Source organism: Primulina eburnea, chromosome 4 (genome assembly GCF_022965805.1).
Source record: "Primulina eburnea isolate SZY01 chromosome 4, ASM2296580v1, whole genome shotgun sequence".
Taxonomy (NCBI): domain Eukaryota; kingdom Viridiplantae; phylum Streptophyta; class Magnoliopsida; order Lamiales; family Gesneriaceae; genus Primulina; species Primulina eburnea.
Window position 1 is genome coordinate 3,053,001 of NC_133104.1, and position 72,089 is coordinate 3,125,089.

The 72,089-nt window shown below is 31.1% G+C and overlaps 6 protein-coding genes across 9 annotated transcripts; 4 read left to right on the top strand and 2 right to left on the bottom strand.

Moving 5' to 3' along the window:
• Positions 1–27,927: 27,927 nt before the first annotated feature.
• On the bottom strand, positions 27,928–30,820 carry LOC140830630 (F-box/kelch-repeat protein SKIP11-like). 2 transcript variants are annotated; one of them, XM_073194041.1, is made up of 2 exons: positions 30,381–30,820; positions 27,928–29,749 (listed from the first exon to the last, which is right to left on the bottom strand). In XM_073194041.1, exon 2 carries the CDS (start codon positions 29,680–29,682, stop codon positions 28,342–28,344), a length of 1,341 nt encoding a protein of 446 aa, XP_073050142.1. In that variant the 5' UTR covers positions 29,683–29,749; positions 30,381–30,820; the 3' UTR covers positions 27,928–28,341. The 2 variants fall into 2 exon arrangements, with proteins under 2 accessions (XP_073050142.1, XP_073050140.1); XM_073194039.1 differs by having other exon boundaries at positions 27,928–29,763; positions 30,394–30,795.
• A 10,310-nt stretch (positions 30,821–41,130) lies between these two features.
• Positions 41,131–46,589, top strand: LOC140829700 (uncharacterized). Its single transcript, XM_073193006.1, has 7 exons — positions 41,131–41,877; positions 41,984–42,173; positions 44,545–44,648; positions 44,768–44,870; positions 44,956–45,242; positions 45,423–45,728; positions 46,125–46,589. The coding sequence occupies exons 1-7, from the start codon at positions 41,161–41,163 to the stop codon at positions 46,449–46,451; spliced, it is 2,034 nt and encodes a 677-aa protein (XP_073049107.1). The 5' UTR covers positions 41,131–41,160; the 3' UTR covers positions 46,452–46,589.
• Positions 46,590–50,598: 4,009 nt separating this feature from the next.
• On the bottom strand, positions 50,599–51,799 carry LOC140829608 (uncharacterized). The gene is made up of 2 exons (XM_073192921.1): positions 51,260–51,799; positions 50,599–51,042 (listed from the first exon to the last, which is right to left on the bottom strand). Exons 1-2 carry the CDS (start codon positions 51,797–51,799, stop codon positions 50,599–50,601), a joined length of 984 nt encoding a protein of 327 aa, XP_073049022.1.
• Positions 51,800–56,564: 4,765 nt separating this feature from the next.
• LOC140829701 (transcription factor PRE6-like) lies at positions 56,565–58,181 on the top strand. The gene is made up of 2 exons (XM_073193007.1): positions 56,565–56,984; positions 57,849–58,181. Exons 1-2 carry the CDS (start codon positions 56,859–56,861, stop codon positions 57,993–57,995), a joined length of 273 nt encoding a protein of 90 aa, XP_073049108.1. The 5' UTR covers positions 56,565–56,858; the 3' UTR covers positions 57,996–58,181.
• A 1,519-nt stretch (positions 58,182–59,700) lies between these two features.
• LOC140830631 (binding partner of ACD11 1-like) lies at positions 59,701–63,809 on the top strand. 3 transcript variants are annotated; one of them, XM_073194042.1, is made up of 6 exons: positions 59,737–59,854; positions 60,697–60,725; positions 60,792–60,923; positions 62,156–62,231; positions 63,094–63,207; positions 63,288–63,809. In XM_073194042.1, the coding sequence occupies exons 3-6, from the start codon at positions 60,808–60,810 to the stop codon at positions 63,714–63,716; spliced, it is 735 nt and encodes a 244-aa protein (XP_073050143.1). In that variant the 5' UTR covers positions 59,737–59,854; positions 60,697–60,725; positions 60,792–60,807; the 3' UTR covers positions 63,717–63,809. The 3 variants fall into 3 exon arrangements, with proteins under 3 accessions (XP_073050144.1, XP_073050143.1, XP_073050145.1); XM_073194044.1 differs by having other exon boundaries at positions 59,747–59,854; positions 60,697–60,713; XM_073194043.1 differs by lacking the exon at positions 60,697–60,725 and having other exon boundaries at positions 59,701–59,854.
• An 856-nt stretch (positions 63,810–64,665) lies between these two features.
• Positions 64,666–69,926, top strand: LOC140830632 (sucrose transport protein SUC3-like). The gene is made up of 14 exons (XM_073194045.1): positions 64,666–65,191; positions 65,839–65,904; positions 66,176–66,274; positions 66,367–66,431; positions 66,517–66,601; positions 66,695–66,728; positions 67,267–67,366; positions 67,553–67,628; positions 67,880–68,236; positions 68,367–68,510; positions 68,600–68,833; positions 68,986–69,049; positions 69,133–69,176; positions 69,349–69,926. Exons 1-14 carry the CDS (start codon positions 64,913–64,915, stop codon positions 69,517–69,519), a joined length of 1,818 nt encoding a protein of 605 aa, XP_073050146.1. The 5' UTR covers positions 64,666–64,912; the 3' UTR covers positions 69,520–69,926.
• Positions 69,927–72,089: the final 2,163 nt, after the last annotated feature.

A 72,089-nucleotide genomic window follows, 5' to 3' on the forward strand; every position in this document is an offset into this window, starting at 1 on the left:
TTTATTTTCACCTTTCTTTTTGTTTGTTTTTTTTTAATCTACACTTTTTTTTTTGTTAAACATTCAATATTCATTAAATTTTAAATATTGTATTCAAATAACTAACTTTATCTAGTTTGATTAATCTATCAGTTATACTGTTATTTTTAAAATACCAGAATTTAAATAAATAAATTTTGGTTCAAACCGGTTATAATCATAACCTAACCTTAATCAAAGCTGTAAACAAAATCATCTCTATCACGCCTGGGGCCCAATGTCATGTTTGCGTGATTGCCCAATATGTCTCTATATAAATTATTTTGTATTCATCGTCACTTTATAAAAATAGTTAATCCAAGTTGTTATAGAAATCTATTGTAAGTTTTTTTAAAGTATTCTAAACTTTTATTGTAAACCGGTATGGGACAAAGATATCACAGTATTCAAACGATTCATTTACAGTTTCAACTTTCCTAGGAACTAAAACTGTTGGTTCTGAAACCAGAATCATCGGTTTTGAAATCTTAGTCAGATCTATCTTTAATTAGATATTATTTGTAAAGTATTATGTTTTAATGCAATAACTGGTCATGCTATGAGAGCAATCAAACCGTGAAAATTGTGTTGTTGTATAATTTAAAATATTTTAATTATATCATCACTACTGACTATAATTTTTGATAAAATCACAAGTACTTGTTTAAGAGATTTGACTGCGTCCACCACGAAATTAGTTGGGCCAAGCCCACTATGTTAAACAAAAAATAAAAACATGTGTTCTCTATATAATTTAAATTAATTTTATTTAAAACACCTATTATGAACTAAACATATAATTTAATTAGAATATTGTTTAAATTATGATGTTTGAATGTTTTATATAAATAATAATTTGATATAATTATATAATCCTATAGTTGTAGCTCTCGCTTGCAATTAATAAATAAATTAAAAATTAAACAGCAACTTTAACTTGTACCACGCACTTCATCTTTAATGGGGGAGACTTCAAACCCTTCTCGACATTATATTTAAATTAGTTTTCACTAATTTGTATAATTACATATTAATTAATAGTTATATAATTAAATTGATGATTGAATATTGAGTAGAATTTATTCAAATATTTTACAAATTTTAGAGAGATGAAAAGGTAAATTATATAGTTTTTAATATTGAATAATATATTTAAACGGGGGATGATTATTGAATTGAAATTATTTAAAAACAGAATAATATTCGATTTTAACATTATCATTTTTATAGCATTAAATAATCGAATAATAGGTATCTTGTAAAACGATTTTACATGACTATATATATATAATTAGATAACTCACTCTATATATGATATTAAAAATAATATATTATCTTGATTTCGTGCCGATGTATATCATGACTCTTATATTATTTTATTTCCAAAAAAAATACAACGTTTAAAGAATTCGAGATATTGTTAAATTATATAGCTTAGAAAAATATTGTATTTTTGCCACCACTCCAAGAATCATCTACGTTAAACAACCCGGCCATTGTTTGCTTATTGTTGAATTTTCTTTTCAAAAAAAAAAATTGCAATTATATGTTTTAAAATTTTAAATAATTAGTCAAGTGATATTGTAGTTGGACATTTGGACTTGGACTACCCACAAACAATATAAATCCACGTAAAGATTTAATATCTAAAAATTAAATCCGCACAAAAACTTTGATGAGACATTCTCACGAGTCAATTTTTTGAGACGAATATTCTATTTGAGTTACTCATGAAAAACTAAAATTTTTATGTCAGAATATTATTTTTTTTATTATAAATTAAGAAAATATTGATCGATCTCACGAAACCTAATGATGCTGAGGAACCATCAGCTTTCTCAATTAATCGAAAAGAGAAAAATATATGTTAATATTTATTTCTATAAAAAAGAAATTAAATTTGGCTTTATCATTCCGCCCATTAAATGTGTAGATGCTGTGATAGCCGACCTATATTTTATGAGGACATTACTTTTGACTTTTGAAGAAGATTAAACAAAACGTAGGGTCAAGATGAAACCAAATGTTTGGATTTAGGATGATCATTAAATCCTCAATTTATCGTAATTATTTTGGTTTTACGAGAATTTATTATAATTGAATCTCGAACGTGTCAACCAATACTAATAGTTTGAGACAAAGGATTAAGGAAGAAAGGCTCCCTATCGCTCGGACCTTATACCTATGGGTTCCTACGCTTGCTCTTTTAGCTCTTTTTTAAAGACGGCTTTTACCTGGCCTCCGTAGGACGGAAGAGACCCTCCGGGGCCGGACATTCGCTCCTGCTTGCCAACTAGGCAAGCAGTCGCTGCATTGCCTTCATTAAATCCTCAAGAGTGAGTCTCATGTAAGATCATCTCACGAATCTTAATCTGTGAGACGGCTCAACCCTACCAATATTCACAATAAAAATTAATAGTCCAAACATAAAAAGTGATACTTTTTCATTGATGACCCAAATAATAGATCTGTCTCACAAATACGACCCGTGAGACCGTCTCACACGAGTTTTTACCAATTCTCAAAGTCGAATTCACACTATAAATCTTGATTTTGCTATCTGATAATCTAAGACATCCGCATCTCTTTACCGTAATTGAATGCATTAAACGTGTTGAATGAACTCTTAATCTAATAAAATATATAATAACCGATAAGATTCGCAAATAGGAGGAAATGTGAACAAGTAATACTTTTTTATAAAATAGATATTTAGGAAGACAGTTACATAGATTTTTATTTGTGAAACAGTCAATCATGTTCGTATTACAATAATAAGTAATATTTTTTTGTATAAAAAGTGATAATTTTTCATGAGTGACTCAAATGATAGACTCGTCTCACAAAATTGACTCATAAGACAGTCTCACAAAAGTTTTTGTATTTTTTTGTGGCAAAATTTTGTGTGTTTTTCTTGTGCCTTTTTCTTTATTATTTGAAATGATTATATATCATTGATGCTGGCTGGTTATGGAAAATGAAGTATGAAGTTGGTAACTAGGCAATGTGTGTGTGGTAGGCATGCCGGAAAATTTGACAAAGTCATCAATGTTCATTAATCAACATATTTTAGTCGAGTAAACGCTTCGATTTTACCAATTTCTATGTACAATTTGGAAAATCATTATTTTTTCAAAAATATGGGACTATTAAATCTACATATCCAAGGGAATGATACGTTTATTTTCAGTTTCTTGAATTAAAATTTTTGACACCCCAAAATTATTAAATGTTTTGAATTTAAAAAAAAAATAAACGAATTTTTTTTATACCTTTCTATTTTTACGTATGGTTTAGTCAATTTTTTAATAAACTAAAGTCTATAATATATAAAACAGGGCATGATTATATTTAAAAGAAAAATAAAATAATTTACTTTTGTAAAATATAAAACTAAAAGATTAAGTGAATTTTATTTAATAAAACATGTGGTGTAAATATCAATCCTTATATCAAATATGTAATCAGTTCTTGTATACCATGAGTTCATACCTGTCAGAAATAATCTTAAATATTGTATAGTGAGGCCTGGAATTTTTAATTTGACTTTAGAGTTTGTAAAATATATACATATATATCTCTGTGTATACCGTCGAGTCGAGTTCGATTTGAGTTTGTTAGATTTTATCGGTTTGAACTCGAGTACAACCAAAAGCTCGAGTTATAGTTCGAAGTGGTAAATATATACTCATAGAACCTAGAGTAAAGTAGCTCGAATATATTCACGATCCAAAACACGAGGATTACATATTAAAGCTATATATATTAAATAAATTGGTTCCAAGCTGACAAAACTATACTTGGACTCTAAACATGGGTTATTTAGTTCGATGTTAATTTTAGTTTCGATATTATTTCGAATGTTGATTTTATAGCTAAAAATAATCATAATATTTATTTTTTCATGTGATACAATATATCGAATGAACAACGTGAAAACTCGCATATGATTATTTTAAAATTAGTTAAAAAACCTTAAGTAAATAATACTTCCAAGGTCGAATCGAACCCATAAGCATTAAGAAATCTGTGTGCATCGAGTGACCACGTAAGTACTTTAAACTTAATAGCAGATTAAATCCAGGAAAAACTAATTTAATGGCAAGAAACACTGCTACGTAAACATCAAAAAATAAAACACAAATTAGTCAATAAATCACACGTACAGCTAGTGGCATGGGTATCAAAAAATTGATAAAGATAAATAAAATTAAAAATGCTGATTTTTTAAAATTATTGAGATGGAATGATTTCTTACGTAATAATTAAGAAAATAATTATATATATATATATATATATATATATGTATGTATGTATGTATAATGATCTCCAGATTTTTCACACAATATAGAAACAATTATTTCAAAATTTAATTGGAAGTTATTAAAACAAGAAAACAAATATAAGAGTAATTATTTAAATCAAAAACTTCTTATACGTAAACTCGTCTTACAACTTAATTTTATAGATGGGTCTTCGAACCGACCCAACTTATGAGAAGTATTATTTTTATGTCAAAATTTTATTTTCCCTAACATATATGAATTGAGTCGAACGTTTAATGGATATAGATATGTGATAGCGTCTCACAAGAGACATATTCAGTTTTTAATTACGTAGCAATATATAGTCGTGGTATTCAGTACCATACCGAAAAATGCATATCATACCGAAAATTAGAGTATTAAAAATATTTATAATGTTTAATTAACATATCGATTATACTGAAATATTGCGGTATATCGAGATTATGGTATTGTTATTATTGGTTTATACCGGGAAAATATCTTATATGTTTTAAATTTTTAACTTTAGTATTTAAAATATTATATATTTTTAAATATATATATATTATTTTATTATTTCGATACATATCGAAAAATTTCAAATTTCAAATTTCATACCGTTATCGTACCGAAAATTTCGTTATTATACTGTAGCGTACCGAAAATTTCGATCAATTCAATATTTTTTATACAACAACTTCGGTATATTTCATATTTTTTCCGACCCCCTGGACTAATAGTATACATGACATTTTGATTGATATTTGAAATTTGCATGCAATTTCGCTTAAATTTTAATTTTATTTATCTACTCTTTGAATTTTGATAGGAAGGGGACGTCATAAATACATGTACGATATTTTTAGAAGTAGATTATTAGTTATCCACGTAGTTCTTTTCATCTCCTAGAAGTTTTATTTTATATAATTCATAATATTTTACATATTTAATTTAGGTTTCTAAATAAAAACACAATTTAAAGACAAAAGCTTGTGTGAGACGGTCTTACGGGTCGTATTTGTGAGACGGATATCCTATTTGGGTCATTTATGAAAAGGTATTACTTTTCATGCTAAGGATATTAATTTTTATTGTGAATATGGGTAGGGTTGACCTGTCTTACAGATTAAGATCTGTGAGACGGTCTCACATGAGACTCACTCCTATTTAAATCAATAAATATCCAATAAAGTCTTGTTTCATAAATAATCGTAAATAATGAAATAGGATAGATTTTTGTATTCGTGTACGTTGAATATTTTCTTTTTTAAATAAATTGACTGATGTATATTTAATAAATTATTTTAAGAAACAAATTTTATCTACTTCAATATATAAATATATGATATAATATTTCTGAAGAGTATATGATTTAGAAAAAAAGAAAAAAAAAACTATTTTAAATATGTACCGTACTCTTTGTGCCACGCTTTTGACGTAAATGATAGCTTGGAAGAGACAATAATGCAATATAAATGCATACCAACAAGTGGTGGGGACATCAATTTAATTATTTGGATCTGAAATTTGTATTAAAATAATTTCGACTCACAAAACTCTTTTTAACGAATCAATTTCGAGAGATAATTTTTTATTTGAATAACATGTGAAAAAATATTTTTCATATCTAAAATATTATTTTTTTATTATAAACATAGATAATATTAACTTTTTTCATAAAAAAATGGATCTCGATGAGATAGTTCACAATATATATATTCTTTGGAGTCCACAAAATTTTATGAGTAGGTATCCTATGAGACGGTCTCACGAATCTTTATCTGTGAGACGGGTCAACATTATAGATATTCACAATAAAAAGTAATACTCTTAACATAAAAAATAATATTTTTTTCATGGATGATCCAAATAAGATATTCGTCTCTCAAAATACGACCCGTGAATCTGTCAAACATAAGTTTTTGTCAAATTTTATTTATGTATGGGTTGCAATTATTTTCTTCTCCCCATGTCATGATATGCAATTTGCAAGAAAAGTAGATGCCCATACCATGTCAAGAAAATGTAGTCACAATTTGCAAGATAAAAGTTGATAAATGTCTTAATCAAACAACTATAAACCTGTGGACTTCATCTGCAAATTGTATTTTTTTTCGGTTCTCGTACTTGAAAAAACATATCATGTGATCAAGCACATGTTTTTATAAAAAAATTATTAGTGGAGGTACGATATAATTCAATTTTTTTAAATTGTATAACAACAAAAAAAAAAATGCTATCGATTAAACAGTTTTGCACCCCGAAGCAACTTAAAATTACAAAAAAAAATACCTCTTTTAGTAAATAGGCATGTTCTGGTGATCACAAAAGTTCGGATTTTAATTCAAGCTTGCTCTTTTGTTATATTATTTCTGTAGGATCGAACGATTATCGCTTACCAAAATCTATAGCCGACGGTATGGTGCAAATCAACCGTACAGCAGTTCAAACACCACGGTTCGATCGGTCTATTATTGTACCCAACAATCTCCTTCTCAATAATTGCACTCTTTGCGATCAATGAGAATCGAACTCACGACCTTGGCTCTGAGACTAATTGATAGGACCGAGCGCCTATCACTTTATCAAAAGATATAGTTGGTGGTAATAGTGCAACTCAAATCTTTTAAACCGCACAGCAGCTCAAAGACAACGAGTCGACCACTCTAGCAAGCAAAGACAATTATTGTACCCAACAATTTCTTTTTCTTTTAAAAAAAATTTCCAGAGATGACAATTGAATATTTCAAGTATGAGACTTTCCAACTTTTAAGTGAAGATTATCGACTTAGATGCCTGCCACAAATTTTTTAACTACGAAAGAATCTTGAATCAAGCTACAAGGGCTTTCTTTGATTATATAAACATATTGTATTTTGACTATTATTAAAAAAAATTGTGATCGTCACTTATTTTATATATAAGTTTGGTTCATCGAGAAAAATTCCATTTTGATTATTAAAATAATCAATAATTAAAGAAACCCGAATCCCAAATAAAGGCTAGCTAATAGGGTAGATGAGGACATGAAATAAGAATTACTTGGTGGAGATATCCAACCATTTTTAAATAAATAAAAAGTAGTATATGGACTTTCCATCGTTATCCATCTATATTTTATATAATATTTGAGTGATATCATACACTAAATATTTTATTCATCTCTTTGTTTTGGAAAAAACTAAGATAAATAATTAAACAATTTATCGTATTTTTTTTAATAAAAAGCAATGGATCGAATGTTTTTGGAATATTAAGTTGAGGTTCAATAATTATCTTTATTACGTAGAACGATCGAATTATAACGTTTGGGCAGTTATGCTGTTAGTTGTCCACATCGGTTGGATAAAATACTTATGAGCTGTATATATGGTCTTAGACAATCTTCCCCCCTTGATCTAGTTTTTGGGGTTGAGTTAGATCCAAATTCCAACCTTAACATGGTATCAGAGCTCTGATTTCACCATTATGTGTTGGATTACCCTTTCGGCCAATAATTGGGTCATTTGTAAACTACACGCTCCAGATGTTTATTCATAGGGCGTGAGAAGAGTGTGTTTGCCCATAGTTGAGACATCCGTTCTGTCCATAAACTTCACGCTCCAGATGTTCATTCCTGGACGTGAGGGGTGTGTTAGCTGTCTCACATAAATTTTTTCTTATTAATACTTTATATATATATATAAAAACTTATTTAAGCACAATATAATAAATTTATATTTTAATATAACAAGAAGATTATCGAGTACTCTGGAGAAAAGCATTTTTTGTAGAGTATATATATATGGCGGGACCCAATGAAAGGTTAGAAGGTACAATATGGAAAAATGGTGCGTGGGTCCCACAGAAAATGCCGTGGTCCATTACGAAATTTGTTACCTGGCGTACAAGTGGGATGTGTCTGCCATGTCTATGTCCTTACCAGTTATGGATAACATAAAAGCTAAGTAAATAATATATATAATATATATTATTTAATATATATTATTTAATTAACATATTATATGTATAAATGTTTGTTGTTGCGTAGCATCGAGTACATCACTTTCTTTTGTCGCTATGTGTGTGGTGTATATGTGTGTGTACATATTTAAAGAAAATAATTTTTTTAAAAAATTTGTTGTAAATTGGAATTATATAGTTTCTTTTTTTAGTAAAGGGTGATAATTGAAATATAATAGATGGATTGCAAATATATTATATATAAATAGTTAGGCTAAGAAAGCAAAGACGTGAAGGTATTATTTTGGACTATGGATATTTCGAAAAATAATTGTTTGGGATAACATATCGTATACAATATGGGCATGCAATGCATGTATTATTTAAATTTAACTTTTAATATTAAATATAATTTTACATATAGGAATTTTTTTATATTGAAATATGATGATTATGATTTTTTAAAAAGAAATTCAAAGTTAGTAAAAGGAAAGAGGAGGGCAAATAATTTACACTGGAATGATAAAAATATATTTGAAATGCTCCACTAGATAAATATAATTGCTTGCAAAAAAAATAATAATAAATAAAACGGTTATCATTATATCAAAACTTATAATTGTTAGTGAAGACGTAACTGTATTTCTTATACATGTGGCATCACTTAAGAGTGTAACTATTTGGATGTCAATTGATCGAACTATTAAGCACATAAGTTCGAGTGCATGTCTTATTGTTGATATTGTTTCATATCAGTTTAAATATCATCATTTACTTGTTGTTGGCGATGTCCTAGGAGTCCAGCCTTATGTATTAAAACATGTGGTGTCCGTCTTTTACGACTCATCAAATCAACTAGACCATAAATAATAGTGTTAACAGCTTAACACACGAAAGTTGCTAAAACGTCACTTATATTAGAATTTTTCTCTCATGCACAATTAATCTAACAATAAAATTTATAAAATTCCGTAGGCTGAAAATCTTTCTAGTTAATTCTGAATCCTCATTGGGTTGAAATTTCGAATATGTGAAGATATATTATGTGAATAAATTAAGTTTACTTTAAATTTTTCTTTGTTCTTCTATGGAAAACACCCAATCCTCTCTTGGTTCGGCAGCAATTCTCAACTCCGTAATCCTTTAGGGTATCCGCATCCGTTCGAATTAATTCATGTTAATAACTCTCCATCTCATCAAAAATTATGAGGTCCACGAGCCACATATTCATTACATTAACACTTTCTCATTATTAACACACACCCACATTCATTTAATATCAACTTTCATTATTTATGGGTCTCACTGTCCACTTACTCATTTTTTTTAATTATTTCAATATCTTTCTAATATTTTTAAAATTTTACAACAAATATTACTAAAAATAAATAGTATTATTATTTTAAAAATAACTTAATTCCAATATTCATTAAAATATTATTAAGAAATGAAAAAAAGTTGGACTTTTTTTTAATAAAGGTCGCTATTAAAAAGGTCGCTATTATGTTAGCGAAGGTTTTTCAAAAAAAGTCGTTATTTGCGACGGTTTTTAAAAAACTGTCGCAAATAGCGACTTTTTTTTAAAAAAATCGAAAGTAGCGACGCTTTTGATGTTGCGACGTTTTTCAACAACCGTCGCAAATTGCGAAATAATGCCGTTCATTCTGATGAATTTTTTGGCTGCCATGTCAACCAAGATTAATAATTCATGCACCCACATTGGTGCATTAACATTAATGGGCGTTAATAACACCCATTACTGCACCAATGTGGGTGTCCTTATTTTGATATATATTTTTTTCAAATTGGTATTTTGACCTACAATTTGTAACGATATATTATTATTTAAATTTATAATAAAATTCAAGTGGACATCGATTTTTAAAGATTTACATTTCCCAATACATAAAAAAAAAAAATGAGACGGTCTCACGGCTCTAGTTGACCCGATTCATATTTATAGAGATATATTTTACATAAAAAATAAAAAAAATCATGAACCGAGTCGAGTTGAATATATATCTCACAAAATTGATCCGTAAAATAGTTACATAAATGTTTTTGTGCTAATAAAATTTTATTATTATTAACTTTTTTTAAGGGGCCGGATAATATCATACCTAATGAAGCCATTAGAAACAAAAAAATAAACATAAATAATTTTTATATTAAAAAAGCCTCAAATCCGATTCTATCGTGGAAGAGTCGATAATTTTTTATTCAATTATTAAGAAATAGTTAAAGAATAAGTTAAAAGCACTTACCATAAAATCCAACAAGCCAATCTCATCTCAATTTTTATCTTTACAACACCAAAATTTTCTAAAAGGTATTGACCTAACCGCATAATTCGAAAATAAAAAAACTATAAATTTTCTTAAATAATCTAAATAAAAATCACAATTATTATTATTATTATTTTAAATGGAGTACCCTATCTTTCTAACACCGTATACTATATCGATTAAATATTTTTTAAAATTCATGAATCAATTGAAAACAAATTTTATATTAAAATATTTGTTCAATAAAATTTTAAATTCTCCCTTTTTATATATTAAAATATTTGTCAAATTCAATTTTAATTTCCCCCTTTTTTGACCCTTTTGTTATGTGTCTAATTATCAATTTTTTTTAGGAAAATGAATTTATTCTTAAAATTTCTTAAACATTTATTTGGTATGTTTAACGAAGGGAGACGACTCGAGAATCCACTCTAATTAGGTAAGCAATATCCTTAAAAAAAATTGAAAATCTCACGTGTAGTGCGGGCATGATTCACGAGCAGCCCTAAAATGATTTGATTCCAATTGCCCTTTCAAATAAATAATAAATAAATAAACAACTGGATATATGAATAAATGCAAAAACTTATATGAGCTCACGGGTCGTCTTTGTGAGACGGATCTTTTATTTGGGTCATCCATGAAAAAATATTACTTTTTACGCTAAGAGTATTACTTTTTATTGTGAATATGGTTAGAGTTGACCCGTCTCACAGATTATGATCCGTGAGACGGTCTCACATGAGACCCACTCATGAATAAATAAATTAAATAAAGCCAATAAGATAAGAATATTTTTTTATTTTTAATTTTAAGAAAAGGTGATGCCAACTTCTTGCATCCAAGGAAGGCACCTTTGTTCCAAAAAGGCAAATCATTCCCTCACAAGCACTGTCCAAATAAAGAGATTCATATTATCAAGTAATATCTTATCCCTTTTGTACTTTAAATTGTCGTGTTAATATGTCCATTTATCGGTTTTAGAAACAAGCGTGAGACGTGTTGACTAATTACGGTCTCATTATCACGAATAAAGATCTATGAAATCGTATCACCATAGACTTGCTGAATTTCCGTGTCTCAAATTAAGATTTACTACTATATCATCTATGGAATCATCATTTTTTACTATTCTTATTTCTAAAATGGTGGTTGGAATTATGAATATAACATAATTCAGTCAACTTGTACAAATTTGTAATTTTAGGCAAAGTGACAGATCTTCATATTTTAAGAAATTAAGTATTTTAAACGAAATATGTACACTTTTAAATAATTTATATAAACTAAAATATGTATGATGAAATGGTCTCACGAATCTTTATTTGTAAGTCGGGTCAATACTACCGATATTCACAATAAAAAGTAACACTCTTAGCATAAAAAGAGATACTTTTTCATCGATGACTCAAATAAGATATCCGTCTTACAAAATAGGACCCGTGAGAATGTTTTACACAAGTTTTTACCAAAAATTATTATATTCTTTGAGCAAAGTGATAAATATTAAAATTTAGAAGTCCAAATAACGTAGCACAAAATTATAATCCAATGTGAAATTTTTTAATTTGAATATCCTTGTATTTTTTATTAAAATATATTATACTGATTCAATTTTACTCTATTAACCATTTCCAATATCCTTCAAATTATTAATCGTTTCACCTACATATTTTGTTCATTTCAATTATATGACGCATTCAATTATTTTTTTTCAAAAAAAGGAAAATAAATAATTAATTATTATATTTTATGTAGTTTGCAACTTTTAATCCAAGTTAACTTGCTACGCCTAAAAATTTGTCCTAAATATGTATTTTACGTTATGTTATTTTAACGTGTATTTCGTAAGAATATTATATACTGAGAATTATTCATTTCTAATATTTATTATTTTATTTAATAAATTTTTTAAAGTAATTAAATTTCGTAAATCAAAATTTGAAAATATATATATATATATATAGAATTTATATATAGATACATATACATACATCACTGTCTAATATCAACTACAACATTGGGGAATCAATAATTTTCTATTTTCTTTTCTTCACTTCACGTCTACTTTTTTTATAGCATATATCCATCCTAACAAGGGGTAATCCAGCTATTCCACCAAATAATAGGGACCAAACTGAAAACACAAATCCGCCTTCCATTTTCTTTTTCAAGTTACCCCTCGATTCCTTTTTTTACATTTACATCCCTAAAGATTATCTAATTTTCATATGGTAACCCCAGAAAAAAGGGGACAAAAACTACATGAACAGTTCAGACTGTAACACGGTATAGTAGTTAGCAGTCTCATCTTCAAGCTCCCACAGGCCATGATCACTCAAAGCAAAGGGGAAATTTTCTCCAGATTTCATTTCAACAACGTCATTATCCTCTCTGTTAGGAATCCCGAGCTCATCGTCGGAGGCTTCTAGAAGATGCCTCATGACCGATTTAACCCCCTCATCTTCTCCCTCTCCGTCACCGGATCTCGGGCTGCAGACGGCGGAGGTGGAGGATTCGGTGCTTATCTGGTGGTGGGCAGATAGCTCCTCCACCTCCACTTCCACCGACGTGTAAGGGACAAAATCGAAGTCGTCGAAGGCCGTGGAGTCACAGCTGGTGGAGGAGGAGAGTTCTTGCTGGAGGGTGGTGAACATGGCCGACAGATCTTCATTTGGCGGTTCCGAGGTCGGCTCCGTCTCGTCTTCTTCTTCTTCTTCTTCTTCCAGAAAAGAGAGTATGTTGTTGTAAGGCTTCTGACGCTTTGTACATGGGTTGGATTCCTCGAAATCAAGGGACTGGGCCTCTTCTCTGTGGCGTTTTGGTTGAGTCTCCGCCATTGAAGAAACCAGAGAAGTACGAGACAGTGGAGAGAAGATTAATATTATTTTATTGTTTTGTGGAAAAATAATAAAATTATTAAATTAAAATCGTGTAGATTTTCAGACAGAAAGGGGTGAGGAGAGAGAAGGGGATCGAAAGGTTTATATAGAGAGGCGGAGGTGTCGAGTTCTGGTCAAATTGATTAACGGACACACTCACAATATTTTATTTTATTTTTTATTTTATTTTATTCATTGATGCGTGACAGAGAAAACGATATTAAATAAATAAATTTTATTTATTTATTTTGTAAAATTGATTCGTGAAACAGTCTCATATAAATTTTTCCGATCTTCGATACATTGATCATTTGATAGGTCTTATATCAAAACATTAGAATAATGTTATTCGAGATGTAGAAACTGACCTTGTTGGCTCGATTATTTTCAATCTCGAGTTTTTTTAAATCATATAAGAATTGTCGTTTCGAATTGATACAATATTATCATCATGATTTTCGTCCAACCACGATGAAGTATACTTTTACCCTTTTGATTTATATTGATACAGAATAACCCACTTTCACCACTTATTTTGAATACTATTTTTCATAATCGATATTCGTGTCGGGTTGATAAATATTTTATTGTATTCAAATTCATCGAACTTCGAGAAAAATTATTTTGTTCGATAGCTCGCGAGTTTCTATAACCTAATATTTTATTAATATAATATGATTATATATTAAATATATATACATTTAGACCCTTTAAGACATTTCGAGCATTTCAGACATATCAAACCTTCGTTCTCGAATTTTACTAATCGAACAATGGTTCAAATAGTTCGCGAATAGGTTCGAAGATTTCAAGACACGAAATTGAATTATATTTCGGGGTGAACTCGAGTCAAAAAATGGAGAGAAAAAATTCGAGTTTCGAATCGTGCTCGAATATACTCAATTCAAGCCGAATTCAAGTTTTAATTTTCGTTATTAATATTCAGCTCTGTTCTATTCGTGTATATATTTTAATTAGGTAAATTGCATTAATTAGGGGCAAGTACTTGCGGAATATAATACATATAATTGAACTTAGTAGGTATGTATTAGCTAGCAATTTTTATTCCATTTATTTTCGGAACAAGTGTCGAACCAAAAATTTCAGTCTTTTGAGGAGGTAGTAAACAATTTGTTGGGACTTTTATTTATTATTATATTACTATTATTATTATTATTTCTTTTATAACTTTTTAAATAAATATTATTTTTTAAAAACTATATACATAAAAGTCTGTTTATAAAGCTTACAAATTATGTAGTCATTTTAAATGAATGATTTTGCCTGAACAAAGGATGTTTGAGGAAGATTTCATCCTACTTTGTGGAATATTTTCTATGAAAAGATGAACGACTCAGATTTATACACACATACATAGGGTCCACCAATTTATTTAAAATCAATGACTTAAATTCTGTGAAGCACGGCCCCCACAGGTAGTGTCGAACCTTCCGATATTTGAAAGAACTTATAAATTATTTAAAATCCTGTAAATGGTCTTAAATAGTTTGTAGTGAAAATCTACGTAATTGCTACAAAATCTGAATTTTTGGTGTAAATTCTAAAATTGCGTCTTGATGGATGGATTAAAGTGAATGGATTTGATTTGACAATTGATTCAAACAATACCTACTTTCGGTCAAACATAAATCTAACATATTTGAATTGATAAATTCAAAATTAATGATTTCAAATAAGTAATAACAAATTAATTGATTTTGTTCGTGTTAATTAATTTGATAATGAATTTAAATAATTATTTTTTGAATCATCGTAGAGAATTTCAAATACATCATCTCAAATATTTTATCAAATTCAAATCACCTTATTCAACTTAAGATGCATTCAAATTGAAAGTTTGGGTTGATTTGATATCAACATTTATATCTAGAATGAGTGTCATGTGAGATCGTCTCACGGATTTTAATATGTGAGACGGGTCAACCCTACCCATATTCACAATAAAAAGTAATACTCTTAGCATAAAAAATAATACTTTTTCGTGGATGACTCAAATAAGAGATCTGTCTCACAAATAATACCCGTGAGACCGTCTCACACAAGTTTTTGCCTCACATCTATTACATTGAATTAATCGATCAACATTTTATTAACGTACTGTTTGCAATCTCTTAAAAAATTAATTTTTTCAAAAATCACTTATAAAAATCATATTTTATATGTTTGTAACCAAATTTTACATTAATTTCTACTTAAATTAATCAAAATGTCAAAGTAAGTTGATCAACGGATGATTTTTTGATACTTCAAAATTGATTAGAGTAGGTCTTTTGTGAGATTGTCTCGCGAATATTTATCTGTGAGATCGCGAGACGGGTCAATCCTACAAATATTCGTAATAAAAGTAATACTCGTAGCATAAAAAATAATAAATTTTTATGGACGAGCCAAATAAGAGATCTGTCTAATAAAATACGACACGTGAGAACGTCTCACATAAGTTTTTTCTAATTATTGTATTTTTATAATATAACATTTTTGTAAAGGCTATTGATTTGGTAAATGAGGAGATGAACTATCCAATGCTAAGCTTAAAAAAATAATCAAGCCATTTATTTAATTAATTCTGTATTATTACTCGAATTAAGTCGAGAAAATCGTCGGGATAGTTGTTAACATTCATGTTTATGAAGGTTGATAATAGATATCTACACTTTATATTTTTTTGACGTACGTTTAACTTTTAAATATATAAAAATCAAATCGATATTGAACTTCGAAACAAATAAAATATCGACTCAATTCAGTGTGCAATGCGTGTGAGATGTAAACCAACCCCAACCCGAAAAGATTAAAAATTAATGGACGGTCGATATGGTCTAGATAAGTACGAACAAAATGTGTGGTTACGTATTGCATAAAAATTTCAAATATTGATATTAAGCAATATATCGTTCCATATTTCCTTCTAAAAAAGATATAAAATTTCTATAAAAATCGAGTTGATTGAATCCAAAACCAACGGATGTCAAATTATAATTGAATGAGTCGCATATGAGACCGTTTCATAGATTCTAATATGTGAGACGAGTCAACCATACCGATATTCACAATAAAAAATAATACTTTTAGCATAAAAATAATATTTTTTTCATGGATTACACAAATAAGAGATCTTTCTCACAAATATGACCCGTGAGACCGTCTCATACAAATTTTTATCATTATAAATAGCCATCAATGCTTACTATAAATCCACAATTGATGAAATTTCTAGAAAACATTAAGTTTGTTTCATATAATATATAATATATTATATAGTTTGCATGAAATTTCGATTCACGATAGTTTTTCCCATAGGAAATTTCTGCTCCTTTTCTCATCAAATTTATCAAGTTTGACAATTATTTGGTACCATTTTTTATTCGAAGATATACAAAATATCCATGACGCGGGCGAGGAGATGAACAAGATAATTAAGCAAAGAGACACGAAGCTTAAATATAAAATAATATGGATAACTAAGTAACAATAAATAGAAAATACACATGAAAACATAATTTAATTGGAGGAGTTATTCATAAACCAGTTTAAATTTCCTTGACAAAAACATACAAGATAGAAGTAGATAAATAATGTTGTGAGATGGGATCGAAAAAGTTAATATCACGAGTAGAGCAATCAGAATGTTGTGCTTGAATTATTATTGTACAATTTAAAATATTTGAGTTGTATTGTTACCACAAACTTTAAATTTTGATGAAACGACGATAGCTCGATCTGATAAATACTATTATAAAGTTTTAAAATAAAACTATTCCACTTTTATTATATATATGCGAGGCACGCACATACACATCAATTAAATATTTATCACACTTGGATTATGAACCGTCGGTGGGACATTACCAATAAAGTTTAAATTAAAATCCTAATTAATAATATATATATATCAACTAAATATTTATTACCATTACTGTCTGAGGGAGGACATGTCCAACATACATTATTTAGATTAAAATCCTCTGGTCAGTTCCAATAAATTTATTGGCCATTATTCAAGGTAGATCTCGAAGTACGTACGAGTAAGACTTACTTCAATAAAAATTATTTAAATTATATATTTTATGTTATTAAATTTATATATTATTAAATATATATTTTCATGATGATTACTACCGTTAAAAAAGAAAAGGTAATAGGTATGATTCAGCAGGGGTGGATAAAAAATTTCCAAAAAGGCACTGAATATTTACTAAACTAGTTATATATTTTTTATAGAAATAATAACAATTTTATTCAAAGATTTTAAATGACATATAATTATTGAACCTCACATGTGGACCTATATAAAGATGTGTTCTGTAAGATGATTGAATAATTTTTTTTAAAAAAAATCCAGATCGATCTTAGTAACCAACACAACTAAGTCTTGATTTTTTTTAATTTTTTTTAAATACCTTACTTTTATTCTCGTCCGGCTCGAAATTACCTTACTTCGTGCATTTCGAAAGATCGTTAGCGTTTTTTTTTTTTGTAACGATCATTAATCATTAGGCTGAACAAACATGAGCCTCGATCCATACCATGCACCATTATGACCGGTCATGTTTCGTCTTCTCCAACACTTAAACACAGGACTTCCCAGCTTTAGTACTTAGATTTTTAAAGTGATATTCTATGAGTGACAGTACATGGACATATATTATGACTCATACTGGACCATCATAATGACTAACGACCAATAATGATTTATAAGTATAGGTCGAGGCCCAAATTTGTTCAGTTGTTACAAATATAGAAGAGATTATATATATATATATATATATATATATATATATATATATATATATATATATATATATATATATATATTTGAGTTTTCAAAGAGGTGAAGTATACTATTTTCGTGAACATTTTCCAAGAATACACATCCATCTTTTAATGAACAAGTATGATACATGGAAGGTTGCCCATGTGATACAGATGATGCAAAAAGTTCCATCCATGTGGTGAGTATACCTAACTTTACATCCACACTTTCAATAATGTCCTACGAATGAATAAGTGCTGATTTAATTTTTTTAAAAAAAGTATAAATCTATACTGTTGATCTGATTTCTATTATTTATTTAGTTTTCATGATCGATTTAATTTAAAAACAATAATAATAAAACTAAAAAGAAAAAAGAAATCCTGGAATTTTAATGTGATTAAGTCCAACCGTCCTATATCCAAATGATCATGTCTAGCTATCAAATAATTCAATAAATATAAGCAGTTACAATCATACAAGGATTGGTCAAATAAAATACTACGTATTTTCTAATGACACCTCTATAACAAACACATTCAGTAAATTTTACTTAACGAGCACCACTCGTCTTCAATATCTGTCAACTCGAACTTCTTGCGATAGTATGAAAATTATTCTCTCTTTATAATGTTATCTTCCTCTCTGAGAAATGAATAATCAATCAGCGAACACTTATGTGCCACCAGCAATATAAATCTCTCAAATCAGAATGATAAAGTGGCGTTGTTTGAATTTTGTGGTAGCATTTGTCGTGATACAAAATGTAACACGGAATGAATTTATTCATTTTTTTCATAAAATATCTCTCGGAAAAACTGATACTCTATCAGAATAATATAACACTTAAAACTTTTGGCTTCCCTCGATCACACATGATCACTCTCGACAATCATATATTATCTTTTCAAATTTTGTATCACATCTTGTCACGACAATGTTATCCAATATATTCTTCATATCTTTAAAACATATACATACAAATATCTTCTTCGTGATATCTCTATATCCAAAATCTTCGAAACAATACCTTAAATTTTTCGCAAGATAATCTCAAAAGTAAACCAACCAAAATTCACATCTAACATATATAATTTTTTATTTTATTTTCATTATAGTATAAGCTTATGTTAACACACCCACACATATATTTACACGGTTTGTGAGATAAAAATATAATAACATTTTATTCATTATAATGATTCTTCGATTCGAATACTCTAATATTCGATACACAAACAACATATATTATATAAACCACGATGTTTTGATCTGGCATCGTAACGACTTAGACTTTTCATTCAATGGATTTTATAAGATAATTCATATTCCAAAATATTATTTCCATTTTTAGTTATAATTATCATTGATTTGTGCCTCAACCACTCGACATATGGTCCTTTTTTCTTAGTTATATAACCCGACGGTTGGAAGGGCTTAGTGGAGTTAAAAGATTTGACAAGACATATTCAAGAATTATGATAACTACACAGAAATAATATTTTATATAAATCATAGTATCTTTTATTTTATAAATAATTTTAAAATATATATCAAATCAAGTATTAGGGATTTAACATCATGCACTAGAAGTGCACGGATTCGTGGGGTAAGGAATAATTTGACAAGGATTTGAATTGAATATCGAAAAAATTAAATAAAAATTTATTATATCATGGAGAAAAATTATTAGGGCGACCAATTTCGATACTCGTGTGTAAAAAATCTATTATATACATACTTATTTCTCTAACAAAAACCATTGTGTTTAACTTCAAGACAAAAATTTGTGTGAGACAGTTTCACAGGTCGTATTTTGTGAGACGTGTCTCTTATTTGGGTCGTCCATAAAAAAGTATTACTTTTTATTGTGAATATCGGCAGGGCCGATCCTAACAATATTTGGGTATGACTCTAACTTTTAAAAAGAAACATCCGAATCATAATGTGTGTTCATATTTTTTTTCGTTTCATAGCAATTTTCAAATTAAATCAATACATCAAAGACAATATAAAAAACTAAAGGAATAAAAATATCAAACATGTCCAAAATAATCACTAAAAAATAACCCGCCTAACAGTTTTAGAGCTAAAAATACTAATCAAGTCTGTATAATCAAGTTGTTCAGTAATTTCTTTCTCAATCGATAACATAGCCAATCCATTCAATCTTTATCGTGACATGGTTGATCGGAGAAAAGTTTTGATGCGCTTTATCTTTGAGAAACTTCGCTTTGCACTTGCTACTGTGACCGGGGCAGTCAACAAGATTTTATAAGCAATATGAGCATTTGAAATCCGGATGAGCATTACATCCACCAAAATTTCAGTCAAAAAGCGTAGATTATATATACCACATAAAACCCCGAAGAAAGTAAAAGCTAAAATAAAAAATTAGAAGCCTGAACAAATCAAATACAAAAAAATAGACTTACAGCTCCTCACAGGTCTTTCAATCAAACCTAGAGACGACGCAACGACCGGAGTCGATTAAGGCTTGTGTGCAGATGAATATTGAGGAAGATTGGAGAATAAATCGATAACATGTTAAGCAAGTTCCATTTAATAAATACTTGGTTTTGGACTATCTAATAACTAGTATTATGTATAATAATTTTTTTTAAGATTTTTGGGCCCCAAAAAAGAGATGGGCCTGAGTCATTGGACTCATTTGCCTCCTAATAGGCACGGCCCTGAATATCGGTAGGATTGATCTGTCTCACAGATAAAGATTCGTGAGTTCATCTCACAAGAGACGTACTCTAACTTCAATTAATATACGAGAGATCCACATGTCTAAAAATATTGAGATATGAAAAGAATTACTCTCATAAACATTTTACTCGTATAAAAAGAAAATTTCTTTACAATTTTACAGGAAGGAATAGAAGTTATTTTTGGCATGCTAAAATTAAAGGTCGACAACTGCCCCATATTCAACGTAAGAGCCCACTTGACCAAAAACCATGATGGTCAAATTAATTATTACAATCTAGTTGCTTAATAAATTTAATCTTGTTCTACAAAGATCTTAAAAAATCTAGTGACCACAAAATGTTTTTAATTAATTATTTATTTCCTTTCTGCTTACGATATATAACCATGATAAAAATAAAGTTATTAAAATGTAATGAATACGTGTAAACACATCGATTGATTCTTTACACCACCATCGGTGAAAGGATTAAATTACGGAGATATTTTTTCCATAAAATATGAAAGACTCATTATTCTTGATGGAACATAGACTTGTTAAAAAAATGTTTATTACAAATATTGTTACATGAGTGGGTCTCATGTGAGACCGTATCACAGATCCTAATCTGTGAGACGGGTCAACTATACCGATATTCACAAGAAAAAATAATACTCTTAGTATAAAAAGTAATACTTTTTCATGGATGACCTAAATAAGAGATTAAACTCATAAATACGACTCGTGAGACCGTCTCACACACGTTTTTGTCTTGTTACATTTGGCTAGGGTGATATATATACACCGTAACGAAAATTATATATAGTATATCGTACAAAAAATTATAGTATAAGCAAATTCATACCGATATTGTACCAAACTTTTTGTTATATCGAAAATCGATATATCGAAATTTAAGTACATATAACTAGCATATCGATTATAATGCAATTAACGATATACCGAGATTTCGGAACGGTGTGGGTATATACCATTTTATATCATGAAATATTACATTTTTTAAAATTTTATAAATTTATTGTTTTTAAATATTATATATTTTAAAATTTTATATATTGTTTCGGTATATAGCGAAATTTTTAAATTGCATACCGCTGGCATACCAAAAAATTCGATATTGTTATCGTATCATATCAAAATTTTCGATATACTGAAAATTCGATATTTTTTCAGCACGATAATATCGATATACCGAAAATTCTATATTTTTTCCACGCTACGTTTGGCACAACATTATCTACTAAACTAACGATAGACCAATATAGCATAGCAAGACCCAATAACATTTCCTTAATACTTTAATTAATCAACATAGACCAAGTTTGTATAATAATTTATTATGAAAACCGTAATACTATAATCATGGACTATATAATTAGATATTTGAAAAAGCCATTACCATTAATTTCTTAATGGTCAAGTTGGTACATAACTTAGTGTGAATCATAATTTCATTGGGACTAAATATAAAAATTGGATTATGAAAGTCAATTGGTTGATCTAGTTTTTTTTTTTTTTATTTTTTGGCAGCTTTGGGGGAATAACCGATATTTGATTTAGTGGTGTAGTCTTTGTTTTTTTTTTTTTTTGGTGTCTTTTTAAAAAAAATTAATAACATTGATTGCTTCTTGTTGGTTTACTTTTTCTTTAAATCAATTAAATTTATTGAATATTTTATTTATATTGTTCATAAACAATCATTATTATTATATCAAAAATTTTATTTTTATTTAAATATAAATAAAATCAATCAATGTAAACACGATATTTCAATAAAAAAATAGATGTACGGATGAACATTAATAATGTTTTGATGGGAAATTTCATAAAGGGACATAAATGAAATTGAGCACGTAATTCCCGGATAATTTCGTGCTCGGAGGATAGAGACTCGGGAGCAGACATGGACCATTGTATTTAAATAAATTGTTGAGTTTTTTTTAAAAGAATAAATAGTTTGTCATAATTTTCAAAAATTTTACTTTTGTGTTATATATTATCAAATTTCAATCTACTCTCGTATCTTGTATTTGTAGGACCGAGCGCTTGCCGTTTTACCAAAAGCTATAGCTAATAGTAATTGTGTAACTAAAATCTTTTAAACCGTACAGCAGTTCAAACACCACGGTTCAATCGCTCTACCAAGCAGAGACAATTTCGACAATTTTGTTGATTTTTCATCGAGATTACAGATGTAATATTTACACGTTAGCGTCATATTTAAAAAAGATCATTAAAATTTGTTAAAAACAAAAAATAATGGACTAAAACCGAAATCTAACGACATAAAAAACAAAAATAGTAAAATATAAAACTAAAAATTCAACTTTCTCATTTTTTTATTTGTTTTGGCAAATGTAAATTTACATATCACTCTATGATTCACTAAATAATACCGTCTTAGTTTATCTTTTTAAGTGTCACTATTTTATGATGCTCTTTTTTTGTTTAAATATATTTATCTAATTTCTTTTGGTTGTGTATACTAGAGAAAGAATTTATTTAATTTCGATATCCATCATTAAATTAATTCACACCAAGACGTTTAATTATATTGTTCATAGTATAGATGCCATACATAGACCCTTGGGAGGTGATGCGATGCACCATTATCAATCACAATACTTTTATGTAAAGTCGTCCCCAAGAAAGACGTGAGGGATATAGATGAGCTTAATATATACCATTTAAAAAACTTCACTAGAACTGCAATTCGCAAGAGTCCTAGTTTTGGTCAAGTTTTGGCATCACCGGAGTTTGTTCTCAGCTTCGAATCAAATTCGAGCCGAGAATACTTAAGTACACCAGTTTGATAAAAAATTTCTTAAGCATACTCCAACGTGAAATTAATCATGCTATCATATGCATCATGTTCCTTAGATTCTTGCAGCCCGTGGAGGTACGTCTTTAAATGAGAATATTTCAATTCAATCCATTTAAATTTGTTGACGGGTTGGGTCAACCCGACGGATTCAACCCGAAGTCCTGGAGTCCACTGGGCTAAGTAGGGTACAGCTTTAATACTATTAATTAATAAATTGGGCCATCGGAGAGAGCAAAGGCCCGGACCAACAATGGGGCTACAGCAGTTGTTTTGTCATTATCCCGCGATTCAACATGTCTAGTAGATTATGACACTGTTTGGTATATGGGATATGGGTGGGATTGATAAATAATCCGCCTTATCCCATGTCTGATATGTCATGATAGTATCATGAGACCTTGATAAATACATTTTTAGAAGGATAAAACATCCTTGAGTGAGTCTCATGTGAGACCGTCTCACGGATCATAATCCGTGAGACGGGTCAACCTTACTCATATTCACAATAAAAAGTAGTACTCTTAGCATAAAAAATAATACTTTTGCATGGGTGACTCAAATAAGAGACCCGTCTCACAAATATGACCCGTGAGACCGTCTCACACAAGTTTTTGCCAACATCCTTAGTAAGAGGTGTGATAGTTTTAATTTAATGATAAAATATACTACAAATTACTTAATTACCCCCATTTATTTAAATGCATTTAAGTTAATGTTAAATGTTTATTAAATACATACATATATACAAATATATAGATACATATACACACACACAAATAGTTACTAGGCCCCTTCGATATGAAAAAGATTATAAAAAAACAAAAAAAAAGACAAAAATCAAATTTGACCGATTATCTCCTTCGAAAAAGGAAAAGATATTGTTTAAATAATTTACAAAATAAGACAAAAGAAATGAAAACATATATGTATATATATATATATGTATATATATATATATGTGTATATATATATATATATATATATATATATATATATATATATATATATATATATATATATGTTTATATATAGCGTAATTTAAGAATTGAGATATACAATTACAAGATCTTGATAACAATGAAATATAAGTTTTGTGATAGGGTTAATTTTGTCATTACATGTCAATATATAAATTTAATTACTCTTGTTAAAATCATATCAAACATTCAACATATTATCTTATCATTATATTTATCTTTGATTTATCCTTATACTGTATATCCCTTACTTATCATATCCTATGTACCAAACTTTACCTATATGTTGGTTTATTAATGTATTAAAATTGAAATTTATTATTTATATGAATTTTTTTTTTTGTAATAAGGATTAAATTTAGCAATATTATAATACGAATAAAATATTTTAAAAATTGTAAATTTTATTCTAAAAACTTTTTGATCTAACTATTGATGCTTACTAAATAAAAAACTAGAATTTTACTAACTTTTGATTTACTACAAGTTTGTCGGAAATAAGTTCATACTAGAATCAATAACATTTATAGGTCGAGAGTAGGTCTTTTGTGAGACCGTCTTACGAATCTTTATCGGTGAGATGGATCAACCCTACTGATATTCATAATAAAAAGTAATACTCTTAGCATAAAAAATAATATTATTTCATGGATTACACAAATAAGAGTTCGTCTCACAATCGTGAGACCGTCTCACATAAATTTTTGCAAAATATTGAATATTATTTTCTGATTTGATAAATTTTGAATGCGTGGTGGTTAATATTTCATAAATCATCCTCTTTTAAACTTTTAGTTGTGGCAAAAACTTGTATGAGACGGTCTCACGGGTTGTATTTTGTGAGACGGATCTTTATTTGGATAATCCATGATAAAGTATCACTTTTTATGCTAAGAGTATTACCCTTTATTGTGAATATGGGTAGGGTTGATCCGTCTCACGGATTGAGGTTTTTTTTAAAATTAATTTAATTTTAAAAACTTTTTTCAAAACTACTGTAATCCGCGCTTGCGGAGAGCGGTGAGCAGCGTCCGCGCTCCGTAAGCACGGACGCTGGTCCATGTAAGCATCATATGATATTAGCGACGAAAAATATATACAAACCGTCGCTAAGTTGCGACGGATTAATAAACCGTCGTTCATCCGTTGCTAATATCAGCGACGGGTTTAAACCGTCGCTGAAATGGAATTAGCGACGGTTTTTTTAGCGTCGCTAACTTAAAACCGTCGCTAAATGCGTATTTGAACTTTAATAAATTTGCATGATAGACTTATACTTTTGCAAACCAACGATCCATGCCCCATTATATTAATCTCATCATAATCCAGATCGACGATCCAATATCATCGATGTGACAATTTCGACATGTTTGTTGTTATAACGCACACTTTAATTTCGAGATACCTACCTCTACGCACGCTACGCATAATTCTATCAACAGCGTGCATATATACGTCGCGGATAATCTTGAACTTTCAACGGCTTGCAACTTTACGGCTTGCAATATACGCTGCGGAAAGATAATTTGCGCGCTGCGAAAAGCCATTTTTGTTGTAGTGAAGATTATGGGTGTTCAAACTTCGGATAAAAACGAAAATCTAAACTGAAGAAATCGAACACCGAACCGAAAATCGAATTTTGTAATTCGGATATAAATATTAAACCAAATTTTATTTGGTTCGATTTCGGATTATATATGTCAAAACCGAAAAAAACCGAAATTTCATTAAATTAATAATTTTTTTTATATTTTTGATATGATATTTAGTGAATGAAGAACTATTTTGAACAATTTTTAGTTGATTGTTGTTTTCTTTAATAATTTAGATATTATATTTAAAGATTTTACTAAGAAAACATGTAGAAAATTAATATATTATATTTCACAATATATTTATATTATTAATTTAAATAAATATATAAAAATCGAATTAACCGACCGAAATAACTGAACCGTTTTGATAGAAAACCGAACCGATATGAAGAAAAATGGTTCGGATATCGGATTATATATTTTTAAAACCGAAAACCGGATTAAAAAACCGAACCGAACCGACCGATGAACACCCCTATTTTTTGATGAATTTCTTGTCTGTTTTTTTCTCTGTCTTCAGTACAACAAAAATGACTTTTCGTACCGCGCAAATTCTCTTATAAAATTATGCACATTTAGCGACGGTTTATTAGCGACGGTTTTTGCAAACGGTCGCTGAGTCCATTTCAGCGACGGTTTGTAAATCGTCGCTAATATTAGCGACAGGTGAGCGACGGTTTGGATATATTTTCCGTCGCTAATATCATATGATGTCCGTGCTTACGGAGCGCGGACGCTGCTCCACGTGTGCAGCGTCCGCACTCCGCAAGCGCGGATTACAGTAGTTTTGAAAACGTTTTTTTTAAAATTATTTTTGAAAAAAGTTTTTAAAATTAAATTAATTTTAAAAAAAACCCCCACGGATTGAGATCCGTGAGACGGTCTCACATGAGACCTACTCTTTAGTTGTTCTAAAGATTATTATGTAAAAAAATTTAATAATCGAGTTTGGGTGGGATCTTGACATATTTGATTTTAATGCGATTTTCTTCGTAAAAATTATAATATAGAAATAGTTTTCCAAAATTACACACTTTATATCAAATTCAAACTAGTAATGTTAAATATTATTGTTATTATTTTTATTTTCAGATTCGGACCGAGTTTGAATCAATGATGGAGATAATATTACTCGTATTCGTATCCGTATTGTGATGTTGAGGGAGTTTTTGTACGAATACTAAAATGCAGTTCCATTTGACATCAGCAGTACAAGAAGCAATCAATTTTCAAACCAAAATCAAACATCACCAACCATGCAGAAATAACGTCCTCGAGTTGGTGACAAAACATAAGAATTTCATCGATGCACTTATTTTATATCAAGAGTATGTCTCTTGTGAGACGATCTCATTAATCTTTATCTGCGAAACAAGTCAAACCTATCGATACTCATAATAAAAAGTAATATTTTTTCATGGATAACTAAAATAAGAGATCCATCTCACAAAATACAACCTGTAAGACCGTCTTACACAAATTTTTGCCTAATATCAAATATCCGAAGCCACGAGGGGAAGTAAACACGACATTTCACGCATTGCGCGTGTAAAATAGCTCGTGCTGGAATGTAATAACGAAACGGGAATAAGGGGAGAGACATGGAAATAGTAACAAGAACAATCGAGTTCACTTCAAATTGGAAGGATCAATTTATTGCCTATTGATTCCAACATCAATTCGAGTACTATGGAAAGGGCGTTTCGATCAAGAAATGCACAAGCAAAGGATAATATACAAACCTATTTTCATTCCATGAGATGCAATTGAGATCATACTATGACACTTCAATGCTTCGACAAAAGAAAATCTTTGATTAAATTTAAAAAAATGGAAGTCAAGATTACCTGAGGAAACGTTCCATTGAATCGTGAGTAAAATTTGATAACCCCTCCTATCCTCCTTCAACCCCAAAATAAAAAGCAAAAATAATAGTTCCAATAAATTACCATTACCAAGAAGTCGGAGCATCTGGGATCCAATTTTTGTAACTATGAGCATAACACAACAAATGCACAGACGGCCCCGTGGTCGATGCATATTTAGCAACCCATCACAGCACAGTTATAAACAAAACTCCCCGATCGTTTTCGGCCTAGCAAATCCCACTGCGGTGGACCTTCGCTTGGAATCCAAGAATTGACTTCAATGAATCCTTCACCGGCATTCCTCGGGCCTCCAATGACAATCAGACGATCACCACACGCCCTAAATGCTATACCCCAACCATACATTGAATCCGTACGTGCTGGCAATCTTCCTATGGTAACCCAGGTTTTACTATTTTTGTCATATTTTCTTACTTCCATAACAGCATGATCCGCTGCATATAATTCATTATTTACAACAGCGATCAATGGTGGCGCTTCTGAAGTAGCAGGTGGCTCATCTCCTTCCACAGCCGTGCTCACGGGGGACATGTTAGGGATTTCGGTCCAAATCCCGGTTTCCAAATTATATTTCTCCCCGCAAGTGAGAGGCTTTGAATCTGCTCTTTCAATCCCTCCAATCACAAAAAAACTATTGTCCATAAACACCCCTGAACACATTTTTCTTGGTTTGTTCATGCTTGGAAGTGTAGCCCAAGTTCCCAATTCTGAATTATATAACTCCGCGGAATCTAGGATGTTTCCTAGTGAATCGCAACCACCAGCTAATATCGCGATCTCCCCGAGGCTTGCAGATCCAAACAAACATCTAGGCGTATTCATACGCATTCCAGTGGTCCACGTGTTTGTCAACAAACTATAACTATAAATCACATGGGACATAAGATCTTTTCCGAAAACCAGAAGCTCAGTTCCAACCGCCAAAGATTCCTTGTCCGAAAACAAGAAACAATCATTGGGATTCATTCTAGGCAAATGCATCCAATGTCGGCGACTTGGGTCGAAGGCTTCCCATTCGAGCAATTGGCAAGAAAAATAAACCCAATGCTCGACCACACCACTATGCCTCCTTAATCTATACAGCTCGCCACTTCTAATAAGTGAGCGAAAACTCCCGTTCAAGGATGCAATTGAGCCATAATCTGCTCTAGAGCACCTAATAAGACAACTAATAGAGTTGTCGCGACCTATAGCAGAAATTAATGAACTCGTATCAGAATGATCACCGGCATGTCGCTGACAACTTGATTGATCTGCCTGGTCAATAAGGGCGATCGAAATTCCGCCAATCGACAAAGACGTATCGATTTGATCCCCATATTGGTGACACACTTTTTTCACGACGACAATATCCTCTCCATTAGTATCCAATGCTCTCTTGTTCTGATGAACCTCAAGTTTCTCCAACCGGTAATTCATACAATGCCAATTGCCTTCTCGTTCGCAAGTCCTTCGATAATCCCTAGAAACCAAACAAGCACGATCTTCCAGCATGTCTTCTCTATCCGAATTCAAAAGAAGCAACAACTTTTGTTTTCTATTAACACCAATCCCAATGCTTCTTTCTAGTGTACACTGCAAAATATTGGCAAGCAAGCATAAACACGAAATCCGGAAAGAAATTTTTCTAAAGCTCTCAGCTTTACACAAAATTTAGTAGACCAATCAAATAAAAATCCAACAAGGCCTAATTTTAAGCAAAGCAGAAACCGTTATAAACAGATTATATCACATAGAAAAAGGAACAAATTAGATAAATAACTATCATCTGATCAGAAATCAGTCCGGTCAAATACCATCAACCAAATTTTTTTTTCTTTGGACAAAAACTGCAAAAAAAAGTCAAAATTAAAAAAACCCAGATCCAAGAACACCGCAAAACGTAATACCAATAATTTCTAATCAATTTAAACATGAGAGATCCTGAAAAGCAATACGATAGTTCTCTAAAACTCAGATCAAACAAAAACCCAGCATCCAAAAAGGTAAATCAAAGCCAAAGCTACAATCTTGCATTCGTTTTGCAATCGATTACTTAGATTAGATCTATCAATAAAGTTCAAGGAAAGCACCAAAAAAAAAGAAAAAAAAAAACTTTTGCCACAGTCGAATATATCAAAAGGAAGCTGCAATTAAATAACGCTAAACATCATAAATCAATAATGGACCACCAAAAAAAAAAAATCAAGAACGGATAAAACTTACAGATGATGGATAAAAACGAGGAAAGGAGAACTTGTTTTATAATACAACAATACTATCTTTCTCTCCCTCTTTACATGTATCTATCTATGCATGTATATATCTCTGTGTATTTTTTCTTCCTTTTTTTTCCCTCTTATCCTTTCCTTCTTCTTTTTCCCCACTAGCTCAGAGCTGTATTAATAAAGTTTGTATACAAGTGAAGAGAGAAATGCAGCTTCAATTCAATTCTTGGTGTCGTAAGAGAAATCCTTTGGATTCTCTATGCAAATCAAGCGATGGACTCTGTGCTTTGGCTTGGGAGTTAGGAGGAACCCTTTTATCTCTCCCCACTTTTTTATTCTTCTATTTTTTCCTCTTATTTATATCTTTCTTCAGCAAATCTTGACAATTTATCTCAAAATGAAGAAATAACAACTGTATTAATTTTGCTGTGTTTCAGTTTGACCATAATTATCATTTTAATTGATTCAAAAATATTAAATTTTTTCTTTTAAAAAATATTATGCATTTTTTCAATATTAATGCACTTACATTTAAATTAAGTTTTATGTATTGTATATGAAAACATACTTTGACTTTATTTATGTAAAAAGTATTTATGAATTTTGTACTTGTGAGAGGCTAGGTGTGACTACTAGCTGTACAATTGCTATATCAGTGTTTTTTTCCATCATTGGATTGGTAACAACAAATGGATTTTTTTTGCTAAATTAGTCATAATAATTCAAATTATTATTATTCAAATAAGTAATGCTGGTTGGATATTTCTATCTCTTTTTAATAAGTTGAGAAATAGATGAGACCGGACTTGTAGCCCAGTGGTCTCACCTCGTCAGATTAGCTGGTTCTCCTCCTCGGGTTCGATCCCCCTCCTCGCGTGTGGTGTAAGAAAAAAAAGTTGAGAAATAGAGGCGGTGTTGTGAGTCCATCTGCAGCTTAGTTTTGCGCGACCGAGGGATATCAGAGCCGTCCTTTTGTCCGCGGTGACAAGTGAGTTTGCGCACTAACCATGAAGGTGGGCAAAGAGGTGAAGATTATCAATGTCGTGAGTTCGATTTTTATTGATATTAAAAGGAAGATTATTGAGGTGCCATAATTGTCCTGACTTGGTAAAACGATGTAACCATGAATCTTGGGTTGCTATGCGGTATAAAAGATTCGAATTGCACCATTACCACCAGCTATAGTTTTTGATAAAATGACGAGTGTTCGGTACAACAATATAAGTAGAAACGGCACCAAATTTGACCATTTCATTCATTATCTACGACACGAAATTTAACGCTAAGTATATATATATATATATATATATATATATATATATATATATATATATATATATAGTCGTTTAATTTTTCACACAATTACGAGGTTTTCCATTTGTAAACATGAATGTCATTACAATGTTTTAATTTGAATTTTACCAATCATGTTGGTTCATTATATTGGACTATGCATGTCATTCATTATCAATCATTTCAAGGCTTAATATATAGTTTTATAAATGATTAATTTCGGTAACAATTTTGTTTTTTTTTTTGTTTTTTTTTCATTATATTCAATTTTAACTAGACGACATTATCATCACATCACTTCTAAAGTGTTTTTTTTTTTAAATATGGAGAGGGTATTTCAAAAACTTATCTTTGAAACAGTACGAATATCACACGGAAATTTATTGCTGACATTTTATCGCGATTGCTTTAAGATTTAAACATACACATCTCACTCCGATCTATCACATAAAAGTTAAATTGAAATTATCATTTTAATAACTATGGAAATTAATTTACATATGTAACATGCATATATAATCGGATTCTAACATATTCTTCGTGTGTTTCAATCAAATAATAAATCAAAACTCGCCCAACAATCTAAAAAATACACTTAGCTTCTAGAGTAGGTCTCTTGTGAGACAGTCTCGTGAATCTTTATCTGTGAGACGAGTCAACCATACTGATATTCACAATAAAAAGTAATACTTTTAGCATGAAAAATAATAATTTTTCATGTATGATCCAAATAAGAGACTCGTCTTACAAAATATGACCCGTGAGACCGTCTCACATAAGTTTTTGCCTAGCTTCTAATTTTTTTTTATCGCCAACCTAGAAGTTTATATAAATAATTTGACCCAATTGTTTGATGTGATCACGTTTGGTTGTAGTATTAGGCGCCCCTAACGAATAATAGAAGTCTTCAATATTCAACTTTGTCAAAATCAACAACTCCACGACACAATATTTTCCTAATGCAAAACATTAAGCATGTGGTGTATGATTTTTTTGGAAATAAACTTGATAAATATATTTTCACTCGTCAGGAAATCTGTATAATTAATTGCGAGTGACGTAATTATAACTCTAATAGTTTCGTTTTTAATTTATCTTATGTTGAATCAAATATAGTTTTTTAACTATGTTTCGATGATCAATTTTATTTTTTTTAATAATTAAATCTCTGTAACGTCGCTAATTTTTTTTTAATGATTTCTATGAACAGATCGATTGAAAGGGAGATGTGAACAGGGGCGGAGTTACAAGGTAATATATCCGGGTTTTAGCCCGGATGGCTCGATTTTTTTAAAAAAATTATATGTAAATTTTGTATAAATTTTAAAATAATATGATATTAGCCAGAGTATATAAATTTAAAATATTAAAAAATTCTAGAATTTAAAATTCTAATCTGAATAGAGTCATATTTCTGGCTCCGCCTCTAAATGTGAACTGTGGACCTCGTTCCCCCTTTTGTCATTTTTGTTTTCCAAAATGTAATTCGCCTAACTACTTTTTTTAGTTGCGTGTACGACTAAACGGTGTCGTGTAGCGACAAAACTGCTTACTCGTGCGCCCCATGTGATTGGTGGAGGAGCCTGCCTTTTCCCACACGGATCCAAACTAATCGCAGTCCTATTCGCTCGTGCAGCCCCAGGATTTTTTAGCCAACCAATAACCGGACGACAGCTTTTACGAGCCACGTGCGTCGCGCTCACCTTGTCCTCAAAGGCAAAGGACACCCTTGTTTTATTCAAAATCATTAATATCTATTTATAAATTATCCAATAAAATAATTTGAATTTGAAATTTATTTAAAAAAAATCGAAAACATTTGAGTTTGTCTGTATTTCGATAATTTAAAATACAAATTAAATATTTTTCAAGTCGTTTTAATTTTTTTGCACTCATACTCACATCAGTAATATTGTTCGATTAGACACTCTTTATATTGAAATACCAAAGTCCATGGAATCCACTTTTATCTTATATAATACAATTGGAATCAAATCTCAACATGTTGCCCACATTTTTTGTTTATTTTATTTTATTTGAAAATCTTATAATGAGTGGATCTCATGTGAGACCGTCTTACGAGTCTTAATCTGCGAGACGGGTTAACCCTACCGATATTCACAATAAAAAGTAATACTCTTAGTATAAAAAATAATACTTTTTCATGGATGACTCAAATAATAGATATGTCTCACAAATACGACCCGTGAAACCGTCTCACACATGTTTTTGAATCTTATATTTATTAATGATAATGGGCCCACTAAAATAAACTTCTCCATTACCAAACAAATAGAAAAATAATTGATTATTATATTACACCAAGTGTGAGGCAATCCGCGTGTGCCGGCTTTAAATCCAATTTCGTATTTAATTATGTATTTAAAATTGATTGTAATCCAGCTTTAGTTAATAACTATCATGTGACACTAGCCACTACGTACGTGGCATTGATTGATCACGCTGCTAAACTTTAACAAATTATGATTAATTAGTCCACAATTAACTTAATTTTTAAAATTAAACGTTAACTTGGCAACCAAATAAAATGAGATTAATTAGTCGAGATTAAAATTTTTTAAGTTAGAATACCCATCTTGAAATAAATATTATTTCTTGCAACCAAAATTTTACAATAATTTAATTTTGAACATAGATATATTATTCATATATTTTAATTTATATTCAATCTGCCATTCTAGAAAATAAAATAACACACTATCACTATATTTCGAATTATGACAAAAGTTTGTGTGGACGATCTCACGAGTCGTATTTTGTGAGACATATATCTTATTTTGTTCATACATGAAAAAATATTATTTTTATGCTAAGAGTATTACTTTTCATTGTGAATGAGACTGTCTCACATGAAACCTACTCTTCGATTGTTATGTCGCAAAAGCAGAAAATATAGTGAAAATACAAAATTAGAACCAAACAACTCCTCTCACGCAGCCCAAGAAGATTCCAGTTAGCGTACTAATCACAATTAAATCATAATCTCGAGGCATAGATTATCCAATCACATCCACCCACGTGTACTTTAAATTGTTTAATATAATAATCACTTGTGGTTATGTGAAGCATTATTGGGTGGAGGAGAAGATTATTGGAATAATATTATATATAATTTATTCTTACCTGTTTCCTAACTTTTCTAAAATTGGTTTAAATAATATTTGTTAAATAAATTATGCATTATTCAATTGCTTGCTCTTGATTTTCATAATAAAATTAATATTTATTTATGAATAAAAAATGGTGTCCCGTTGTATCTGTATGAATAGAAGATTCAATGTGGGCCTAATAAGATTATAAAGATCTTTTAAATAACTGAAAAAATAATAATTGTGTTTTATATTGGTAAAAACTTGTGTGAGACGGTCTCACAGATCGTATTTTGTGATACAGATATCTTATTTGGGTCATCCATGAAAAAATATTACTTTTTATGCTAACAGTATTACTTTTTATTGCGAATATTGGTAGGGTTGACCCGTCTCACAGATAAAGATTCGTGATACCGTCTCACAAGAAACCTACTCTTTGAGAATTTGAATCTTTCAAATCATAAACAAGATTCTACATAAACGGGTTAGAATATTTTTTTTCTCTCTCACTCTCGATCGATATATTATAAACAAGATTCTACACAAATGGGTGAGAAGATTTTTTCTCTCTCTCTCAATCGATATGATACATAAGAGTATGTATTTTGTGAGACGGTCTAACGAATTTGTATCTGTGAGACGGGTCAATCCTATCGATATTCACAATAAAAAATAATATTCTTAGCATAAAAATTAATATTTTTTTTATGGATAACTCTAATAAGAGACATGTCTCACAAAATACGATCTGTGAGATCGTTTCACACAAATTTTTACTATTATCAAATTGAATTCAACTTGCGGGCGGAGTTTGATTTCAATTTGCTTTGTAAAAGTTATAAAAAGAATCACAATATCTTTTTTTCTGAGTCTTTTTATATAATATATAATAATTAGGCTCCACATATATATTAACAACGTCTTTACTTAGCCACAAAGAACATGCATAGAAGTTAGGTATTTGGCACAAATAAATATTTATTTTCCATGCACGCAACATTATTGAACTTAGGTGTGTCTTTTATGTCTTCTTGAAAATTCAAATTTATTTATTAAAGAAAGACCAAGAAATCCGTGAGCTTCGCATAACCGAACTCACTGACTTTGATTCAAAACCCACACAATTAAAGTCCTTTAGACCAAAAAAATACACCTCCCCATTAAAGACTTTTAGAGAAGACTGTTATTTAGTGACGATTAATTAGTGATTCAACGTCGTGATTCGAATTTTATAAGTAATTAAAATTATAAGTCATTATGTTATCCATATATATTCATCCTAATTTCATTGATTGGATTGATGACATTTTGGTGATTTTAATTTTCTAAATTGATATTTCTACTACCAAATACGTGGGTTTTATGTCTTTTAGAGGGATAGTCATAGATAGAGTTGAAGTTCAAAAATCAAATAGAAGCTCGTTTTTCATAGTTTCGATAAACCGACGCCACAAGACTACGTCATTGATTCAAGGAAGACAAAAACTTGTGTGAGACAGTCTCATGGGTCATATTTTGTGAGACATTTATCTTATTTGGGTCATCCATAAAAAAATATTATTTTTTATGCTAAGACTACTTTTTTTTATTATGAATATCGGTAAGGTTGACCCGTCTCACAGATAAAGATTCGCGAGACCGTCTCACAAGAGACCTACTCTTTAAGAAAAGAAAGATGAGGAATTTATTTTTGAAGTAGAAGCTTTACGTGCATTATTAGCCTATTAATAAATGAAGACTCAAGATTCCGAGCATTCTAGTAGGACCGTGTAATGTGCAAGAATTCAAATTGAAGTGCTAAACAACTCTTTCGAACTAAACCATGAACCAATAGCTAGCACGAACCGAGCAAAGAAATAAGGATACGGCCCGGCCCGTTTGTGATTTTTTTTTTATCTTGGAAACTAGGGCCGTGACTCTTGTTTTTTTGGAAAGAAAATTACTTGTTGCAATTCAATATTATGTTTGTTAAATCAAGAATACAGTATTGTTTAATAAATGCACAAAAGTTACTTGTTGCAATTCAATTTTATGTTTGACATAGTTCGAAAGAGTATAATAAATAAATTCTGAAAACCTGTCAACCCAAGAACATATAGAAAGTCAATAAAATTTAATATGAGAATTATAATGATTGCAACTGTGGATCAAAATCTTGCTAATTTTCTTTCATTGAAGTTTTCCTTGCCCTCTTTAATTGTTTTGGTTGGATTTTGAGTTTGAGTTTGAGTTTTATGTTATTGATTAAATATAGTTTAAATAATTTTATTTGATATTCGCTGGTTAGTTCTAGTGGAATGACAACCCTTATTTTCTTATCTATACTAAAACTTAACACATCACACTTACGAGTTAAATCGTGCTATTATATTAAATTGATGTCCCTTCAAGATGATTATTATCATGTCCTAACTTTAATAAAATAGAATAGATAAAAGATGATCTCAATATTAATAATATGTTAATACCAAAAAATTATGCTATATATAACTTATTTTGAAAACATTATCCAAAATAAAACAATTATTATTTAACTCGGGAGATTATAAATATAATTTTTTTCAAAAATACTCATCTGGTATTTGGGGTGTTACATTTTATATATTTTTTTCCCAAATTTAAAGATACTTAAAATATTAATTCACCCTTAAATATAACATAAATTATTTATGCACACAAATTTTCATGTGCGTTGATTACTATTCTGTTAGGATATTTTTGTTACCCTAAGTTTTGGTGATTGATAAAATAAAATTATCGAACTGTTACAAGAAACACGTCGTTATATTATTTTGTATTTTAGGTTTCTGACATATCCAGCCGCTCAAGTGACCTATTCAAGTCCAACGGCTCTATTGCTTCATTCTTCACCAACTACATATCTTTAATTTTTTTACCGACCTGCATTAAACAAAGACTGTTACTATCCAACCATCGGTCAAAATATGTGCAAAGCCAAGTGAATGTTTTACTTTCACCCGTTCTAAACACTGCAGTCATAACATACATAACAACATCCCACCAAGTCCCGATATGACATAAAATTTCTTAAATGTCCAAAATCAAAGTAGCTTTTCAGTAGCTAAGAGCTATAAGTTTCAAAAATAATGAAACATTAATAAATGCAAAAAAAGGAGATCAACAATAAACACACAATTGTAATTCAAGATGATAAAAAATAAATCTTCTTTTCTACACTTGTATTTTCTATTATTTATGTTTTTTTAAAAAAATCGGGAAGAGTTTGTTATAATTGGATATCAAATATGAGAATTTCTCCCAAACTTAAAATCTTAATGTCAAATGGGCTACAAGTCACCGGCTTTTGAACTTGTATTTTCGGTCGAAGATGAGACCAAATTTTTAGAAAGCCTTTTGTTAAGTTTAAATTACTATAAGTTTTGGCAATAACAAAACAATATCAAACTGTTTCAGGTACAAGTGTCATTCTTATATGATTGATTACATGATTCTAGCTGTTGGACAAGTCAAGTCAAGTCATTCATATTCTATCATAAGCTCAAGCTCTAGACATCATCAAAAGATCATCACTTGTATGTATTTTTAATCAGACTTCTTTATCGAAGAATGCTCAGAGTATGACTGGTTATGAACATTCGACTCTAACTGGTCAGACAATAACATATCAAGATGGATACAATGGCTCACCTTGTTCAATGACTATCATATAAAATTTACTAGCATGGTATCCTACCAAATCTCGGTTAACACGAATATTTCCTAAAATTTTAAGAGCCAATCAAATTTTCAAAAGCAAAGAGCCGAAGTTGGAAAAGTAAAGAAACATTAAATGAACATTTAATGTAGTGTACGATGAAGAGAGTTTGACAATACTACTATGTCAGGAGATAGACCATATTTTTGTTGATAAAGATTTTCGACTGTTGGAAGACTTTGGCTATAAATATGTAGATTCAGAACTTCATAGCCACGAAGAATTGACAACAACAAGACAAATACAATTTGCAATGTAGAATATCTTGAATACACTTATTCTTTATAAGATATCAAGTTGTTCACCTAAAACACGCATATTTGTTTATATGTGATCGTCAATGATCAACTTATACTACACTACCAATTCTAGCCGTTCAAAGCTAACTGTTGTAAAATTTGTTCTACGGTGAACCTATTAATCTTAAACAAGTCAGAACTTGTTGTATCGAGATATTATAACTAGGAGTTTCGACGTAGACAACATGATATGTCATAGTAGAAGTGGGCTCGTAAAAGAATTCTATAAATCAAATTCTTTTAATGAATTTATTCTTAAGCAGAAGAATAGTTGACATAGGAGTTGTTATTTTCGAACATCCATAATATATTTTCCATTTAAATTGCGCATCTACTTCATTTTTATTTATCTAGCTGGACCATTTCTGCACTTAATTTTTTTTAATAGTCCAATTAAGTCTAACCATTCAGTAAAGAATTTTAACAACTAATAACTATTAAATTCAGATCAAATTTTGAAAAATATTTTTGAAATGTTTTATCAGCTCATCTAAGTTCTATTTCGATCCTAATATTTTTTGGTGAGACATGAGGAAAAATGTACATATCTGAACCGATATTAAATAACTGTTCTTTTATCATACATGGGTAAAATTTGACTCTATCCGATTATAGAATTGATGGGTTACTGCCCTATAACTTAAATTGGGCTTTCGATCTATTAAACTAAGTGGCGTGTTATTGAACCATGATAATTAAGCCTAGTGTTGGCCCATGAACTATCAAGCCAATGTTACATCATAAGGAATCTGAATATAGGGAAGTTACAATTCAGCTTTTTGGGTAAGTTATCGTTTTGGCAATTCAAGTTTTCTTCATATGTTTTGGTTTTTGGGTAGCGCTAACTTGAGCGTCGAAGGATTTAGTCTTGGTGATCACCAACGTCTCTAACATTCTATTCGTGATGCAGAAAACAATCGATTATTTTTCCTTATAATTCGCACGAGCGACGTTTACTCACGTGGATTCCTTGAATTTTCCTAATTCATGTGGCCATTTTATTTGGACTACATCAATAATCTCTATTTTTTTTTAAACTTTAGGATCTCTTTGTTTAATTATTTTTCTCTTCAGAGGTATCCGAGTCGATAAAGTAAGTGAGCAATTGAACAATGATCAGGAGTTCGAATATCTTACCAACACTTTCTCGACCAAATTTGTCGTACATTGTTTTCTCAGTGCAGTTATCTTGTTAGCATGACTAACTAGCTACTGCGTTAGCCCGATTGTTTACTAAATGTACACCGAACAATAGTGGCTACGAGTTTTATCATCATGAATATATATATATATATATATATATATATATATATATATATATATATATATATATATATATATAGAGAGAGAGAGATTAAGGCTACGTATTTACGTATGGCCTCGACATATATCCTATCACAATTTTTGAAACTAGAGAGATGGTATAAATATTAAATTCTATGCTTTTTTTATTACATGTTATAAGTCTTTAAAATAATGCTGATTGTTTACGAATATCGATTTTATCTTTTCCGAACAATTATAAACTTGAATTATTAGATACTTAATTAACTCGTAATTTTAAAGATTATTTACGTTTCATCCACTATATAAAATATGAGTGAGTCTCATGTGAGACCGAATCTGTAAGACGGGTCAATCCTACCCATATTCACAATAAAAAGTAGGCAAAAACTTGTGTGAGACGGTCTCACGGGTAGTATCTGTGAGACGGATCTCTTATTTGGGTCATCAATGAAAAAGTATTACTTTTTATGCTAAAAGTATCACTTTTTATTATGAATATGGATAAGGTTGATCCGTTTCACAGATTATGATCCGTGAGACGGTCTCACATGAGACTCACTCTAAAAAGTAATACTCTTAGCATTAAAAATATGCAAAAACTTGTGTGAGACGGTCTCACGGGTTGTATTTGTGAGACGGATTTCTTATTTGGGTCATCCATGAAAAAGTATTACTTTTTATTGTGAATATCGGTATGGTTGACCCGTCTCACAGATTAAGATCCGTGAGACGGTCTCAATGAGACCTACTTTAAAAAGTAATACTTTTTCATGAATGATCTAAATTAAAGATCCGTCTCATAATTACGATCCGTGAGACCGTCTCACACAAGTTTTTGTCATAAAATATGATAACTAAACAAAATATTTTTTAAAATATAAATGCATTATATGAAATATAAATGCATTATACACATGCCATATAAGCATATATATATCTATAAGCATATATATAGATATATATATGTATATATTTGCATACGAGGGTGATATCTGGAAGATTTTTTATTTCAAAAATTAGGTTTTGTCGTGTTAAGAATGGGTAGGAGGCATGATTCTAGCAGCGAGGATGAGAAACAGGTGATTAGGGGTCGATGGGAAGGAGACAGGAGAAAGAGGAGGGAGAAAGTGGATGATTCGGGGAAAGAAGCGTGGCGTGATGCGGGTAGAGGAAGGGGGGAAAAGAGTGGCTACGGAAGAAGGGTTTTGGATGAGGGTAGCGATTCTGAGAGAGAAAGGCGGTATAGAGGTGGAGAGGATGGTGGTAACAAAGAGGATCGCAAGAGAAAGAGGCGAAGGGACCAAAGGGAAGAAAGAGAGAGGCTGCGGGATGAGGATGTTGATATCGACAGGGGGAGAAAAGAAAAGGATAAGGCGGACATGGCTGCTAATTTGGGAGGAATTTATATACCTCCGTTTAAATTGGACAGCAGAATGAATATTCAAGATAAAAGCAGCATTGAATATCAGAGAATGACGTGGGATGCATTGAGGAAGAGTATTAATGGATTGGTTAATAAAGTGAATGCTACTAATCTGAAGAATATTATTCCCGAGTTGTTTGCTGAGAATCTGATAAGGGGGAGGGGTTTATTTTGTCGTTCATGTATGAAATCTCAAATGGCTTCTCCAGGCTTCACAGATGTGTTTGCAGGATTGGTTGCTGTGGGAAATACCAAGTTCCCTGAAGTTGGCGATCTTTTGTTGAGGAGGATTATTTTGCAGTCCCAGAGGGCATTTAAACGCAATGATAAGGTTCATGCTTCAGTTTCTTTTTATGTATTTTCCATTGCTTCAAGTTTCGTTTTTTTAAACAATATGTGATTCTATAGTGTTAGCTAATGGTGAAACTTTTTGGCAGCCCCAACTTCTTGCTGCAGTCAAATTTATTGCGCACCTGGTGAACCAGCAAGTAGTTCATGAGCTTATTGCTCTTGAGCTGCTGACATTGCTGTTAGAAAAACCTACCAATGATAGCGTTGAAGTGGCTGTTGGGTTTGTTACCGAGTGTGGTGCAATGCTGCAGCACCTTTCTCCTCGAGGTCTGCATGGTGAGTACTACCAAGCCTAGTTTTATGCAATTTGCCACTGCGACTTTTTCCATAATCTAATTAGATGGCCACCACAATTTTTTTTAAAAAAAACATAAATTTTTGTTTGTTTGTTTTATTACATATATCACTTAACCATGGTTGCAATTTGGTTCGGTGGTCGAGTCTCTCACTGAATTCGGTCTAAACTCAAGTTCGATTCTGATGCCTCAATTTTTATTTTGCTTTCTGATTCCTCACTTTTTATTTAGATTTCCCTTGGCATGCAAATTCAAGTTCCATTCCCATGTCCCTTTTATTTATTATTACTTTTTTATTTGCAATTTAGTTTTAAAAATATTGTTATTTATTAAACATTTTTTAGTACTTTATTATTATCATCATTAATTTTCATATTATTAATTTTTTTCAATATTATTATTTTAAATTATTTTTATTACTAATAATATTATTAATTCATTTTTTTTTCATTTATTTATATGAAAAACAAAAAATATCTACAAAAAGTTAAATTATCAAATGGATGAAGTAAATATTTAAAATAGTGGTATTTTGATGGTAATCCTTCAATTTTTTTTTCCCTAATTTGTATTTATTTTTACAATATTTTAAATTTCAAAACATATGCTCGCATAAAACCCGATATTAAATTTACGAACAAAGAAGAAAAAACTCATCAATAAATATTTTATTAATTAAACAAATATTTTATTAATTATCTTGAGGTATTTTAGTCAATTTATGTGAAAAATGCCAAAAAATATGATAATTATCAATACATGGGTATTTAGCTACTTTTTAAAAAATTTGAAGCAACATATTAATAAATTAATATTTCATTGGAGATTTTATGCTGGTTAAAAGTTTCACAGGGAGGTTGGATGCTATTATCTCGAATTGTATTTGATACATAAACGAAGTCTATCTTTTAGGAAACTTTTGGCTTTTTCCTTTTGCTAGTATACTAATATTAACTTTGAGCATTCTTTTTATTTTTTAAGTTATTGTATTTTTGTTATTGAAAATTATATACAAACATATAATAATTATTTTTGTCATTTTATATGCAAACCGAGTTCCCTCCAAACATAAAATCTTGGATCCGCCCTAGTAGCTTCTATCTTTTTGTATGATTTTTTACATGCTGAGGATAACTTATTATGGCTTTTTTTCTTTTTTCTTTTGTCAATGATATCTTGTGTTAAGGTATAATTTGATAGTTAGCCATAGTATCACGTACAGGACAAACTCATCTCTAAGAATCTAATGTGTGAATTTGTATTCTATATTGTATCATCCGAAAGTCTAAAATGCTCCCAGGTCTTAAGAAATCCGGATATCCATACTTCACATTATGTTTGAAATTAGTTTTCCTTAAGAATGGTTAAAGCAGGAGGGTTTCCAATGAGATGAAGATACTGTTTGGTCTGGTCTAAAGTATGTCGATAGTGACCTTGTGGCTGGGCTCATAACTACATGTAAGTGCGGTAGGTATGAAATTTGCATTTCATCAGCTTGACTAGGATGATCATGTTGAGAAGCTTTGGTCATTTGTTCCGACAATTTTTTTCATGTTGATTGATGTATATTATAGGATTAGGGTCAGAGTGGATAATACAGGAGTTGGTGGCGTATGGTCATTTGTAGATTGTAAATTTGAATCTTTTAAATGCACCAAAATTTTATATATTGACTCCCACTTTTTTGGGCGGACAACCCAACCCTTGGAACATACTACAGTCACGTCGAGGTGTCAAATTTTTCCGTTGATGGGAACTCTTGGGTAAGATCGGCTTGTTATCTCTAGAGTAACCTTCCCCGATTGTGACACTCGATAACTTGAGTTTTTATTGTGAATCTCAACTCCAAAAGCTAGCATGTCGTAAGTAAAATCAAAGGAAATGAGGACTAGTAGGTCCGTAAAACTCGCTAGGATAAGCAGCCAGACAATCTTCTGGAATAAGCCTTTTATAATTGGTAGGTAATATGGACGAAGTTACCACGAAGGCTGTGAACTTAGAATTAGTCTTGTTTTAACCATCACAGAATTTTGGTACTAGCCGGCTATATGTTTCTATAGCTATCATTTATTTTGACAAATTTTTACTGATTAACTTACATTTCACGGAAGTTCATTTTAGAGGTCTTTTTAGCTCTTTTGTGGTTCTTAGATTTTTTAAAATATTACGTTTTATTTTTAATCTGGAATTTGAATCTGCATCGCTCCTGGTTTTAATTTTAGCTTCTGAAAGTTCATGTACTCTAACCATTGGTGACTTTATATTGTCTGATATTTGACAAGTATAGCTTCTGTATAATGAGGAGTTGTTGTGCTTCGTTTTGTAATGCATTTTGTATTTTCACTCAACAGGCATATTTGAGCGATTTCGTGGTATTCTTCATGAAGGAGAAATTGATAAAAGGGTCCAGTTTATTATTGAAGGTCTCTTTGCATTGCGAAAGGCGAAGTTTCAGGTTAGCTTTCATTTAAGATTGTATTATGGAGATAGAATACATTTAATCTAGTGTACTTCTTTTAAATGTTAAATTTGTTGGAGTTAAAACTCTTTCATGATTCATTACTCATTATCCAGGGATACCCAGCCATTCGACCAGAACTGGATTTGGTGGAGCATGAAGATCAACTGACACACGAGATCTCCCTACTGGATGAAATTGATCCTGAGATTGCTTTAGGTATATCTGGATGAGAATCCGCTCTTCGTCTTCTACTCTTTCAATTTCATTTATAGCGAACCTGAGTGTTTTTTTTTAATTGCAGATATCTTCAAGCCGGATCCCCAGTTCTTAGAGAATGAAAACCGATATGAAGAATTAAAGAAGCAAATACTTGGTGAAGCTTCTGAGGAAGAAGCTAAATCCGATGCAGCAGTCTCAGATGATGAAGAATCTAAGAAAGAGGACGAAAAGCAGATGAAAATAAATGATGAGACAGAGACAAATTTGGTCAGTCTTCGAAGAACCATCTACTTGACGAGTATGACCAGTGTTGATTTTGAAGAAGCTGGACATAAGCTACTCAAAATCAAATTAGAGCCTGGGCAAGAGGTGAGTTATATGATGTTATTTACTGAATACTTCTCAGGGTATATCTGAAAACCTGGGGATGACAAGTGGATGATTGCTGGCTCGACATGTTATCCGTTGTGCACTGCTTATTAGATTGCTACATGTATTGCATGTTGCTAGCTTTCCTTTTTTATTTTGTCGTTGGTTTCTTCCGCGCAGATGGAGTTGTGCACTATGTTGTTGGAGTGTTGCAGTCAGGAAAGAACATACCTTCGTTATTATGGACTTCTTGGGCAGCGGTTATGTATGTTCAACAAGGTTCATCAAGAAAACTTTGGAAAGTGTTTTGTTCAACAGTATTCCATGATTCATCGACTGGAGACCAATAAGTTGCGGAATGTGTCGAAGTTTTTTGCTCATTTACTAGGCACAGATGCGCTTCCTTGGCATGTTCTGTCCTACATCCGGTTGACTGAAGAGGACACGTCTTCTTCTTCACGTATTTTCATTAAAATTCTCTTTCAGGTGCGATTACATTAAATATCTCTCGTATTGCTATCACACTATTTTTTGTTTTTCATGTTGTTTGATTTTATTATCTGCTGAATGTTGTGTGTGCCTAATTTTTGCTCCTTTGTAATGACGCTCTGAACACATTGTTTCTGTCATGATTGAAAGAAATAGGCCAATAAAGGTATGTTTTGTAGTTTTATTATCTTAGTCGAAAACTCAAAGGTACACTGTAATATCGCGTTCAAATGGTTTATATAGAGAGCAAGAAACAGAAACAGAATTGAAGAACTTGAACAACCTGCTTGGTGGTTATATATTTGTTTGCCTGTGTATGCATTTTATTCTGATATTTTTTTTTACTAAATGCTGAATTTTTTTACTTAGTAACACTTCTCATGATCACCGCAGGAATTATCTGAGCAACTTGGCATCCATTTGCTTAATGAACGTCTCAGTGAGCCCACGATGCAAGATTCTTTTGAATCTATCTTTCCGCGAGATACTCCCAAAAACACTAGATTTGCGATCAACTTTTTCACTTCTATTGGGCTCGGTGGAATCACAGAAAACTTGCGAGGGTGTCTCAAGAACATGCCACGACTCATCATGCAACAACAGAAAGCTGTATCAGAATCAGATGATGAATCTGAAAGTTCTAGCACGGAGGCTGAATCATGTGAGGGTGAAAGTGAGACCGATAGCGATGATAGGAGGTGGAGAAGGGAGAAAACTTAAAATTAATATTTTTTATTATTAATATCGAGAAAGTGAGAATGGGTAAATTCAATCGACATGGTAGGAATTTCTATTCCATGTTCATGGGAATAAGCTTTTCCATTGGAATAAATGTTCCAATTCCAAAAGCTATACCAAACAAAAGAATGTAATGAAATTGAGAATGTCCATTCCATTCTCACCTCATTCCATCCTATCAACCATGATCTTAGTGAATAAGAATTCTTTTTTAAATATTAACTTGCCATATTAAATTCATTTAATTTTTGTTTCAAAAAGTTTTTCCGAATCTCAATTATTCAAGCATTAATAATGAAGAAAATGAAAGTGTTTTTAATCAATTTTGCAAAATAAAATATGTAAGTTATATGAGTAAAAATCACATGTTTAGGAAATCATGATACGTTGTTCCCAAAATCACAAGCATTTGATATTGCAACTTGTCCTAATTTGTTGCTATTTTTTCTTTTATGTAGACCCAAATCTATAAAACCTAAGACAACTTTCGGACACCTACGTTATGAAACTAGGACTTTTCTATGAGTTATTGCTCAATATTGTTCCTGCTGGACAAATACGACGTCCGTAATTGCTGACATAATACAAGAGAATATTGACGTGACTTCATATATTGCTGATATATTTGATGTCACGCTAGCACTTCAATGAAAAATGATCAAATTTGAAAAAAAAAGTGCATGTTGATATTCTAAAATTGTAAATTAACTTTCACTACAAAAAAACGGAAGGCTTAGCGATGGTTTTTACGGAAACCGTCGCCATATAGCGACGGTTTGTTACACACTCGTCGCGAAAATAAAAAAAGCGACGGTTTAATAAATACTGTCGCTTTTTTAGCCACGGTTTAATAAAAACCGTCGCTTTTTTAACCACGATTTACTATAAACCGTCGTTTTTTTAGCCACGATTGAATAAACCATCGTAATATATTGCGACGGTTTTACTAAACCGTCGTAATATATTGCGACCGTTTTAATAAACCGTCGCTACTATAAACAGGCGACGGTATAAACAAAACCGTCGTTTCTAAAGCCACGGTTTAAAAACAATCGTCGCTTTTTTAGTCACGGTTTTTTGAAAAACTGTCGCTTTTTTAGCCACGGTTTAGTAAACCGTCGTAATATATTACGACACGTTTTGATATACGGCGATAGTTACAAACTATTTCGTATATATAGCGACGGTTTAGTATAAACCGTCGCCGATCTATATCGGCGACAGTTTTTGTAAACCGTGGCCGATTTAGATCGGCGACGGCTTTTAGTAAACCGTCGTCGATTTGTTTGTAAACCGTCGCCGATCTAAATCGGCGACGGTTTATGGAAAAGCTGTCGCTACTGACGACGGTTTTATCTTAGACCGTCGCTATGATTCTATTCATACCGAGGTTCTCGAACAATTTTCTTGTTCGATTTTCACATATCTCTGGTAGTAACCAAACTCTCTAAATTTTTCGAAGTTTCGGTTTTTTATTTTGTACTAACTATTTCGTATTTATTTTGTAGATTTGCTACGCGGGCGATTTTCCAGCGTCACGTGGAAGCAGATATATCTTCGCACAACATCAGGTTTTAAAGTTTTTTTTGGACAGAAAATTTAATACATGATTTAATTTTTACGTATTAGTTTATTTGTGTAAATTTAATACATTAATTTTTGCTTAAATTTATTATCGTCGCGGTGCATCAGGTGGACTTTTGTTACATACCGTCGCTATATTAAGCGGCGATTTTTAAAAAACCGCCGATTAATATAGCGACGGTTTTACATATACCGTCGCTATTTATAGCGACGGTATTTGTACAACCGTCGCTCTTTATAGCGACGGTGTTGTGATAACGATCGCTATATTAAGCGACGGTAATGTAAAAACCGTCGCTTTTTATAGCGACCGTGTTCAAATAATTGTCGTTTGTTTTAGCGACGGTGTTGTAGAACCGTCGCTAAATAGCGACGGTATTCCTTAAATAAACCGTCGCTTTGAGAAGGCGACGCGCACTTCTATGTCGGACTTTCAAACCGTCGCTTTATCCTTTTAGCGACGGTTGTAGCGACGGTTTGACCGTCGCTAATTTTTTTTTTTTGTAGTGTGATAAAAGACCAAAATTAAAAAAAAAGTGCAAATCACGAGATCAAAAATATTATACTTTTTATTCCTTCCCCTCTTCTACTTGTTGAATTGAACCAATAAAAAACCAAACGAGTATGTTTATGTCGACAAAGTCATACGTACATATACATATATCTCCGGAAGACAAATTTGATTATAGGGTGTTTTAATTACCTTGGAGGCTGCATATCATGCTGTAGATCGAGTTATATTCATTTCATTATTAATATTATTATTATTAAATTATAAAATATGCAAAATTATATAAAATAGGTAAAAACACGTATACAATTTTATAATTAGATCAGATACCTAGGATGTGATATTGTTAAATAAATGGCGAATAATATTCTCGGACTTCCAGGAATCTGGCCGGAGAAATGTTCAATATATCACCATCTCGTGCGGCAGTCTCCCGCACCAATGCGCACACACGAAGCACAATTTCCATCTAGCTCTCTTCTCAAGATTCCAACTCTTTTTCAACATTCTTGCTATCAAACAAAAACCAACTCTTCTGTCGAAAGTACTTAGTTTGTAATGTCTCGTATTGGACGACAGTTTTATTCTTACAATACGAATATTTCTAGCGTGTTTATGTTATCATTTAGAATTAGTGTGAGAGACTGCCGTTGAGGAATTGCCCTAGCAAATTTAATTTTATAGTTCTTATGTGATGAACTCCAGAAAATAAAATACACATTCTTGATATGAGTAGAACATATCAAATCTTTTAAGTGATCATCAAGTTCATAGTCTCATACCTGCTCATATTTGGAATCCATCTCATTTCGATATGAGACCGGTTCATTAATGTTTCTTTCGGCTAGAAACCTGTCAGGAGCCGCTCATTGTCGTATAACCTCATGACACTAACGATCACCCCACTCTCTTTGGCCCCGTACGTCAGAGATTTGGTAGGGCAATTATACACGTATCAAAAAGTTTTGTGTTTGAATTTTTATGTCTCTATCATATTAGTTGAGTTTACTGCACATGACTTGTCCAATGTAGTTTAGTTAGTCAGTGTAATTTGCATGCTACTGCGTTGACACATAGGTTTACCTAGATCATGCCTAAAATAGCGACAACAGGTTTCTGGTTAAAAAAAAAAAATCAACCCTTTAATTTTATTTATGGCTCAAATATATAACAAGTTTACAAGTTCGAGACCCGTATAAAACTCTCTTCCAGAAATCATATATATATATATATATATATAGACACACATACGCATCGAATAATTTTGAAGTTTCTTCTTGAAATATAAGTTCTCTGACTAGAATACACCAGCAATTGACTACGTGTACGTAATTTGTCCTCCTCCAATTTAGCAAACTGAAATAAAAAAAACTTATTAACCATTAATTAATTATACTTATTTCGGGAAACTGTAAATAATATAATATTTAATTAAACTAGGAATGCTTTTTAAATTAAGTTAAAATATAATGCAGAGTTTACTAAACCCCACGTGTTGCTCCAGATAAAAAAAAATCTTATTTAATAATGTGATCGAAGTAAGTGGTCAAAAATGATACTTTTGTGGCCCCGATGCTGTAGGCTATGCTATCCACTAACTTGTTGGGCATCCGCATCCGTCGGAATTAATCCATATTAATAACTCTCTATCTCATAAAAAATGATGGGGTCCACGACCCACATATTCATTACATTAACACTTCCCCATTATTAACACACACCCACATTCATTTAATTTCAACTTTCATTATTTATGGGTTCCACTGTCCACTTACTCATTTTTTTTAATTTTAATATTTCAATATCTTTCTAATATTTTTAAAATTTTACAACAAATATTACTAAAAATAAATAGTATTATTATTTTAAAAATAACTTAATTCCAATATTCATTAAAATATTATTAAGAAATGAAAAAAAAGTTGGACTCTTTTATTTAAAATATTATTATTCAACACAATCTCTTTAAAAAAAACACAAAATACAAAGAAAACGAATTACGATAATTGAAAAGAGAATTACATCTATCGAAAATTACATATTCCATTTCTCTCTAATTTGGTCACACAGATGTTCATGAACTATAAACTGCTCCGGCGTCATTTGTGAAGTGTCTTTCGAAAGGATTTCGTATTCCTTAAGCAAATATTTGCTCTTTTTAGCTTCAGATTTGTTCAAAGCCGCTTTTGCTTTCATCTCCTCTATTGCAAGTTCTTTTTGTTTCCATTCAGATTCGTTCTTCTTTATGTCTGTATACTGAGTAAAACTTTCGAACAAACTGTCGTATCTGGTTGTCAAATCCTCCATCGATGATTTTGCTTTGTTTTTACCTTTTCTTTTTGCGGCTTTTTGACCAATTGGACGAATCTCTTCTTCATTTATATCTAAATCAATACTCGCATCTTTGTTCGATGAGGTGTTGCTAGCCCCCGACTCTGAGATTCTCGCTTTCTTTGTACCAACCAAGTGATCATCGGACTATGGAGTGAACAGTGGACGTGTTTTCATGATTCTCCACACATGCTCCAGATTAAATGCAACTCCATTATTTTCATCACGATATTTTTCATATGCAAACCGCAATATGTCTTCATCACTAATGGTCGCTTCGATAAGTATTGTAAACACTATTATAATTTGCGTTGAAGCGATTTACCTTTTTTTAGACGATATTGTGCCAATGAGATCGAATCACGTTTAAAGCTCTCCGAGATGAACCAGCGGGACGATTGTCATTGTAGTAGTCCGCAACACGTCTCCAGAAATCATTCCCCTTCTGATCATTGCCGATGACTGGGTCATCACTCATTGTGACATACGATCTCGCTAGTAGCTCGTCTTCCTCCTTTTTCCATATTATTCGCTTCTTCGTACCCTCAACATCTACATCAGCATTTTGCACATTTTCGAGATCAACTCGTGTTTCACGGTCGGACAACTGAGTTTCTGGGACAAACGTAGGAGTTGGCGGCTCGTTTTCGATTGGCATATTGGTGGATTGTGGATTATATAATCCATAAAAATAAGGCGGCATGAAATCTGGGTTGCCTATACTTTGCCAATATTCAGGTGTAGGCGGTGGATACGGAGCTCGGGAGGTGTAATTTGGATGATTCGAAGGATTTTCATAACCTTGGAAATTTGAAACAAACGGCCAATTTGGAAATTGTGGTGGATATTGTGTAGAAGAAACAAATCGAGGTCGATTTTGTGACTTCTGACTATTGTCACCCATTTGGCTTAAAAATATGAAAAGATAAATGTTGTGGGATGAATTTGTAGAAATTGATTAGTATATATAGTGAGTAATTTCGAATATAGCCGTTGGTGCATAATTTTGCAGTTTTAAAATAGCCGTTGGTGATAATTAGCGACGTTTTTTGAAAAACCGTCGCACATAGCGACGGGTGTTAAAAAACCGTCGCAAATAGCGATCTTTTTTAAAAAAAACAGACGCTTTTCACTTTGCGACGGTTTACGAAAAACCGTCGCAAAGTTGCGATGGTTTACAAAAAACCGTCGCAAATTTCGAAATAACACCGTTCATTCTGATGAATTTCTTGGCTGCCATGTCAGACAAGATTATTAATTCTTGCGCCCACATTGGTGGACGAAAATTAATGGGTGTTATTAACACCCATTAGCCAACCAATGTGGGTGTCCTTAGAGGTAAACAAATGATTTACTTTTAGTTGTTATATATATATATATATATATATATATATATATATATATATATTCCAACATTTGAATTTTAATAAATAACTATATCTACCCAAGTTGCCTCTTTTTTTTTTGTCAAAACACAAAATTCACTACAGAAACAGCATCCACATGCAACGTTGGCTCGAGTGGATAAATCCATGTATTTTCTTGCACTTGCATCAACTAAGACCTGAAAAATTATTGGAAAATTGGTTAAAACACATTTAATCCCAAAAAATCTGATAGTTTGATAGGGTCCGGATATTAATTTTCTGGAGGAAAAAAAATCGTGTAATGTATAATAAGATGTGCTTTCAAGTAATTCAACGATGTTTGGTTGAGGTTTTGCAGCCTTTTCAGGCAGCACAAATTATGGATTTTATAGGAGTTCAACTTGTAGATGCCTATTAGTTATAAATAGTCATTTCACCGTATTTGTATATAATGGATGGAAAAAAAAATTAAAATTAGCGTGCTTCATATTATATATATATATATATAGATATTATATATATATATATATATATATATATATATATATATATATATATAAAAGCAGAGTTTTTGCCAAAAATAGTAATTTCCCGCCAAAATATTATTTCTAAAAAAGGAAAGATTTATCATCAATATTGACATACGTGCACTGCAATAAATGACCGCTTCAATTATTGTCTGCATTTATTATATCAATTCATTTAATTCAATTTCAAATTTAATTAATTTTTATATTATTTCAAATGTAATTTATGTATTATATGTTTTTAAATTTTTTTACTCAAATTAAAACTAAACTATATCGAAAAACTAAACTATATTAAAATTTTTTGCATTAATTATATCAATCAGTTTAAGTAAAAACTGTATAAATAAATTTAAAATAAAAATGATTGTAATTTTCAGTATCACTCATTAGGTAAATAATCCAAAAATAATTTTTGTTATATATATATATATATATATATATATATATATATATATATATATATATATATATATATATATATATATATATATATAAGCAGAGTTTTTGCCAAAATAGTAATTTCCCGCCAAAATATCATTTCTAAAAAAGGAAAGATTTATCATCAATATTGACATACGTGCACTGCAATAAATGACCGCTTCAATTATTGTCTGCATTGATGGTATCAATTCATTTAATTCAATTTCAAATTTAATTAATTTTTATATTATTTCAAATGTAATTTATGTATTATATGTTTTTAAATTTTTTTACTCAAATTAAAACTAAACTATATCGAAAAAGTAAACTATATTAAAAATTTTTGCATTAATTATATCAATCAGTTTAAGTAAAAACTGTATAAATAAATTTAAAATATCTATATATATATAAAAGCAGAGTTTTTGCCAAAAATAGTAATTTCCCACCAAAATATTATTTCTAAAAAAGGAAAGATTTATCATCAATATTGACATACGTGCACTGCAATAAATGACCGCTTCAATTATTGTCTGCATTTATTATATCAATTCATTTAATTCAATTTCAAATTTAATTAATTTTTATATTATTTCAAATGTAATTTATGTATTATATGTTTTTAAATTTTTTTACTCAAATTAAAACTAAACTATATCGAAAAACTAAACTATATTAAAATTTTTTGCATTAATTATATCAATCAGTTTAAGTAAAAACTGTATAAATAAATTTAAAATAAAAATGATTGCAATTTTCAGTATCACTCATTAGGTAAATAATCCAAAATAATTTTTGTTATATATATATATATATATATATATATATATATATATATATCTATATATATATAAGCAGAGTTTTTGCCAAAATAGTAATTTCACGCCAAAATATCATTTCTAAAAAAGGAAAGATTTATCATCAATATTGACATACGTGCACTGCAATAAATGACCGCTTCAATTATTGTCTGCATTGATGATATCAATTCATTTAATTCAATTTCAAATTTAATTAATTTTTATATTATTTCAAATGTAATTTATGTATTATATGTTTTTAAATTTTTTTACTCAAATTAAAACTAAACTATATCGAAAAAGTAAACTATATTAAAAATTTTTGCATTAATTATATCAATCAGTTTAAGTAAAAACTGTATAAATAAATTTAAAATAAAAACGATTGCAATTTTCAGTATCACTTATTAGGTAAATAATCCAAAAATAATTTTTGTTATCTATATATATATATATATATATATATATATATATATATATATATATATAGATATATAAAAGCAGGGTTGTTGCTAAATTTAGTAGGTTCCCGCCTAAATGAAATTCTAAAAAAGGAAATAAACGAAAAATGTGGTAATATATATTATAATAAATGTCTAAAAATATTTAATTCATTATTAAAACTGTATATTAATGTATGCATGTATAACTGCTTGAAAATGGAATCTTTATTAGGAATTACAAACCAAATTAAATTACATTTCAAATTTCAAATCCAGAAATAAAATTTCATTCTGGAATTATAAACCAAATTCAAATTGTTATTCGAAATTTAAATATGAATTCTGAAATTTTGAAACATGTTTCAAAAATTGTGCTCCGCTGAAATTATTTTATTAATTTAAAATTAATGACACATATATATAGATGTAAGGTTATTATAATTAAAAAATTTCATCTATATTTTAGATAAACTATTTTTAATTTGGTTTTATTTTTGAGATCTAATATATTTATTTCAATGATAGTATAAAATCATTTTTCTCTTCAATATATTAACTTTAATCTTAGACCAACAATTCTCGAATTATTATAGATGATTAAAAAATAATCGTAAGTCAATTTAATATAAACTATCATTTTTATTATTTTTTTATTCATGCAACATAATATAAACAAGAAAAAATTGTTAATTAACATATTTAGAATTAAAATATATGTATGGAATTTGACATACTTAACAGGCAAATTTTGTTTATTAAATTTCTTCAAGGCCAAAATTGATTATGGAGTTGTTAGTAAGCTATTATTAATAATCCATGTTAAATAAATTTATATTAAATATCAATTACTATTTTTTTATACTTGAATAAATTTATCTTGTGAGCTATCATTATAAATGTTTCTTTTAGAATTAGTTCAATTTTTTTAATTATTTTTTTATTGTAAATATTTAAACAGAAAATAAGGATTTGAGAGCCAAAGTATCTCAACAATTTAGTTTCCATGGTTCAGTCAAAATGCTGATTCCAACATCAATATATACGTTAAATGATATTACGAATGATATGATTTCTTTTAATTAAATAAAGTACTTTATCTCCAACATAGATCATTCTCTTAAATTATGCAATAACACTAGATTGATCGTGACAAGGCTCGGAAACCATGTTTGGAAGGAAAAATTCTTACTGGAAGTAATGCATGTCATAAAGTGTTTATTCTAAGAATGTCATTGACGCCTTCTTATCTAAGGCTTCCTTTTAAATTTCAACAAAGATAGTTCAGTATTCTTTGGTTGTATTATATTCAATGATAATCAACAAAAGTCAGGGGCAATCATTGTCTTATATAGGACTTTTTTTAAATAACTCTGTTTTTAGTCATGGTCAGTCGTACGTTGCTGTATCCAGAGTTATGAATCCTAGGAGTCTAAAAATTTTGATATGTGATAGTGATAGCAACCCGAAAAATTCAACGACAAATGTTATATTTAAGAAAGTTTTTCAAAATTTGTAATTTCTTTTTGTTTTCTAATTGTATGATCTATAATCCATTTAGTTTATGTGTATTTTTAATTTAGATTATTTATTGAAATTAAAACTACATTAAAAGTTTGTATCATGTTTATCATTTTATTTTGTTACAGTTATTGTTTTCTACATGGTACATAAATTTATATGTGAATACAATATAATTGATAAACACATTATGTCATTCATTGTCTAATACAAGCGTGATATTAATTTTCAGCCAAAATACAAAAATGGCTCTTTTATTCAGTATTTCATTGTTAAGATCTATATGTATATGAAAACAATAAACATTTCACTTTGATAAAAAGTCAAGTTATAGAGAAAGTAAACAAATTATCATATATATTAATTTTAATAATCAATTAGATAAAATAATTGTCTGTGTATCGCACGGGTGAAAAACTAGGTAAAATGAAAATAAAGATAACATGGGCTTGCGGGGCCTCTAATAAACAAGCGATTTTCTCTTCACCCGCTTGATCACCAAACCCCAGTTTGCCACTCTATTTCTCCTGCCCAAAATACTTCATGTATATATATATTATATATATAAATCGTCTTCTCAATCCTCGCCCTTTCTCTGTCATACAAACAGTATAAACTTCAAACGTCCCTATTTAAAAACACAACCATATCCCATTACTCCTCCATGCACTTGTCCTGATCATCACCTCCAACACTACTCCTCCATGCTTTTCGCATTCCTCCTCCTCCTTATTCCTCTGTCCATAACCTGTCCCCAAACACTTCCCTTTATAAACCCCCCTTCCATTTCAAAAATCTCAAGAAACCCTTGTTTTCATTTCAAAGAAAACCAAATCCAAAGGCTAGTTAAAACCACTAAATTTAAGGTTAGCGCAACTGATCAAAATGTCTAGCAGAAGATCACGTTCGAGGCCATCCGGAGTTCCGAGGATAACCGAGGATCAGATTGCCGATCTCGTGGCCAAATTGCAGCAACTTATCCCTGAAATCCGTAGCCGACGCTCAGACAAGGTCATTCTTCTAAGTTCTAACAATTCTACGTTTTAGAAAATCACTAGTTCATGAATCACCTCTATTCACGAGTTGGCCTCATATATACATACACATACGTACATAAATACTATTTATATTTGTATGTATACATTTTCATCCCTGAATTTGTTTTGTGTGGCCTTCGTTTTCCTTCCTAGCTAGGGGATAAGTATCCTACGCCCGCAAGCACACAATCCCTTCAGAATTTATTTTGTGGGACTCTAATGTTCCCTGTCTATATACATGCATTAGTATTTAGTACTGAAACATATATATATATATATATATATATATATATATATATATATATATATATATATATATATATATATATATTTTGCATGTAATGCATTTTTGTACGATTTTGTTACAAACAAGCGAATATATATGTTTTAAGTTAAGATTATATATATATATATATATATATTATATATATATATATTTTGCATGTAATGCATTTTTGTACGATATTGTTACAAACAAGCGAATATATATGTTTTAAGTTAAGATTAGAACTGGATTCTTGTTTCATTCGACATGCTACTTGAGGGTCGTTACGTGGTTTTCGCATTTATTAAGATTGTTGGCTATGTATATTTGATTGATTATGTTTATACTTCTACAAAATAATTGTAGGCGCCGCCTTATAAACATTGAATAATTTCACACCGGGGACTGTAGCATGTAACACACAATAATTAAGTCGTACTACTGTCGTAGTGTATATATATATATATATATATATATATATATATATATAGACACACACTCTTGGCCCAGCTTGAATTCAATCTATCTATCTATATCTATATTCTGTATTAATATAAAAATAAATATGGTCAGGTTTCGGCTTCAAGAGTGCTGCAAGAGACTTGTAACTACATTAAGAACTTGCAAGAGGAGGTGGATGACCTGAGCGACCGATTAACAGAGCTTCTGGAGTCATCGGAAAGTGCTCAGGCAGCCCTCATCAGGAGTTTGCTTTTGTGATGGCCGTGGCGCTTAGATTTATCGTATGCTTGTACCTTTTCTCTCTCTCATTGTCGTACACGGGTTTGGACGTTTGGTCATTGTCTTGGGCCAACCTGTGACTATTTTGGATATATTAATAATATATGGTATGTTTCTCATTAGAATTTGCCTGAAAATGCACTTTCACCAAGTTACATGGCCTCTTTTATTTATAAGATTATTATGCAATTACTAAGTGTTTTGACTAGAAATAAGTAATAATAATATAAGTTTTAATATATTATTCATCCATAGTTGAACTGAAACTCATATAATAATAGTACAATTTCACTATATCCAATAAGTGAATGTCACATCAACGCATATCTGCATGGAATGTCGGGCCATACTGTAGAGCTTGTATTTAATGGTCAGAAAAAAAAATCAGTATATTCCTAAATCTTTAATTTGGTATCAAATTAAATAGTAGATTTTAACATCAAGGTCCCCGATCGAGTTACGTCTCTTGTTTTTTCATGTTCAGTTTAATTAATCAACTATAAAATAATGAAGAGTCATTTTACTATATTACAAAAAAGCCTACATGTGAGAGTTAAAAGTCAACAATTAACATCACTTTATTATATTTGTGTGACTAAATACATATATATATATATATATTATTATATATTATTATTATTATTATTATTATTATTATTATTATTATTATTATTATTAACAAAATTAAATTAAATTATGCTCGTGTTAATATGAGAAGACATGCGAGATCCAGCACACATTTTAAAATTTGAATGTCAAGATCGCTTTCAATATATGAACTACAAAAAAAACTAGAAGAACTCCATATATACTTATTTTATTACAAATAATGTTCATTTAAATTAAATTGTACATAAAATATGTTTTCATTTTTATATCATTTACATGCTGAATATAAAGAATCAATAACACAGACAAAATGTGGAGTCATAGTAACATCAGTATACCAAAAATTTTAATACTTTTTCTGACCCTGATGTACATGTGCATTATTTCTTATATTGTTTTACTTTCAAAAAATAAAGTAAATCTAAGAAAATTATTTTTAACCTTTATATATGTTATTAATTTATAGCATTTACTTAACCAGACAAAAAAATTAATTTTTTGGAGTCCAATAATTGTCATTTCTAGGACAAAGATCGACACGAGACGTTTAGATTGTTATAGGGTTTAAAATATTGAAATTGTTGTATTATTACTGTTAGTCATAACTTTTAGTAAAATAACGAGAATTTTATCTTACAATTGATATCAAAGTCAACATAACTAGTTCAAATTTTCATGGATTGTAACGAGTACGATGATTATATATAAAAGATATTGTTGTGTTGTAATAATTATACTTGTTAAGAGAGTGATCGATATGTGATGCTTATATTGTTGTATTATTTTAAATGTTGGAATTACACTATTATCTTTACCTATAATTTTCCGGTAAAACGGTAAAGGTCCAATTCTATAAAAAATTTATAATTGGAAAACAAAAAATAATACATGCAGCTATATGAATACCCACTAAATAAATTTGTCACTTTTGATTTTTTTTTCTTTAAAAATCATTATTTAAAATTTTATTTTATTAATCTTTACAGGTATCTCTTATTCACCTCTAAAATAACACCCAAGTGCTAACCGGAGCCAACAAGACAAGAGGGGCAATTTGGAATTGTTTAGCTTGAAACGATATAATATATCAAAGTTTAGGGGTCATTTGCAAATATTTATTTTCGTCAGGAATCTTCTTTCAAATACTTCATTCTAGATCAACAGCTTTCGGCACGAAACATCGTCTTCAAGCTCCCGAATTTCTCTGCGATTCAGAGATTGAACAAAAGGTGAGTTGCTGAAATTATTTGAATCATTTTTCATGCTATGGATTTCGTATCTTTTTTTGTTTTTAACTTGTGTTCTAATTAGGCTTTTGTTAATTGGATCATTTTCAACACACTTTTGTGATTTTTTCTCGTGACTCTTTGATTGTCAAAACGGAATTAATTCTGTTTTGTGATTTTAATTTGTTGAGAGATGAAGCTGTCTTTACCGGAAATTATGCTTGTTTTTTTTATTTATTTGCTTCTTCTTGTTTATTCCTTCTTTTGGAAGGGAAATTCTACAGTATTTTATGGCGCATACGCTCATTGGCTATACATAATTTGCCTTTAATGTTCTAAGTTGAATAGCTACTTCTCTTTCTGTTGATTACAAACCAAGATCCTGCTTTTTTAATAACGCACTTTATGAAACTAGAAAGTATTTCAATGGAATGAAAAGCCATATTCAGGATTTATAAGCTTCTGGATATCCTTCGCCGATGACTTTTTTGAAACTGTGTTGGCAGTATAAGATTCCTTATGATTAACATATAACCCTTGGCAGTATAAGATTCCTTATGATTCCTTCTGGTGTTTGTCTTAGATCAATCACCATTTAGCTATGCAAGTTTTCCATTCATCAAGTAATCATTTTCAGGAGAGATATCACAGTAAGGCACCATGTTGCATAAAAACTTATGAATGACATGTTATCTTCGTCTGGAAGTTCATAAAGTATCTCATGTAACTGAGAAACAAATTCGTGAGAACATTATCCTAGCTGGTGATTCTCGTTTTTTAGATGTTAATTAATATTTTACCTTATGTTTGAAACTAATTAACTAAATTGTCTTATGTTGGAACAGGTGGAGTTATTAACGAGGTTGTCTTCTTGGTAATCACTAATCAGAGATTCTAATGTTTTTGAAATGTTAAAGTTAGTAACCATTTGTTTCTTCAGGTTTACATCAACAGAAATGAGTCCAAGTGGTTATATTGTAGAAGTAACAAGTCTGTCTCCTAAAGCCATGGAAAAAGATGTCTATGATTTCTTTGCTTTCTGTGGTGCAATCGAGCATGTGGAGATTATCAGGTACCCTCCAGATTCTAAGGTTACATTACATTGTATACTTTTTATACTTTATCCTGTGTGTCTACAACTTTACATAACATACTCATTGATTTTCAATAAATTCTTCTTTTCGAGTTATCCTTTACTTGATGGTTGTGCCCAATTTAAAAGCTCCGGATTTTGGGCGATGAAATTTATACTGGGATCCTCCTTCTAAAACACTCTCTCACACATACCTGAACTTAAGGAGACACAGTACCAGAGGGACAAAAAAGCAAAAAAATTTCCTATGTTAACATAGTTGCAGATCCCATAGTTTAAAGTATATTGTCTACGAGGTGCATGTTCTGTGTGTTTTTGTGTTAGGCTGTTAGCTTTTCTGAGAAGTCACTAGGATGTCAACTGGAAGGAAGTTAAAACCGTGCAGTTTATTTACTAACAAGACTACAGTAAAACCTTTGAGTGTTCTGATCTTGAAATTTATTCGTTGCAGGTCCATATCATTTATAATATCATGTGTACACGGTGCATGCTCAGTGTTTGGTTTCATTATGTTAGTTGTTCTAAGAACTCACTGACAGAAGTCAGCTGAAAGGGAGTTTAATTTACTAATAAGATTACAATGGAATCTTTTGCATGTTTTGATCTTCAAATTTAATCGGGAAAGTTGCAATTTTAGTAATGTATGTTTAGTCTCTTTGCGAGTTTGGTCCAAATTTAATTTTGGTCTCATATCTTTCATTTTTTTGGCAAATTTAGTCTTTCTCCAAATGAGTGATGATGTTGCACTGCATAAGTCAAGGCCACGTCAGTTCCACATCCAGACCACATTAGTGCCACATGAAAAAATGACCAAATTGTATAAAAATCAAGGATAATTGATTAAAACTGAAATTCAATAATACATAAGCCTAAAATTGCAAAGAGGTATACACAGAGAACCACAATTGTAGTTTTCTCAATTTAATCAGTCGTCAATTTGCATGAAAGCACCTGCCTAAGATATCCTTCCCTGACAAGAGTGAACGTAATAATCCATAAATTATTTCAGCTTTCCTATACATTGGACTGATGGTCCATGATTGAAAAGCATATATAAAATGGACTATGTTCTGTATCCCTTTGCAATAAGGCTTTTGAAATTTTTCGACCCAAGGCTTTTGTTATTTACTCTTTGCTTTGTTCCTTAGTTTCCTTTGAAGTGAAATAATTGCTTAATTCGATATTATTTATATTTTTAATGGAATCAACAGAGCCGGTGAACATGCAAGTACAGCCTATGTGACATTTAGAAATCCTCACGCTCTGGAAACTGCTGTCCTGCTCAATGTAAGTTCTGCTGGTATTGGTCCTATCTTGTGGCTTAGGGTTTAATAAACAAATAAAGTCACAGCAGAGTTAATGTGTCCGATGACTCAGATAATTGCCCATTCTAGATTTTGCTATAGTTCTGACTTGGACAGTATTATACTTTTATTCCCAATTAGTAGCACGGATAAATGTCTAAATGGTACTGCAATTCCAATAAACATAAATGCAGGTGTGATTATGGTATTATTCTATTTTATGTTGATATATGCTTCGTATTGTTTAACCACTCAAAAGTAGACTATTCAACTCCCTTCTTCGTGGGACAGTTTTGCTATCTTGTGGTTATTGTTCTTTCTCATCCATGATAAATCATAATTTTCACTCATGTTTTTCTTTTGGTTCCTTTGAGTTCACTATTCCTTGGTAAAAATAATATCAAACTTTTGGAATAAGGACAGTGTTGAATCATTTTGCTTGAACCCAGAGAATAGAGATACACACAATAAGTTAGTTTGGGAGGAATTTTTTGTGAGTTTTTTTAATTGTTGTTCTAAGTTTTATTTCTACTTATTGCATTAACAATGATTTTTTTTTATAGACGAATGAACGGGTGTTTATTTGGTGCTTAAAAATGTTTATGATAGTGACGGTTTGGGGGGAATATTCAAAAGTAGTTTATGATTGTCGAAACATCAAGATCATTATAAGTTATTTTATTTATTGTATTTGTGATTCTGAATTAAATAGGGATCAACATTGACATCTAATTTTGCTCGTTTCTTGGTGCTTTTGTGTAGTCGTTTGAATCTGTCACATGCTTTGTTTTAGTGATTTGAGGTTCTTTGGAGTCTTACTCATTGAAGTCGAATGTTGATATTAGGGAGCAACCATTGTCGATCAACCAGTATGCATAGTCCGATGGGGAAATTACGAAGATGACAATAATCTCTGGAACCGTCCTTCATGGAAAATTGAAGATGATAGCAGTCCAAGTGTGGGTGTCTTTCTTTTGTTGTATCGAGTCAATCGTTCCTTTCGGGGCTAGTTAACACGTTACTTAACTGATTTTCGCAGCATTCTCAAGAATACAGGAGTGTTCCCTCTGCTGGTGAAGCTATGACTCTGGCTCAGGATGTAGTCAAAACAATGGCAGCTAGAGGATACGTAGTCGGAAAAGATGCATTAGGCAGGGCGAAAGCGTTCGACGAATCTCACCAAGTATCCGCCACAGCAGTGGCCAAAGTTGCTGAATTAAGTGAAAGAATCGGACTGACAGACAAGTTATTTGCTGGGGTTGAAGCAGCGAGATCAGTGGACCAAAGATACCATGTTTCAGATACTACAAAGACGGCCGTTTCTGCCACCGGAAGAACTATGGTTTCTGCAGCAACTGCTGTGGTCAATAGTAGTTACTTCGCCAAGGGAGCTCTTTGGGTGTCAGGTGCTCTGAACAGAGCCTCTCAAGCCGCCGCTGATTTAGGTCACCGTGGTGTTAATAAATAAATAATGTGGCCTACTCGAATAAACTTTATTCTCTGTAGTTTGTCTTAAAGTTTTTGTTGATTTGATTTTCCGCGTGACACGGGTTTGATTGTTTGTGGCGTTGTTCTTTTTTGCTGTTGGGTTCGGTTTTCGTCGTCCTGCTCTGATATTTGTGCCCGACAAGTGTGTGGTTTTATAAAATATATATACTATTTTATTAAATTTCAGCCTCGTATAGTAACTACCTGTCATGATCTGTTTTAATAATTATATATATTAATAAAATATTTAAATTTTAATGCAAATTACATATAGTTCAGCGCGTATAGAGTCATTGTTTTTAAATCGAATTAATTTATTAAATTTTGTTATAGTTTTTAATTATTATTTATATAAAAATTATTTTATTATATTAAATATGTTATTTATAGATATAACATCTAATATTTTGAATTTTAAATTAAAATTTTATATATAATTATTAGTAAATTATATAAAAATTATTATTCTTCTAAAAATTTGATAACCCATTCAAAAGTCAATGAAAGCGTTTACTACGAGTACAGATGTGACGATGACATGAACCGTTTTACCGAAGAAATTGTTTATATATATTCTTATTACCTCAAAATTTAAGGTACAGTTGACTTATGAAAAATGTAATAATAACAACATTTTATTGTAAAATTTGAGATATTATAATAATAATTACATAAATATCTAAGTAAGATTTTAACTGAACTAATGCATTTTACTCTAATAATCTAAAATTAATTTGTAAATATTTAAGAGTATATAAACAGACGGTCTTTTTTCATTAATGACTCAAATAAGAGATCTGTATCATAAAATATGATCCGTAAGATCATCTCATACAAGTTTTTACCAATATATAATTTTCAATATTTATAAATCTAAATTCGTGGAATTGAGCTTAAACCTTAATATAAAAATTCGAAAGTATTTGTTCAGGCTTTGGCCTCTCCTGTGTTCATTCATGGTATTCCATCTTCACCACCTGAAAATTGAAATCAACGATATATATCAAATTCAACATCCCTCCCCGCCCAATTTTTTTCTTAGACAAATTACTCCATCGGATTTCCGAATCCCTAACAACCGATCAAATAACGCCCAATTCCACTCCGTTAATGTAAATTGCCACCAGTTTTTTTTTTGGTTATAGATTAGTTTAGTGCCGCCTGATTCCACTTAACATGGACGCGGTGTCGATCCGAGTGCCATACAAGAACCTGAAGCAGGAGGTGGAGCTAGCAGACTTCGACGGTGGGGAGCAACGACGCCGTTCACAGATCCACGCATCATCCTTGTCGCCTGAGTTGTCTGATGTTGGAGATTCGCCACCGGATTCTGATCAGCGTCATCACCCGCATAAGCACTGCAGCTTAATTACGCTGATCCTCAGTTGTACGGTCGCCGCTGGTGTACAATTTGGCTGGGCTCTTCAGCTTTCTCTCCTCACTCCTTACGTTCAGGTACATGCATTCAATCTGAAGTATGTAATGTTGTATTTAGAAAGTCAGTGAGAGTGAAATTGTGCAATTAGATGCGCGCCTCTTTATTTGAACATGCCGCTCAATCGCTAAGCATTTGGATCATCGTTGTCATAGAGATGGCGGTGGCTAAGGTTCAGTGGCAATATGATAGGTTGGTTGCAAGCTCCGTTCTTAGATTTCGTGTTACATATTTGAAGAACATTGGAAATACGTTGAAGCTTGTATAGACTACAATTAATCCCAACGTACCTATTATTCCAGCTTAAATGGCAGATAGAGTTACAGAATACAAGCACTTGGTTAAAATTAAGTTTTCACCACTCTTACATCGGAAGTCTGTGAATTGTAACTATAAATATAATATTAATGTTATTTTATCGTGATTTACTGCTTAGTAAATAATTATGAGGAAGGAACAGTGAAAAAGAAACATGTGTTCCATTTCAAAGGTGGTGTTACATCAACCCAATTATGATATACATGCTTGCACAAAGCTTTCTGTGATGTGTTGAAGGAATTTGAAATTAATGCAATTATTTTTTATATGCACACATAAACCTCATTTGATTTGAAACTGTTGATTATTTTTCCTGTTTCTCTGACTTTTGCATTTTTTTTTTGTGCAGACGCTTGGTGTAGAACATGCATTTTCTTCATTTATATGGTTATGTGGTCCCATAACAGGCCTTGTGGTATGTGTTGACAAATTTTTGTTTTAAAATTTTGAAGTTCTTGTTTTAGTTCTATATTTTGCAGTTTAAGAAACTTAGTTACGAAATTTCGACTCACGAGGGTATCTTTTTCTTTACATTTTGAATTTTGGTTTCATATCTTTGCTCCTGTTTTCTGTTTATGGTACATAATGTTGGAAATTTTTTCTAGCTAGATTTTGAAGATTCTTTGTCATATGCTTGTAAAAGAGGCTGTCAGTTGTTGGGATGATATATTTGTTCTGTTTTTCAGGTACAACCTTGTGTTGGCGTATGGAGCGACAAATGCTCTTCAAAATATGGTAGAAGAAGACCCTTTATTTTTATAGGGGCTCTCATGATCTCAATTGCGGTAAGTATTATGTAGCAGCTGCTGCTTCCCCTGTTCTCCGTTTGTAGTTGAGATCGATTTGTCATAGCAGCTAAGCTACTGTTGTAATATAGGTGATAATAATCGGATTTTCTGCAGACATTGGTTATCTGTTAGGTGATACAAAAGAGCATTGCAGGTTTTTTCAACTTCTTAGTTATTTCCTTTTTCATGTTCCTTCTTGTCTAATGTGAAATGTGCTTAACCAACTCGTGCAAATGCAGCACATTTAAAGGTACTCGTACAAGAGCTGCTGTAGTCTTCGTAATTGGGTTTTGGATGCTAGACCTTGCGAACAACACTGTGCAGGCAAGTTTCTTAAAAATCATTTCACACTACACATGGTCTCAAGAGCTAAAGAATTTGTTAAGAAAATAAAATTTATTTTTCTAATCATTTCAGGGTCCAGCTCGAGCTCTCTTGGCTGACTTATCAGGTATAATCACCCTGCATAGGGAATGAAGGTGTTGGTGTTTATGAATTGAGAGCCCTTATAAGTTTAATCTTATACGCTGTGTAACTCAGCTCCTCTTTATGATTAACCTCTAATGCTGCTGCGGATAATGCATTGTGCAATGCATCTTTTTGAATGAAAGTAACCCTTCCCTAGCAAGTCATATCCTTGCTTCTGTGCACCTGTGCACCTTTTTTTAAACATTTGTTTGAGTTTTCGAACTTCCAAACTCCTAAGAATCACTTCAAAGAGCCATGAAGGAAGACCAGAAATTTGCTTTATTCACTGAAAACTGGGAAATGCACAACTCCTCTCCGACTTTATTGCCCTTTTTTCGCCACCCATTTACCTGGATGGTAAATATAGCAATTGAATTTATTAGCCCTCTTGTTCTTCTCTGTTTTTTCACTTTTTATTGAATTATGATTTACTGCATCTTAATTATTTTGTGCGTGATCATATGGTCCATAGGACAAGCATGTTTATTTCATGGATAAATAAAAATAGTCATCTATCCTAGGTCCTGATCAAAGAAATTCAGCCAATGCTGTTTTTTGCTCTTGGATGGCTTTTGGAAACATTCTTGGATTTTCCTCTGGGGCTAGTGGAAGTTGGCACAGGTGATGTGTTAAAAGTGCTTATGTCTCGTATCTTGTTTGTTGATAATTTGATATTGTTTTTTCTCGTGGTGCATTGGTTCAGTCTGATTGAAATTGTATAATGATATAGCATTTCACGTCGACTATTATCTCTTATTTCATGAACTGTATTAACTTATTAATACATTTATAAGTTTTTGTTTGCAGGTGGTTTCCATTTTTGACAAGTAGAGCTTGTTGTGAACCATGTGCGAATCTCAAAGCAGCTTTTTTAGTTGCGGTGGTGAGTTATTGTATTAGGAGTCTATGCATGGTTGAAACTACTGATAGCAACATATTATCTTCTCGTTTATAAGCATGTAATATGATGCACTATGTGGCAGTGTTTTGTTTTTGTTGTACTGAGGCAGACTTTCTTCATGCATTAGTTTTTCATTTTTTAATGTGAAAAATACCTTCACAAATTTCATTTTTCTGTTATAGTTTTAATTTCCAGCTTTTAGATCGCATTTCTGAATTCTGAGTCATGCATAGGTCTTCCTTGCGGTTTGTACGCTTGTGACACTCTACTTTGCGAAGGAGGTTCCATTGATGCCAAAACAATCTCACCGTCTATCTGATTCTGCTCCTCTCTTGGATGATCCTCTACCAAATGGATCCGACTTTTCCAAGTCAAATATTGATACAGAAATGAAGTATAATGTAGTGGAAATCAAGTCTGAGAGGCAGAACACAATAATTAATAGCGACGGGATTGAACAAAAAAATCTTGACAATGAAGATGATAATTTCAGCGACAGCCCTGGAGCAGTACTGGTGAATATACTAACCAGTTTACGTCATTTACCTCCTGATATGAATTCAGTGTTGGTAGTTATGGCATTTACCTGGGTAAGTACTTTCGTGGGATTTATTTTCTAGCATTGGTTTCAGCATCTTTATCAGAATTATGGTCATGTCTCGTTTTCGTCTTTTAGTGAATGTTTGGCTAAATTTAGTCATTTTTTCCTGTTACAATCAGTTGTCGTGGTTTCCCTTTTTTCTCTTCGACACTGATTGGATGGGGAGAGAAGTTTTTCATGGCGACCCAAAAGGAGATGTAGCCGAAGTTCAAACATATAATCAAGGTGTCAGAGAAGGTTCATTTGGTCTGCTATTGAACTCGGTAAGAAATCGAATTTCTCCTGAAAATTTGCTTGTGATTGTGTTACCTCACGGATCCAGTTCTCAGTTTCCTTTATTCTTTTCTTGTAGGTTGTTTTGGGCATTAGCTCCTTCTTCATTGAACCAATGTGCCAGTGGATGGGGGCAAAACTGGTTTGGGCTAGTAGCAATTTTTTGGTGTTTCTCTGCATGGCAGGCACTGCAATCATCAGCTTGGTATCTATGAGAAAGAATTCTGGAGGGATTCAACATGTCATTGGGGCGAATGGAGCTTCCAAAATCGCATCTCTAATTGTTTTTGCTCTTCTTGGTCTTCCTCTTGCGGTAAGATTTATTTGCTCTACCGCTTTTCTAGGTTCCTAAAGTGATGCTAAGAATTAATCTGTGCAAGAAAGAATTGCAGTTCCAAAGCCAATTTTATGACATTCTAATGGGACTCAAATACTAGTGCTGAAGCCTTTAAATTTGTGTGGTAGATCACTTATAGTGTACCCTTCTCAGTCACGGCTGAATTGACTGCCGATTCAGGAGGTGGCCAAGGTACATACAGATTCTTGTTCTGTTTTCAGTTCTCGTCTATTTGAGAAGCTCTATCTTTGATCGAAGATGTATATTTTTTTCAGGGTTGGCAATTGGAGTTCTGAATCTCGCTATCGTTATACCTCAGGTAGCTACTATTACACTTTTCAATGTTAACCCGTGTTCCATGCCACCCTTTTTGTAAATGCTGAAAAGAATATAGGTCGATGATTCTCACGTTTAATGCTTCTGCCAATTCATTGCCATATAATTCTCTGTGGGTATGAAGGACGACTCATCAAATTGTTTGTTTTTATTAGATGATTGTATCCCTTGGTGCCGGTCCGTGGGATGCTTTATTTGGTGGTGGTAACATCCCTGCATTTGTTTTGGCCTCGGTAAGTGCTCTAGTAGCTGGTGTTATTGCAGTTCGCAAGCTACCCTCTCTTTCAAGCAGTTCTTATGAATCAACCGGATTCCATTTTGGTTGATCAATTTTCGGAATGCTTCTCCACTTTTCCAAAAGTCATGTGATTAAATCATATTACGACTCAACATCCAGGTTTATCTAAGCATTTGAGTATCATGCCTACTTACAGAGATGAGATCAGTAACATTCTTTCGTTATTTCTCTGCGGCAGGGGATTGTACCAAATGTAGTACAGTAATCTCGTGTAAACATTACCATACATATTTTTTATACCTCAGATTCGAGAGAACATGATACAGAAACAACCCTTAGATCTGATGTAGGTAACCTTTTCTTGTAATTCGAGTAATGTTAATATTTTTTCATTACAGCCTGTAGGTATGTGATAATGCTAGATTTTTAATAATACATCGGTATCGAGAAAACAGATATCCATTTTACTCAAGATGAAGCCAATAAGATACTTTATGTGCATTATTGACACCGACGTTAATGTACTTTTATTAAGCTCGTATATTAGGGGTGCCTATGGATCTGTTTGGTTTCTTCACTGTGTTTGAATAAAAAAACCGGATTTAGATCATCTACAGTGTTGAAAACACAATATTTGATGCGGTGCACTTTTTATATGAGATGATCATATGATCATCTCGTGTATTCATCACAGTAGAGGATCCAAATCCAAAAAAACCAGTAATTAATCAGTTAAATCTTTGACACCAACATCCCTCCCCTCAACAGTGGGAAGGACATGCTCAATTGGCCCTACGGGTACTTACAATATCGGCAAAAGCACTAGAAAAACAAAAGATTCTCAAAATTAATTGAAATACAAAACTTAACGGTAGCTGATAATAGCGACTGATGACTGATCCGAGAAATTTGAGAAGTGGGCACGAGATTACCAAAGAGAGGCGAATTCATATACATTTGAGTAGGTCAATTTTGTAAATTTTTTTAAAAAAATATGCATATAAATTTTAAATTGTATTAAAAATTTCATCCTCGCGCGCTTCGAGGGCAGTTGAAAAATCATTTTCGCAAGGAAGAAAGGGTAAAGTAAAGCATAAAAGGGCAGTTTATGCGCACACGGGGCATCAGTTTTTCTGGAGCTGAAATGCTCCAGATAAAGCATGGAGGCATGTGGAGCAGAACATTCAACTCTTTTTATTGCAATAAACAAAAAATCTAAATAATAAAAATAATTGAAAAAAACACACATTAGCTCGTGTTTGGTTGTTTTTAGGAACGTAAAAAGAATTTTTTTATCTGAGCAAAATTATATTACAATATAACACATTATTTGAATTTTTTAAATATGAAAAAGTACTACAAATTAAATATAAAATAAAAATATTTAAAAATCTTATTAAAGGTTAACCTTCGATTTTTCAAAACATTAAACTTGACAATTATGAACTTTATTGTGATGTCAATCTTCCTTCCTATACTTCAATGCACACTCACATATTCAGTAGTGCAAAAACTTGTGTGAAACGGTCTTACGAGTCGTATTTTGTGAGACATATATCTTATTTTGGTCATCCATGAAAAATTATTATTTTTATGCTAAGAGTATTACTTTTTATTGTGAATATCGGTAGGTTGACCCGTCTCACAGATAAAGTTTTGTGAGACCGTCTCACAAGATACCTATTTATTAAATAGTACATTTTTTTTTATGAGTGGGTCTTATGTGAGACCGTCTCACGGATCTTAATCTGTGAGACGAGTTAACCCTACTCATATTCACAATAAAAAGTAATACTCTTGGCATAAAAAGTAATACTTTTTCATGGATGACTCAAATAAGAGATATGTCTCACAAATACGACCCGTGAAATCGTCTCACACAAGGCGCCGATGGGAATTGAGTGAGTGCGTGTGCGCAACTCTTTTTTTTTCGTTGGGATGTGATAATCGTTCAAGTGGGAGAGTGATATCGAACCGTAATATTTGATAAGTTGTTGTACAATTTAAAAAATTTGAGTTGCACTATTACCACCATCTTTAACTTTTCGTAAAGCGTCAACTGCTCGTTCCTACAATTGATATCAGAGCCAAGGTTACGGATTCGATTCTCATTAACTACAATGATACAATGAGTACAATTATTGAGAGTATGTTGAAGTGCAATAATTGTCTCTGATGGGATATGTATCGAACCGAAACTCTCGAGTTACTATACAGTTTAAAAGATTTAAGTTGTACTATTACCACTTATTATAGCTCTTGATAAAACCGTAAATACTTAATCTTAACAAAGTAATCCGAGTAAAAATGAAAAATATTACCCAATATGTGATTACGGTATCGAGCCACAAGTCCACAACGTGTGCTCACAAAATTAATTTTTTTAAAAAATAATATACCACAAAATATGTTTTTGTTGGTTTTATGATAGATCTTGACAATTCTACCCAATATCATAGTCGAAAGGCCATGTTTGTGGTGGCAACAAATTATTAATTATACGTATCTAAATTATATATATATATATATATATATATGTGTGTGTGTGTGTGTGTGTGTGTGTGCGCGTGCGTGCGTGTGCATTTTTTATTGTATATGTGTGTGGCGAATCCAGAAATATAGCTCTGTCCGGACTGAAATTTTAAACTCTAAATTTTT

Coding starts and splice junctions, on each gene's coding strand:
- LOC140829700 (XM_073193006.1), top strand. CDS start 41,161: ATGGGTAGGAGGCATGATTCTAGCAGCGAGGATGAGAAACAGGTGATT. Junction 45,243..45,422: donor AATTAGAGCCTGGGCAAGAG/GTGAGTTATATG, acceptor TCTTCCGCGCAG/ATGGAGTTGTGCACTATGTT. Junction 45,729..46,124: donor TCATTAAAATTCTCTTTCAG/GTGCGATTACAT, acceptor TGATCACCGCAG/GAATTATCTGAGCAACTTGG.
- LOC140830630 (XM_073194041.1), bottom strand. CDS start 29,682: ATGCTGGAAGATCGTGCTTGTTTGGTTTCTAGGGATTATCGAAGGACT.
- LOC140830632 (XM_073194045.1), top strand. CDS start 64,913: ATGGACGCGGTGTCGATCCGAGTGCCATACAAGAACCTGAAGCAGGAG. Junction 65,905..66,175: donor GTCCCATAACAGGCCTTGTG/GTATGTGTTGAC, acceptor TCTGTTTTTCAG/GTACAACCTTGTGTTGGCGT. Junction 66,432..66,516: donor GATACAAAAGAGCATTGCAG/GTTTTTTCAACT, acceptor GTGCAAATGCAG/CACATTTAAAGGTACTCGTA.
- LOC140829701 (XM_073193007.1), top strand. CDS start 56,859: ATGTCTAGCAGAAGATCACGTTCGAGGCCATCCGGAGTTCCGAGGATA. Junction 56,985..57,848: donor GTAGCCGACGCTCAGACAAG/GTCATTCTTCTA, acceptor AAATATGGTCAG/GTTTCGGCTTCAAGAGTGCT.
- LOC140829608 (XM_073192921.1), bottom strand. CDS start 51,799: ATGGGTGACAATAGTCAGAAGTCACAAAATCGACCTCGATTTGTTTCT. Junction 51,043..51,259: donor CATCTCGGAGAGCTTTAAAC/GTGATTCGATCT, acceptor TTCACTCCATAG/TCCGATGATCACTTGGTTGG.
- LOC140830631 (XM_073194043.1), top strand. CDS start 60,808: ATGAGTCCAAGTGGTTATATTGTAGAAGTAACAAGTCTGTCTCCTAAA. Junction 62,232..63,093: donor AAACTGCTGTCCTGCTCAAT/GTAAGTTCTGCT, acceptor TGTTGATATTAG/GGAGCAACCATTGTCGATCA. Junction 63,208..63,287: donor AAGATGATAGCAGTCCAAGT/GTGGGTGTCTTT, acceptor TGATTTTCGCAG/CATTCTCAAGAATACAGGAG.